Source organism: Vipera ursinii (assembly GCF_947247035.1).
Source record: "Vipera ursinii genome assembly, chromosome: 5".
Classification (NCBI taxonomy): Eukaryota; Metazoa; Chordata; class Lepidosauria; order Squamata; family Viperidae; genus Vipera; species Vipera ursinii.
This window is the reverse complement of record NC_139518.1, coordinates 67641993-67714081: the sequence shown is the minus strand read 5'-3', so window position 1 is coordinate 67714081 and position 72089 is coordinate 67641993. Positions and strand designations below refer to the sequence as shown.

General features: G+C 38.5%; 1 protein-coding gene across 1 annotated transcript; it reads right to left on the bottom strand.

The window, feature by feature from the left end:
• Positions 1 to 35784: 35784 nt before the first annotated feature.
• On the bottom strand, positions 35785 to 71312 carry LRRC27 (leucine rich repeat containing 27; the record flags this gene model as incomplete). The annotated part of the gene is made up of 9 exons (XM_083363310.1): positions 35785 to 35906; positions 40685 to 40784; positions 41905 to 42036; positions 44426 to 44666; positions 51987 to 52109; positions 55781 to 55933; positions 67780 to 67838; positions 70675 to 70805; positions 71103 to 71312. The coding sequence occupies 9 exons, from the start codon at positions 71310 to 71312 to the stop codon at positions 35895 to 35897; spliced, it is 1161 nt and encodes a 386-aa protein (XP_083219436.1). The 3' UTR covers positions 35785 to 35894.
• Between the last annotated feature and the right edge of the window lie 777 nt (positions 71313 to 72089).

The window sequence follows — 72089 nt, the reverse complement described above, 5'->3', positions numbered from 1 at the left end:
GGGGAGTATGAAAACAGGTGACAGGTCGCGCCCATGAGGCAGGAACCGCCCTAAGGGCATACAAGTCCGCTTCGGAATAACGATGGATCATATAGCACTCAATTAGTCTCTTGGGGCCGATGTTGAAAATATAGCCAAAGGATTGTTCATTGATGGTACGAAGATGGAAAAAGAACAGGTCCAGTGGGCATATCTCTCAATCTGCAAAGCCATCTCAGCTCTCACCCGAGATGGAGTTCCAAGGGACAACCTCAGCCGTCCTCTCACTCCGGCTGAGGAGTCTAACTGGAACAGAGAGAGAAAAGGGGAGTCCTAAGCCAGGCCCACCCCAACTGGTCTCCCACACCAGTGAGGTGGTCGCTGACCAGTCCAGAACCGTCCTCCCACCACGGTTCGGTCCCGTCCACACTGGATTATCCATAGGGGGATCTTAGTTCCCATCAGGTATGGAGCTAGCCGTAATGCCTGCCTGTCAACAAAAGAAGTAAGGAACAGGCAGGCCAGGCCTCTGTCAATCCTCACAACGCCAGCCCGCACCGCCAGTCTGGGGGGGGGGGAGAACAAAACATTCTCTCCCCAATGTCCATCCACCAGTCCAAGCCATCCTTCAACGGCGGAAAGAAGTGATCCCAGCAGTCATGTTGGGTCCTGGAATTCACTAACATGTCCGCTGGGGCCGATGACCAGGCCCACAATCTGCAACCACCATCCGGGAGAAGAAGGAGGCTCCTCGCCACCAAAGAACGGTGTCGGTCAGCAGATGGTAGTAAAAAGGATCTCCATCCGGTGGGGTCGTCGCCGCTGCCCCTCCGACAAGCAGAGGGTATCCACGGCGAACAGGCAGAGGAAAGAAGGCAGGTGAGGTGTCCCGGGCTGCACGGCGCTGTAGAGGTGATTGACGCCATAACAGAGCTCAACAGGTCCGCAGAGATTGTCAGCGCTGCTCATTCAGATTAACAGGCCGCTAGCTCGGGGGGGGGGAGGCTCAGCGTCATGAAAAGTAGCGTCCAGGAGCCGTTTCAAAGATCCCCCAATCCCTAAAGTCGCCTCAATCCGCAAGCAGATAAAAAACAGGCAGACGTCCCGAGTTTCACAGCGAAGCAGCGCTCAGTGCCATAATAGAGCTCAGCAGTTCGGCAGGCAGTTCTCAGTTCTCAGCGCCGCTTGATTGAATCAACAAGCCGCTATTCCGGAGGGGGGGGCTCAGCACTACGAAAAGCAGCGCCCAGCAGCTGTTTTGAAAAACCCCCAATCCCAAAGTCGCCTCGGCCAGCAACAGCATGAAATCAGCTCAGCCAGCAGCAGATGAAAAGAAGCAAGGCAGACATCCAGGATTCACAGTATAGCTGCGCTCGGCGCCATCGTGAGGCCGGCAGATCGGCAGACGGCAGATGTTAAAACGCCGCTAATTCAAAGGGGGGGCTCAGTGCCACCGAAGACAGCACGTAGCAGCTATTTTTAGCTCCCCCACCCCCAGAATCGCCTCAACATACCTAGGGCTTCCCGGAGCAAATTCCTTTGGGGCCCTCGAAGAGCGCCCGAAGCTTAAGTTGCGGCCGTCGCCATCTTGGGCAAAAAAAAAAAAAAAATTCCTGGCTGGCTCAGGAATTCTGGGAGTTGAAGTCCACGAGTCATAAAAGAGCCAGGCTTGCCTACCCCTGAGCTAGAATATAAGTGGAGATAAGCAGGATATGCCAAGAGAAGATATACAACTTTGCTTCAAATCCCCAGGTAGATATACCGTACCATTCCTTAGCTTCACTTCTCCTGTTTTTTCTGCTTCTACCTCTGATATTTCCTTTTTTTTTTCAACTCCTCCCCCCGCCTCCCCCTTATCTAAATCCTCCTTTCAATAACTAGGAAGGGAAGTGCATCGCCTTAATTTCAGTTAGGCTTCTCTTTTATAGGAAACATCTCACAGGCATCCTGGATTGGCAGGGAAATATAAACATTATTGTGTCAGTCTGATTGGGACCGGGCTTCGTTCAGGTAGAGCTAGACTTAGCAATCAGATAGTATTTTAAAAGGGCTTTACCTTTCCAGAAATCAATAGTTCTGATTGGCTTTCCTGGGATACATATCAGCCATATTATTTTGTACGTACTGTATTTCTTATGTCAAAAAGAAAAAAAAAGGGAAGCACTGCTATAGTTTAGATGGCTCCCTCTCAATCAAGACTACATTTCTAGGTATTCCACCTGTCCCCATCTTCCTTTCCTTCCCAGTTCCCTCCTCCTGTTCTCCCTTTTCTTTCTTTCTTTCTTTCTTTCTTTCTTTCTTTCTTTCTTTCTTTCTTTCTTTCTTTCTTTCTTTCTTTCTTTCTTCCTTCCTTCCTTCCTTCCTTCCTTCCTTCCTTCCTTCTTTCTTTCTTTCTTTCTTTCTTTCTTTCTTCCTTCCTCCTTCCTTCCTTCCTTCCTTCCTTCCTTCCTTCCTTCCTTCCCTCCCTCCCTCCCTCCCTCCCTCCCTCCCTCCCTCCCTCCCTCCCTCCTTTCTTTCTTTCTTTCTTTCTTTCTTTCTTTCTTTCTTTCTTTCTTTCTTCTCTTTCTTTCTTTCTTTCTTTCTTACATTGCCCACCTAACCAAGCTATTCCAACCAGCATGGATTAAAATATGCATCTTCCCAGCCACTGGGAGTTGGGGACCCCTGTTCTAGGTGACAGCCAGCACCTTGAACTGGGCCTGGAAGCTTTTGCAGCATAGATCTTACCCGATGCTTTGCAACATAGATGTTACCCGACTGGCTAATGCTGGTCAGTAGGTGAGCAGCTACATTCTGTGCCAATTGCAACTTATGAGCCGCCCCCAAGGATAACCTCACACAGAGCTAACTGCCATCCTGGTGAGAAAGATGGCAAAAGACAGGAGGCATCTACTGTTATTTTGTTTTTAATTTGCCAGCCTTTTTAAACCGGGCAATAGCAACTTTTTATTTCTGTCCATTGTAATGGAGCAATAAAATGGTCATACTAATAGGGCTTCTTAGAAAAGCCAAATACTGTAGTTTGAATGTCAGGTCCCTGGTGGGGGGGGGCTTTGGGCCTGGATATACTGATACAGTCTTAGCATCACCACGGGTTACAAAATGTAATTTACCAGAGGCTAAATGATAGATTAAAGAAGTGTTTCTCAATCTAGACATCTGGACTTCCAGAATTTCCTAGGCAGCATGGGGAATTAAAATACTGCCACCTAGCTTGGCTGGCTAGGGAATTCTGGGAGTTGAAATCCAGATGTTTTAAAAGTTGCCAAGATTAGGAAACACTGGATCAAAGTGAGATCCCATTCTGCTTTATTGCCTTCTCCACCTTCTCAGCAAATATGGCCGATCTGCATCTACAGAGCCATGCCCATTCATAACTGCTGCCTTAATGGGGAAGTAGTTTGGGTAATGAAATGTCTGCAAGAAATCAACCAAGCTTAGAGAGCCCAAAACATCCCTTAGAAAACAGACCCAAACACCTCCCCATCAGCAATCAACACCCAGAAAAGCAGAGCTTAATGCAGTGTATGCCTCCCAGCATACACAAAGGACAGCACAGCAGGAGGCTGATGGTGCAGATCAGCAGAGGGGTTGGACAGCTCCGGGCGATAACTGCTCACTCAGGATAAGCCTAATGACTTAAGCTGTTGACAGCCCCAGGCATGGTCAGCCTGGTGGGAAGCCAGGATCTACACCCATTGTCACCTGCACTGGCAGGAAGCCCAGGTTTGAACTGATTGGATGCCATCCACCTGGGCAGGTACAAATAGACGCCAGGCTCCCCTGTTTCCCCAGTTCGTTCTGTTCAGAATAAACTCATCTTTACCCCAGCTCTGTGTCCGTCTCTATGTGAAGCACGCAACTTTACACTTAACACCTAGATTAATACTAGACCAACAATCAAGAAGTAAACAATACCCCAAATTAAGGAACTACCAACTCAGACAAACAAGCCAACAGTAAACAACAGTTTAAACAAGGAACCACCAAGAACACTTGCACCAACACTTGACAGGACAGGCCACGTATATGAAAAAAGGGCAAACTCCACTCCCTCCTAGCACTGATGATGTTACCTAGTTTGGTAATGAAACAGCTGCAAGAAAACAACCAAGCTCAGAGAACACCAAAGACCCATATGTCGGAATGTTTGAAGAGGATGGAATGCCAAAATAAGGAGCCTAAATTGAGTTATTTATTTTTATTATGAAAATTTACCGCCCATCTCATGTCCAACGACTCTGGGCAGCTTACAACATAAATTGATAATGTGACTGGATTGGAAGTCAGTGGAAGAGACTGCATCTGAAGGGAACTTTGGGGAAAACAGAAGTTTCAAACAAGCTTTATAATATTGTTTTGGATTTGAATGAGAAACTATTGAGGAAGCCAAGAGAACAAACTACAGCTAAAATTATTCAGCTGTAAAATAATCAGGTCATGAATTACTTGGCTTTCTACTTCAGAACTGGCCAAACTGCATGGAAATTGCAATACCCCCACCATGCAATGAATGGATTCATAGTGAGTTTTATCTTCCACCCAAGCCCTACGGTAACCACTTAAGATATAAACAGCTGATAGCCTTGGGAATAAAAAGGAGAAATAGCCAATGAAGAGACAGGAGAAGCCGGATGAAAAAGAAAAATTTCTGCTTGGTCCATGTGGAACTTTAGTTGGTGTGATTATACTGAAATTGAGATCCCTGCAAGACAATCTGACAAAGAGCTGTAGACAAAGTATGTACCATGGTGTTGTTGGCATAAATTTGACACTGAAATGGAATGAATGGAATGAAATTCAAGAACCAAGGAGGTCGGTATAAAAAGTGAAAGGGTGAAGGAAATTCCAAAGAGCATCAACAGGTAACAAAGAAGGAATAGAAATTCCAATCAGCAAAAAAATAGACCAAAAGATAAGACTGAAATCAGGAAAGTGCTGTGGCACTAGCACTAGCATGAATTATTTTGTAGCTATTTTTATCCCTGGGCTGGTTAACTTTTTTGTCATGAACTGGTCAGAATTGGGTGGAGTTGGGTAACATCCAAACTGAATAAATGGCATTTACCACTTAGACTTATATCCCATTTCATAGTACTTTACAGCTCTCTGTAAGCAATTTACAGAATCAGCATATTGCCCCCAACTATCTGGGTCCTCATTTTACTGACCTTGAAAGGATGGAAGGCTGAGTCAACCATGAGCCAACCGGTCAGGAACAAACTGCTGGCAGTTGGCAGAGTTAGTCTGCAATACTGCTTTCTATCTACTGTGCCACCATGGTTCTTCTAAATAAATGTGAGACCTCAAAATTTGGAAGTCCCATGTGTGAAAAGATCTAAAACAGCAAGAAAGGTGACAAATAATTGACCTAGGCTACAAAAAGATCATTTAAAACAAATTATTACAGATTCAGTTGAATGGGCCATATGAAAATGTTGCCACGGGAGCAGAGTTACAATGGAAGGAAAAAAAATGTTGCAAAGGGACCTCTATTGAAATGTAGCAATTGTAAGTCTTTCAGATATCTTGGACTGCCACTCACCTCAAATCTAAACCTCATGGTCAAGAATTTTGTGACTTCTACTGTGATGCAGTGTATCTGAAAAGTACCATATTGACATTCCCTAAAGAACTTTTGTTCATTTTGGAACAATTCCTATGGCCCAGCTAATTATTTGGGAGTCACTAATCAACATGCTCTATGGTTCTATTGAAGGATCTGATACTTCACCTTCTGATGAGATGTGGAGATGGGATGATCAACTTGGGTTCCCAGACCACATGGTGGTATCACATCCATTTATGGTAGTAGCCTCCTCATCCTGTAATCATGACTGCCAAAATTAACGGTTGCATTTTTAAAGCAAGGAAGAAAGGTTTTCCTAAAATCTAGACAACCCCCCCCCCCAAAAAATCAACCCAATTCACAGAAATGACACAGGAATCTTGCTTACCATTATCACCCCTTCTACTGCGGCCCTTCCTCCTTACACTTTAAATGCCCTAGGAAATGTTTTATAATCAGTTGAGTAATTAATTTTACATGGTGGGTAACAGTTTTATGACACATATCCTGTATCAGTTATACTGATTATTCCAAATTGAGGCAGGCCAGCCCTGCTGCATTTTGGAAGTGCATTTTGAACAGAAGAGTCATTCTACAAAATTTCTGCTGCGGTCGTACCCTGATAACAACGACAACACTGCTCACATAGGAGAAAAGAATGAAACAGCAGATGATGGATGAAATGAGTAACGTCCCGTGTGTATGTGCTGAGATATGAGATGTGTTGTAGGAAACAGCACCATTTAAGTACAAACACTCACATACTGAGTAAGGAACAAGGACAGTCCAGGAAGGCTTTGCAATAAGCCAGTGAAACTGACCAAGCCATTTTGAAGATGGCTAGTCAGTGTTAATCAGACATTTTTTTGTGGAGTTATGAATAAAGAGTAATTCCTGTTCCTGCAGCCTCCAGCTGTAGTAAACATTAAAAAAAAGTTGTTTCCCACTGGAAGTTCAGCGTTATCTCTCCCTTTCATTATGTGGATAGAATACAACTACAGATGGCTAGTATTAGTACCACCATAATGCAAGCCTGCTAGAAAGTGTACTTCATCTGAAAATGTTATTTTGCCCCAAGGCAAGCACTAATCAGAGACAGGACTCGGAAACAGAGAGGAAACATCAGCTGTTTATTATATCAAGAGAAATACAGCTGGTACAGCCACATCCGGTCTTTAACAAATTGTTTAAATCTAAGAAGGTTGAGTTACTGTATATGATGAGTGGGCGGTTACATAAATCAGTTAAAGAAATACATAAAGATCCGGCTAGTCTCTTGACTCTTGACCACTTTGCTACTGACTTCTTAATATTTAAGTAAAATAACTGCATTTCTTAAATGATTCCAAACATCACATAAGGAGATACTGGAAGTGTTCTCTGCTAAAGTTATTTGCTTAATCTTAATATGATAAAATGCATTTGATGAATAATTGCTTCAGGGAGATTTGTTTTTATAGTTCAGTGTGTAGCTTTCTATCAGCCTTGACATTACCATAATAACAAAATCCTTGAGCATCCAAGTTCAGAGACAAGTTTTATCACTTTTGAGGGCACAAAAATAAAATTTGATATATGGTTAGAAACTTTGAAGCCAAATATCTTCTTAACATGGAAAACAGGCCTCTCAGCTAAGGCACATAGATGCTAATGAGCTAAATATCACTCTAAACCCTTTCAGGTTTTTTTGGTGGGGGGGGGGGTCCATTAGTTTAGGAGTGATGAAAGGCCAAGCTGATCACCTCCCATTCTCAAAAATCTTTATCAAGAAAGGCTGTTATTTGGTTCCTGCGGCTACTATACCAGAATTAGCACAATATATAATTACATTAAAAAAAAACCTTTTCTACTTCTGCTAAGACTCATTAATACAGATTAAATTATGAAACATACCTTCACAAAAGGTGTGTGACAGAATTCTGAGAAGATAAAAAAAACAAAATGCAACCATACTTATCCTTAAACCCACACTACAACTATAAGGTATTCCAAAGCCTTAGGCTGTATATTAAATTTAACCTTATGAAATAAAAACAATAAAGAGGCAACACGTAGTTTTTAAAAGTCTTTAAATACAGACCCCCCTGAAAAACAACCAGTGAGAGGCTGCTGCATGAGAAACAGTCTTTCATCCACTTAAAATGTCATTTTAGAAAATATATTTTTGGGTAGGAGATTATCTGCTGTAGGAAGCAGCTCGCCTGTAAACGCGGTGAAACGATACTCCTTGTGAAGGTCCTTCTTCAGGTCAGCAAGCTCCTCCTCAAAATGCTCAACCTGTGGTGGCAAAGATTCAGATATGAATAAACAACCTGCACACAGAACCACGTAAAGGTAAAGGTTCCCCCGCACATGCGTGCTAGTCGTTTCCGACTCTAGGGGCCAATGCTCATCTCCGTTTCAAAGCCGAAGAGCCAGCGTTTGTCCGAGGACGTCTCCATGGTCATGTGGCCGTCATGACTAGACACCAAAGGCGCACGGAATGCTGTTACCTTCCCACTGGAGTGGTCCCTATTTTTCTACTTGCATTTTTACGTGCTTTCGAACTGCTAGGCTGGCAGAAGCTGGGACGAGTAACAGGTGCTCACTCTGGTATGCGGCACTCGGGATTCGAACCGCCAAACTGCCGACCTTTCTGATCGACAAGCTCAGCGTCCTAACCCACTGAGCCACCGCATCCCTATACAGTACCACATACAATGATCCAATTAACATAACGTGAGCTGAAGAAGTTTCTTGGATGAGAAAGAAGCTTCAAAGAACAACAAGAAAACCCATTTGCCTCGTGGGGAAAAGCATCTTTGGGAGAACTATGACCTGGATGACTTGAGAATCTCCACAGACTTATTTATTGTGGCTAATATCTATTCTACTGTATATCTAGATCTCATGGAGTGGAAGCAGTGTATCTCTAGGGTGAAGAAATAATAAAATGCAAGAATGAAGAGCTGCCCTGCACTTCCTGCTTGCCCCAACATGAAGATAACCACTAACTGTTGAGAACATGAATACACAACGATGTGCCCAACCCATCTTGACCCACCGCAAAGGCAGCCTCCACCTATTATTTTTTTTCCTTCAACTTTAATTATAATGTATTTCTACTCCTCTGTTAGCACAAGCATGCCGAGTCAGATGTTCTTGCATCCTCTGGGTCTCTAGCCACTGATTTCCTTTTCAGTTGGATGGAAAAATGGGCACCGGCATACCTCTGGACATGACTTTGGATCTGCAGCCCTAAGACTTTGGGGTGCCATATTGTGTGAGCTTTCCTGCAGGACGGGCATGCGCCTCCCAGCTGTCTTCAACGCTGCAGTGCCAAATCTGCAGTGGAGGTGGATTTTAAACATATCTGCGATGCTGGAATTATCTTTAGACACTGTCTCCACCTCCCTGCCCCCATGCCAGATTTCAAGAGTACCTTTTTTAAAAAAAAAAAACAACAACACAAAACTACAATATATTTTAAGCTGCCAGGAGAGACTCTGCTCTCCGAATTCCTCCAAGTGTGTGCATAAGGACAGGGACGCTTCCTCTGGCTTCACAAGGCAGCCAGGAGGGATGGCTGTGAAGCCTGCAGTCCTGCAGCCGAGAGTGAGAACGCCTATTTCACTTGCTGTTTTTCTTCCCGTTTCAGAGCCATCAACGTCAGGCAGAGGGGGAAGAAGGGGGTGACAAGATCTCTTCTCCCCTGTTTCTGCTCTTGTGAGTTGCAGGGGAAGCAGGAGAGAGATAATGGGGGAAAGGAAGCAATGAAGACTGGCCCCTTTGTTCTTGATTCACTGGTCTTTACTTGTAGGGTTGAAGAAGACCATTTAATTTTCACCTGGCTGTGACGAACTAAAGGAGACATTCACAGCCCACCTCTTCTCTCCTCTGAACTCTCAGTGTGGCCAAAAGCCCCGTTCTGTTTCATTGCCAAGGCAGAACAGAGGCCCAAAGTACCGATGTGGCTGGGTACTTTTGTGCAGGAACAGCCTTTTGTGTCATAATGGCCATTATTGCTTTGATGTACGGGACAGCCTTCCGTGTAATAATGGCCATTATTGCTTTGATGGGCAGGACAGCCTTCCGTGTAATAATGGCTGTTATTGCTTTGATTGTACCACCATGGCTTCCCAAATTCCACGGCAAGTAAAATTAATCGTATGCTTAAACTGCCGCAAAGATAGGATATTTATGTTTATCGGGGCAAATTCCAGAATACGGGTACCATAGCCAAATATGGGAAAGTTACTTTATTAATATACTTTCCTAGGATTAAATGCCATTGAACTTTTTAATATCTTGGATTGTGCACTTAGTTTCTTGCGGCAAGAACAGCTTGGATTCCAGTAATATTTCAAAGATAATTAGATTTATTGGACCATGAACTTCCTTGGTTCCTAGTACAGAAATGTTCAACTCAGTTGTTGTCAAATGTGACTTAATCTAACAGCTCTTGCAGCAACAGCGACAATTCCCATGCTTCTATTTTAGTTCTACTCTGTTCATTTTACCTGAATGTAACTCTTACTGGGTTCAACAGGATATATTTCCATATTAAAGTGCACATGATCAAAATGTTAGTTTAGCATAATTTTAGGATTTGCAAGGCCATAATTCAGTGACAAAACTGGTTTTACCTCTGGCGTTTCTTGACAGGGCTTAAAAAAATCTAGCCTACTGTTAATACTTGATAATACTAGGCTTAGTTGACCAATGATCTAAATCAGTGACAATCATTCTGTTATAAAATGGAATTATATTTATATAAAATTGTAATTCTTAACCACCTACGGGTAATCCTTGCTTAATGACTGGTAACTTAGACAGATCACCCCAGAGCTACTTTCAAAGTTACAACGGCTGCAACATCCTACAGTCACACCATGCGTTTTGGTTGCTTAGCAACTGGATCAGGTTTATGGCTGATTGCAGCCCCCTGCACCCATGTGACCATCATTTTAATTGTTTTTGCATTTACTTCCACTTTTTGCCAAAAATTCCCATTTGGGAAAACAGGTTCGCTTAGAGACTATGGCGTTCATTTAGCAGTTGCCTCAAAAAAAGGACATAAAACCAGGCACAGTCATGTGGTGACCCATTTAACCACCAACATGAATTATGACCATAATTCAATTGCAGTCATAAGTTGAGGGCTACCTATACCATATCATTTTTTAATACTGAAGAACATTTTTAAATCAACCAGTTAAGCAATGAGAAGAAACTTATTTCTCTTTTTCCACACGTCATTAGCAAATCACAAGACTATTTCCCAAGTCTTGGATTTAAAAAAAAGCCTTAAAGTCCTTTTTTAATGAATTTTTTGTTCAGTTATATATAGAACAATCTGAATACTTTGAACCATATGGAGTTTCACAAAGTACAGGTAATCCTTGAATTACGACCACAATCAGACCAGAATTTCTGTTGCTAAGCAAGATACGTGTTAAATGAGTTGTGCCTGATTTTACGACCTTTATTGCCACAAATGTTCAGTGAAACATGGTTGTTAAGCAAATCCAGTTCCCCCAATGCACTCTGCTTGTTGAAAGCCAGCTGGGAAAGCTACCAATAGACCTGGGACCACTGCAACTCTTATATACGTATTTCAATTGAGAAGTACCCCAATTTTGATCACATGACTGTGGAGATGATGGAAAGGTCATAAGTGTGAGGACAGGTCATCACTTTTTTTTGTGCTTTTATAACAGTTCATTGGTCAATAAACATAAATGATTGTAAATACCTGTATTTGTAACCATGTTAGAATAGTATCTTGCCCTAGCTTTAGTCCTGTTTCTCCATATTTCCGGTTCTAGTATACTGTCAGTTCTAAAAATGATTTTTCTTTAGAAGGGTAAACATAATGCAGGTAGTCGGCGTCTTAGAACCATTCATTCAGTGACCATTTAAAGTCACAACGGCACTGAAAAAAGTGATTTATGACCATTTTTCACACTAATGACCATGGCAGCATCCCTGTGGTCGCATGATCAAAATTCACATAAATACAACTGGCATGTATTTATTAACGGTTGCAGTGTCCCTGGGTCATGAGATCCCGTTTTGTGACCTCCTGACAAGCGAAGTCAAAGGGGAAACCAGATTCACTTAACAACCATGTTGCTAACTTAACAACTGCAAAAAACTGTGGCAAAAAGTTATAAAATGGGGCATAATTCTCTTAACAACTGTCTTACTTGGCAAAGGAAATTCTGGGCTCAATTGTGCTTATAAGTCGAGGATTACTTGCATGCATAGATTTCATGATATATATTATTAAGGGACGCGGTGGCTCAGTTGGTTAGGACGCTAAGCTTGTCGATCAGGTGGTCGGCAGTTCGGCGGGTCGAATCCCGAGTGCCGTGTAGCAGAGTGAGCGCCTGTTACTCGTCCCAGCTTCTGCCAACCTAGCAGTTCGAAAGCACGTAAAAATGCAAGTAGAAAAATAGGGACCACTGCGGTGGGAAGGTAACAGCGTTCCGTGCACCTTTGGCGTCTAGTCATGCCGGCCACATGACCACAGAGACGTCCTCGGACAAGCGCTGGCTCTTTGGCTTTGAAATGGAGATGAGCACCGGCCCCTAGAGTCGGAAACAACTAGCATGCACATGCGGAGGAACCTTTACCTTTACCTTTAATATATAATACATATATATAATTTCTATTGATATTTTTTTTAAAAAAAATCCTGCTTGAAATGTTTATTTCATTCATTCATTCATTCACAAAGCACCATAATCAAAATTCTTTATCCCATTTCAACTAGTTCTCCTAAAGTGATGCTTCTTCATTTATTTTTCATTCATGTTGCTTTATCTGCCCATCCTACAAACCAATTGCATTTATTTGAATTAGTTAAGGACTGCTTTAGAATCTTGATTTATATGCAAACCAAAGTTCTGTCAAAACAGTTTATGACACAGTTTGCAATCTAGATGAGAAGGGGTTGGAAAACACCAAGGGGAAGAAGGTGAGTGAGCACAAATCACATTCAATCCCAGCAACTAGAAATGGTATATATCGTGGGTGTCAAACTTGATCGCGTCATGTGACATAACCTGACGTATCGCAAGGTTTTTTTGCCTTTGCCGAGCCAGGGTGGGCATGGCCTGCATGTGATGCATCCAGCCCTTGAGCCGCCAGTTTGACACCCCTTGTTTATATGAACTAATCCCAATTTCAAAGGGAACAAATGCAACCTACAATTTCAAAGCCATTCATCTGTTTTCTAAATGCAAACCTACAGTTTCAAGGTCTCGATTTGCTTTTTCCATATCTTCTTTGGGTAGTCCTCTTAAGTTTTTTCTTCTTTCTTTCATCAATTGTGTGTGTTGTTTAATGCGATTTTCTACTTCTTTGTATTTTGCAGTTCTGAAAGAAGCAGAATCAACCTTTTTTTTTCCAATTTGTCTCCTTTTCATGGATGGATCTACTTAGGAATTACATATCTAATAAATACTATTACAGCGATTAAAAAGCCAATGTGACAATGTAGAAAGAGTAACATTTTAAGACTTGAAGCTTCTGAGCGTGTGCATATAATAATAATAATAATAATAATAATTTTATTTGTATACCGCCCTTCTCCCAAAGGACTCAGGGCGGTGAACAGGGCAATAAATAGTAAAATACAGAAATACAAAAATTAAGAATGGATTAAACAAAGAGCCCAGTATTTCAGAACAATAAGTTAAAATACATTTAAAACATTGAAACAATAATAAAACCCAAACCCATCAGGCCAGGCCGGCTTGTTCAAACAAGTAAGTCTTTAGATCCCGTCGGAAGGAGTGAAGGTCGGGCGCTGTATGTATGTGGGATATACATTTAGGCGTCTAAAGCTACAGGATTAAATAAAACTGTGGAATTTTTAATCTGCTTCTCCTAGTATACAAAAAGTTAGGATGCCATCTTGCTTAGAAATAACCTTTTAATAAACTCAGTTAGAATTTAGTAAACATGGAATTGTATCCTTTTCTTCTCCTTTCCCCCTCCCTATCTCCCTCCCTGCCCCATCCTGGTATCCTTTCCCATAACCCATCAGGGAAAGATGTAAATAAAAATGGATCTTGATTGTTAAGTAATCTTTGAAAAAAGTACACAACAGAGTAGAAACCAGCCTACTAACATGGACAATAAACACTGTAAAACACTATGCATTTATATAGATGTATTCAGGTTTGGTCCTAAACGTTTAACAAATAGCATGTTATGCTCCTCGCCTTGAGGAATTACACAAATACCTACAGCTGATCAAATTTCTTAGCACTAGAAGCAGAAGATCTGCTGAACATCTCGGCCCCATCCTGGCAGTAAAAGTACTATTACAATATCATTAAATAATGTTCAATTTGGAGTCTTTTCTTAACAGCCTCATTCAGCTTAATGACAGGGCTGGCTTTGAGAGCAGTTTTCAGAGCAGAATATGATAGAATAAATATCTTTGGGTGTATGCAGTCGGATAGAAGAATGTCCTAATTTAACAGCGATGGCATCATTTTGACCATTACCTTGGCTCTGATTATCCACTCTGTGCATCTTTTTTATTAGAAGGGCAAGGAACTTCTAATATTAGAATATTAATTCATATTTTAGATACATATCCAGAAAAACAGACACCAGCAGCAGTGGTTTTCTCAATATGGAACAAAAATAGATCCAATTTTTCCAGCAACTTTTGGCTAATATGAATTTCTTTGGTTTTTTTTTTAATCATGTTGCGGTGTGGTTTTGAACTGATGATAGTTGTTTGTTCTGCTTAGTGCCTGGTTTTCCATCAAAATAATAGAAATCCTGACCAATATTATTCCACAAGGTTATGGTTTAATTTTACATTTAATACTGTACTTAGAAAACAGATCTTCCCTTCCCTTCATTTTTTTTTGCTATGTTTATCTGCTCTCTTAACCTTTTTCTACATTAAAGCAATTAAAAAGAAAATGATGTAGTTTGAAATGCTAATGTTTCCAAATGATGCACGTGTTCCACCAATGCCCTTTTCTGGCCAGGAGGATGACTTGGTTGGCTTTTCATGCATCCAGAGTTCTTGTGGCAATAATTCCTTTTAATGTAATCTCTAGAGCAGCGTTTTCCAACCTTAGGAACTTGAAGATGCGTGGACTTCAACTCCCAGAATTCCCCAGCTGGCTGGGGAATTCTGGGAGTTGAAGTCCACGCATCTTCAAGTTCCTAAGGTTGGGAAACGCTGCTCTAGAGGACATACAGAGGTAATTAGGCAACAGGGCCATTGGTACCATCTGGGGCTCTCTTGTCCTTGGCAATCTGAAAGCCACCCTGCTCTTTCTGATTTTTCTGAGAAAAAAACAAATATCACTACACTTAGGCATAAAGCCATGATAGCTGTACATCCTTGTAGCTGTACATCCTTGTAGTGTCAGCCTGTGGTTTTGATTTTGACTTAAAAACTCATAATGATAATGAGGATAGGATGATCCACCAAGTACTATTATGTTTGCTATCCTAGATTGAAAGTAATTAGCTTCTAACATGGTTTCATTTTCATTTGAAGATTTTTGTTCGATATATAGCCTGGTGGTGTACATAAAATAAAATCCTCTTTACTTTTGCTCCACAATAACTTTGTGAAGTTGTTTTCCATTACTAGTCTAATATTTTAACCTCTCTGCATGACACATTTCACATGGGCTTTCTCTTTATGTTAACTTTTAAAAATTACATGATCACTTTTATTGCAGAATTCAAGACAGCACATCTTATTTGCCACTAGGTAGCATGTCTTGTTTCCATGCCTTTTTTCTTGCATGTATCTTCAAATGAAAAACAAACATATATTTGCATACAAAGATAATATCTGAAGACTTCTTCTGAAATCAGAATTTGGTTTATTATAGTAATGCTTCTTCGTTCAGACATGTTTATTGAAAAAAACAACGCAAAATATTTCAAACACTGAAACTTCTGGAAATGCAGAAGTAATATCTATTCTAACTGTATGTAAAAAAGGCATGTGCTATTACTTTAGAGAACAATAGAATACGGTATTAACACATCACTTGTTCTCTCTGATCACTGTGTTATCAACTGCTATCAGCTAAGAAAAAGATTCTTTAAGCTGATTAAGCACAAAGCATCTGTCTCCTGTCTTCAAGCTTTAAAGCAATTAAAAATGATTTTCCTCCGAAGTCCTTTGTTAGGAACATGAGGTTTCCACAAAACAACTTATAGAGCAAGAGCAAAATCCAGGAAGAAGAAAAGTTATATTATATTAGTGTGGCAAGATCATATTTAAACATTAAAACAATACTTTTATAGACTGTACAGACAAACAGGTATAAAAGAAAAGGAAAAGAAAAACAATAGTAACAAAAGATCATAATTTGCCAAAAGGTCAGCATAGCTTAACTATATGCAAGCTCAATGACCATACACAACATCAGGTACAGAGAGTCACCCTTTAATTTGTGCACATTAAGACTTTCACAAAATTGCCATAGAGAGCAGTGCTTCTCAGGTGTTTATCGCTGCATTTCACTTCAATACTTGGAGGACATGTGTATCATCTGCCTTCTCTCAAATGCATTGAAGATGTCACTGAAGGGACACACAAATGCATACACATTTCCATAAGGAGCTGGAGCTTCCATTATAAGATTATCATCTCGTGTGGAAGCAAGGGCATTAGAACTAGATTTCTCACTGCAGGCAATTGAGCTCTATGCAGGGAGACCATCTGTTCACATATGTCATCATCAGGACTAGGAGCAGGGAGAATATATTGCTCCTTAAATATTGAATTATATTTGTTGCACGTCTTGGACTGTGAACCCCACTGATTACATTTTCTTCTATGATAATGTCTGCGTGTTTGCAGGTATGTAGCACAATTTATCTGATAAAGTAATATGAAATAATGAAAACTTATTCCCGATAAAGATTAGTCCTTAGCAGGGATAGGAATCCATGGCCCTAAAGATGTTACTGAATTACAACCTCCTTTAACCTTCATTTTTGCTGACTGAAGCTGTAGGGAACTGTAGTTCAGCAGCATTTGAAAAATCATAGTTTCCCCATTCTTCCTCTAAGTCTAAGATATCACAGTTCTACTTACTGACACTATCTTTTTCTCTGCAAACTTCAAATGCTTTCTGAAGCTCTACTTCATAAATGGCCCAATGTAAACCAAGCTTTAGCATTAAAATAACGGTTCTTGGCTTGTGGGTTTTTCTTCCTATGAAACTTCATTGAATTGGGAAGCTTTTGTTTCCATTTTCACTTAACCACAGCCTTCTGCGTTTTCTTAATGAAATTATTAGTTTAAATTCTATCCCATCTTTCTACAGGTAGGAATTGGAAAAACTAAACTTTGAATTAAATGATGGACTGTGAACTACAGTATAAGACAGTGTTTCGTCAACCTTGGCAATTTTCAGATCTGTGGAATTCTGGTAGTTGAAGTCCACAGATCGGAACTTTGGCTAATCTGTGATTAATTCAAGAGGAAAAACAGCCTTCTGATTCTTCTGCAGCTGAGATGAAGGACAAAGTGTAACGGTGTGCAACCTATCCAGAGTATAGGAAATCATGAGTGGACATTCTGGGTGTAGAAGAATGAGTGCTATGTAATTTGGTCTGAGCTCTTAGGAGAAAGGTAGGATGCAAACGCACCATAAATACGAGAATACTAATTTGTTTCTAAGTAGAAACATGGAAGGTGGATGTTTGTGTTCATTCTCTTTCCCTTTCAAACTTTTAAACAGTGTTAGTCAACAGAAATGTGTTTATAGAACAGAGTCCTATCTTTTTTCTTTTTTTTTTCAGAACTGTCATGCTGCATAGTACTAATCAATGAGTACAAGAAACTAGTTTGACTTAAACTGGAGGAATCTTGGCTCAAATCTCTGGTCATTGGCAAACTTACCTGTGGGATAAATTGAAAGGTGAGAGGAAACAAATCACTATAATGTAATCATTATACAGTATATTTCTTGGAGGACAGATGGGACAGAATTGCAATAGTTTCTTCACCCAGAAGAAAGGTATTTCCTATTTATTTGGGTCCCCTCTCCACACAACTACTGAAAGATAGTGAACATCATCTTCTATGTTACGCTTAGCAGAAATGGAACTCAACTGAAACTTTTATTTCTAATTGGCAAGAAGAGAATTCTTACTATCTGTTTGCCTTGGATGCTTGAGTCATTATAGTGTTTGGATTCAGCTATGGCAGTGTTATCCATGTGGAATTTTGTCTCCTCCTCGAAATGCCTATACAGGGTCTCACTTCTGCAGTGAGTAGGTGCATCCAGGTTTTTAGCTCTTTGTTTTTAACTGCCAACCAGAAACTATTAAGTCCTCAGCTGAATCTATGGTTTATCTTTTGTTTAATAAAACTAGCAATCAGCTGCACTGCCCTTTATGGCAGTCGTTCATGATATAATATTGACAGCAACATATTGGTACAATAAAGATATTCAGGCTCAAAGTACTTTTTCTTTTAAAATGCTACTGGCATTTCTGCTGCTACAGAACAGATTGTAGGAGCTGATGCAACGCACATTATGAAATGAGAAGAGCAGGGAAGAGGAGGAGGAGGAGGAGGAAGAAGATGAAGAGGAGAAAGCAGCTGTACCTAGTGGTTAATACATTTTGCTAAATCTGAAAGAAGGAATGTTAGAAAACTGTAGTGCCAGTTTCCAAATGAGAAAGTATTTGCAGTGTGTCAATTACCATTTTATTGATACTAATATGTTGTGTGTATCTCCCCTAAATATTAAATAAATGCTTCCATTTCATAAAGCAGCTTGTATCTATAATAATAGGACAAGCAGATTTCAGGTAGTCCTCAACTTAAAACAGATTGTTTAATGACCGTTCGAAGTTACAATGGCACTGGAAAAAGTGATTTATGACCATTTTTCACACTTACGACCATTGTAGCGTCCCCATGGTCACATGATTTACATTTGGATGTTTGACAACTGACTCACATTTATGACAGTTGCAGTTTTCCCGGAATCACATGATCCCCTTTTGTGATCTTTTGAAAAGCAAAGGCAATGGGGAAACCTGATTCACTTAACAACCGTGTTACTAATTTAACAACTGCAGTGATTCACTTAACAACTGTGTCCAAAAAAAGTTGTAAAATGGGGCAAAACCCGCTTAACAAGTTTCTCACTTAACCACATGAATGTTGACCTCAATTGTGGTCATAAGTTGGCCTCAATTGTCGTAAGCTGAGGAGTACTTATACATAATTGGTCCTCGACTTACAACCATAGTTGGGACCAGAGGTTCTGTTACTAGGCGAGCAATTGCTAAATTTAATGTCTAATTTCATGACATTTTTGCCATGTTTGCTAAGCAAATCATTGCAGTTGCTAAGTAAATCATGTGGTCATTAAGCAAATCGGGCTTCCTCCATTGACCTTGCTGGTCAAAAGAAGGGCGGGAAGATTGCAAAATGGTGATCAGATGACCCTGGGGCACTGCAGCTGTCATAAATACATGCCGGTCGCCAAGGGTCTCGAATTTTGATCAAGTGGCTATGGGGATGCTGGGACAGTTGTTAAGTTGTAAATCACTTTTTTCAGTACTGTTCTGACTCTGCATGGGGATTAAATGGATGGTTGTAAGTCAAGGACCATCTGTAAGGGGCATGATAAGTATTTTTTCCCAGGAGGGTGTGAGTAGAAAGGAGGTCAATTAACATATTGCTCATCTGGAGTAGGGATATGGGAATTTTGGGCATTATACAGAAACAGAAAGAAAAGAAATACAAGGCCTTATTGTTGGAGTAACTCCAAACAGCCACATCTCTTTTAGTGCACTCCATAGCCACGTTTAAGTGCTCTCTTCCAATCAATGAGCCAACTGAAAAATATGCCTGCGTAAACTACCATTAGTTGAGCTCTGTTCTGCTTCAGTAAGCCTGATAAGTGGTGTTGTCTTTAACTATTTTAATACAAAAAAAGTGACTCTCGTTTCATTTTCACTCCCACAGGGTGCCCGCTTCTTCTGGCTGGAGAAAAAAGCCATCAGTTGCTCTCTTGAGATGAAGAAAGGACAGACAAGTTTAGCTGTATGACAGAACAGCTGATTTAACCACTTGTCAAATTGCCCGACTTACAAGTTGCAGGTGCAGAGCTGTTACTGTTGTTTTGAAATAGGGGTATTTCAAACATTTCATGTCCAGAAGGAGCCCACGCAGAACTTGACAAACAGTATGATAAGCTCAGGTTAGGCATTACACGGATACTGCAGTGGAATCCAGATTTCCTATCCTTCCTGAACCTCAACCAAAATGTCCATGAAGCGTGGTGCTTGCAACAGCCTAAAACTACAGTACATACAGGAGCTTGGTGGATGCCAACTCGATTACATCATCAAGGAAGTATATTAGATTGTGCTGATGGCAAAAATTGTATTGGGGTAAGAGGGAAAACAACACTTTAAAACTGCAACAGCCGAAAGCAACTTTAAACAGACTCAGTCTAGGTGAAGAACAAGATGAAGGCAAAGTCATGAAGACATGGCATAAAAGTTGATTACTTGGACGTGTTTTTGTTACAGTTTGGGAGGGGTACGTGAGGCTGACCCCTTTGTTCTTACCTGAAGGCATCAATGGCTTTCATTGAACTTATATTTTCTGCTGTTTCTATGTGCTTATCCAAGTCAGATGGTTCTTTCCACCCCTCTAGCTTATCACTGCTCTTAATATTATCTGTAGCATAAGGTGCATTTTGTGATACCTAAAAAAACAGTGACATATAATGGCATTAGAACAACAATTCATTGTGCTGGCTGGATTTAACGCAGGACAGCAATATGCCTGCAAGGAGTGGTTAAAGTGTTGGAGTGATGCCAAGAGTCAAGTCTAGCTACAGTCACAGGAGCTCCCTTTGTCTCAACTCAGGGATGGAAGAAGTACTAAACGTGTCACCTTGAGTTTATGGAGGACAGGTAGAATATAATCGGAAAAATGCTGAAGCTATAAAATTTGTTGTTTAAATTTTCCCACTATTAATCCCTTTTTTAAACCACACATTTAATCAAATGTAACCATTTCAAATATCACAGCAGTTATTTTCAAATCCCAGCTTGAGCAAGAAAGGTGAGTGCATTATATATGCAAAGACTTTTTCTCTTCATATAAAGGGAAGGCAAACTGCATTTTTAAGACATATAGAGGTTAAAGGCAACCAGCAGATCTCTAAAAAGATGTACAAATGCAGTAGGATTCCTTGAAGTAATTACCCAGTTCTGTTGTTTAGAACAGCGTTTTCCAACCTTAGGAACTTGAAGATGCGTGGACTTCAACTCCCAGAATTCCCCAGCCAGCATAGCTGGCTGGGGAATTCTGGGAGTTGAAGTCCACGCATCTTCAAGTTCCTAAGGTTGGGAAACGCTGGTTTAGAAAAGGTACCATTATGCACGTTGCCATTCCCTATTAGAAAGGCCAGTTATATTTGAAAGAGAAGAAAATAAACATAGTTAATGGGAACTTATTTGTTTTCCATCAACACGTTCTCAGTGAAAGCCTGGGGACTCAAACTGAGAAATGACTGGCCTGATTTCCATAGGATGCAGCATCACCCCTCTGATACCTAGAACCAGAACTGTTATCACAATTCAATCAAAACAGACATTTGTGATTTAAAAGACCACATCTATTTGTTTGAACAAAGCAGGTTTCAATATATGGGAGTTGAATCATGGCAACTTTTTCTCGTTAGTTTGAAACAAGAAGACTGAGAATCTTCACCTTTCAATATGTTTCCCAGCATAAGCCATTTTTTCCAAGAAGCACTTGTTGACAATGTTGTATTTCCTTTCTCTTTTTATACATTCATGTCTTGAGCCATTAGATTCTCATTTGATCAATCACTACTTGACCATTTGTTATTTACTGATTACATCCAGGTTTCTTATCCTTCTCCGTCTGTGACTATGTCTTCTACATGTGGTTTATTTAATACTCACATATCTTACCAAAAGCAAACCCTAATTTCAGCCTGTCACAAATGTAGGTCTGAAATCTAATAGCAGAAATTAGCATTGCCAGCAACTGTGGCACTGAGCAACTATTACCAGATGTCCTCAAAATCATATCAGAGACTGTTTTTCCCCCATTGAAAACTATTAGCCCAGTCAGAACTTCAGCTAAAGCAGGATCTATCATAGATAATAATTCTAACCCAGCCAAGGTCAGAAGTCAAGAGCATATTATGTTTAACAATAGAAAGGCAGGCTCAGAAATTCACTGGTTGGCTTTCAGATATTTTTTATGACAGTTAAATGCAAAGAAAAATGCTGAGATTCATTTAATCATGATGGGCTATAAAAGAGAGAGAGAGAGGTGAAGGACAGGCTCATCATTTTGAAAAGAGTATACGGTATTAATGGTGTTCAAAAATCATACTCTTCAGGGATATGCCAATCACTGCTTCATTTCTCACATAAATTAAAATCATGCAAGAATGGAAACAAGCTCCTTGGAGCACTGAATCAATGCAACTCATTGACCTTGAAATTTTACCGTAGAGCAAAACATTTCAAAAACAATCATTTGTTAAGAATGCCAATTAATAAAATCCGTTCTTCTATTAAAACCAGTCTTTATGATATGAACCCAAATTGTGTAAATTCAAGGTAATTGGATCTCTTGGATGGATCACTGATACGGGGAGTGCGTGGATTTCATGCTCCTGTCTTCTGAGTTCCTACTTAATTTAGAAGACAATTTCTGTAACTTCCTCAATAGATCCCATTTCAAGTTGTGTGAAAACTGTTCCAGATGAGTAGTCTATTCTGAATCCTCTTACAAAGAGTGTCAGTTTTAATGAAATGACATTTTTCAGTGCTCTCCTTTCTAAAACCTAAAGTTAATTATATCCAATTTCCAATGCAATTTTTCTGAATTGCATAGCATCTTTGACAGCTGCACGACATAAATAAGCATGCAGGGAGAGCAGTAGGATGGCTTGTCTGAGTGACATCCATGCATGCAGCTGTGAAAAGATGGCATGCTCCCCTGGAATTTGCCCTGAAAGCTGTTGCCTTGGGAAACAACTCATGGTCCACACTTTGGGGGCTGAATTACTAATAACATTCATGAATTATGAGATATCACAATGCAAAATCAGTTTGAAGCTTATAAAATGCTTATTGTATTTTATTTGTTTATTAAATCATACCTGCCACTATACATGGAATCTTGGCCATTAACCAGAGATGTATGGGAATCAACATATCAACAACCTAAGATATGCAGATGATACCGCTCTAATGGCAGAAAGTGAAGAGGAACTAAAAAGCCTCTTGTTGCCGGTGAAGAAGGAGACTGCAAAAGTTGGCTTGAAACTTAACATTAAGAAAACCAAGATCATGGCATCCGGCCCTCTCAATTCCTGGCAAATAGATGGGGAAGAAATGGAGGTAGTGACAGATTTTATTTGCCTGGGCTCCAAGATCACCACAGACGGGGACTGCAGCCAAGAAATTAAAAGACGCTTGCTCCTGGGGAGGAAAGCCATGGCAAATCTAGACAGCACACTAAAAAGCAAAGACATCACCCTGCCAACAAAAGTGCGTATAGTCAAGGCTATGGTCTTCCCAGTTGCAATGTATGGCTGTGGAAGTTGGACCATAAGAAAGGCTGAGCGCCAAAGAATTGAGGCCTTTGAACTATGGTGCTGGAGAAGACTCCTGTGAGTCCCTTGGACTGCAAGGTGTTCAAACCGGTCAGTCCTAGAGGAGATCAACCGTGACTGCTCTTTAGAAGGCCAGATCCTGAAGTTGAAACTCAATTTGGCCACCTAATGACAAAGAAGGACTCACTGGAGAAGAGCCTAACGCTGGGAAAGGCAATAGAAGAAGGGGACGACAGAGAATGAGGTGGCTGGATGGAGTCACTGAAGCAGTAGGCGTGAACTTAAATGGACTCCAGAAGATGATAGAGGATAGGAAGGCCTGGAGGAACGTTGTCCATGGGGTCGCTATGGGTTGGACACAACTTCGCAACTAACAACAACAACATGGGAATCAACAGTATTATAAGTGCTTGCTTCAGCAACACATAACCTAAAACTGGAATGATACAGAGATTAACGTCACCCTTCCACAAGAATGACATGCAAATTCATGCAGCATTTCATAATTTTTTTCCCAGGATACATAGGACAAATAGCCAGCCTGAATATTTGACTTGTTAGCTAAGAATGTTTTGTATTATGATACATTTAGTTAGCCATATATTAACTCGTTAGTTTATATTTACTTAATATTTTTATCCCATTTAGTAGGTTTTTAAGATTTTTGTTATATATATATATATATATATATATATATATATATATATATATATATATATATATATATATATATATATATATATATATATATTAGGGTTTTTTAAAAAAAAATTATCTTTGTATATTTTACATTTTTTAGTTTTTAAAATTGTTTGAACTCTACCCTTCTTATATTGGTCTATGATCATAATAAAGATTTCAGGGATTGATAGTACAATATATATATATATATATATATATTAGGGTTTTTTTAAAAAAAATTATCTTTGTATATTTTACATTTTTTAGTTTTTAAAATTGTTTGAACTCTACCCTTCTTATATTGGTCTATGATCATAATAAAGATTTCAGGGATTGATAGTACAATAAAAAACTACAGGAAAAATACGAGAAAACACTCAAAATATAAAATTAAAAAATTGCAAAATGAAATAAAAGGTCAATAATAGTAATGAAAAAATAGCATTTTTTTAAAAAAAACCTTTTCAGGCCCTCTGAAACAATTCAAATGTAAAATCTTATAGAAAGCCCATAAGATAATAGGTATTATTAGCAATATGAGGAACTATAGGTAGCTGCCTGGCTTTCCTTTTACCCAGTAGATTGCTCAGCCTTAAAATAAGTAATTAAACTTAAAAAAAAACTATCTAGAAGCCATGACTGGCAAAAAATAAGAAATTCTATAAACTGCAATTATAAACACAAACAGCAAACAAACAAAACCCCTCATTTCCAGAATTTCCTTTTATTCTAATGACTCTATTCTTATGAAAATGTATCAATAGGAAGTCTAATCATTTCTACAAGAAGAAAAACTAATGGTAATTCTTGGTACTAGAAGGAAAAGGATTATCGAAACTGGAAGGCTAATGATGCCAAAGGACACAAGGAATCCAGGCTCCTAGAACCTAATCTTTATCTCATTGTCTATCTGCTGAGCCCTGTTGTTGCTTTTTAAAATCAGACAATAGCCCACCTAGTGTGGTCATCTTTACAGAGAAGAGATCTACACTTCAAAGCACTCTCTGTCTGAAGAACGTGTCAATTCACTGGATATATATATATATATATTTTAAAAATCCTTTTTAAAGTTGATACAAAGCAAGGGGGTTTAGAAAACCAGGCCTATTTTATTGCTAAGGGACCATTCAAACTAAGCAGTTATATATTTCATCTGTTAACATACTTCTCCTTATTGCAAAATTTATTACGTACCTATTCATTCATTTTGTTCTAAATTCACATGGGTGTATACAAATTGGCCCACATACATTTTCTATAATTTATTGTCCTTTTTAATTGTGGGGAGAGGAATGACCCCGTGCGGAGGAGGCAGCCTGCTTCTACCCTGTACTTGACTTTCTAATAGCAGACATCCAAGAAGCAGATTTCCCTTTATTTGGGTGAGCCGTTTTGTTGTGCCTTGTGGTAAAGATACTACTTTCACATTACATCTTACCCTTTGTAATACAACATTTAGAACATGAGCTGGGGGTAAGAGATAACCACAAGGCACATAGCTAACCAATTTATTTGTTTATATAATGTCACAATAATGAAGTAGAAAATTCAGATAGGACATTGACCTCTGAATAATTTCTAAAGTCCTTGCTCTTCCTAATTTGCTGTAAGATAAATCAGTTCACTGTTTCCAAAACAGCCTTAAAGATAATGTCAATGACATTCCATTTAAATCCAGCCTTTATCAGTTCTTATCAGATCATGACTCTTCAAAATATTCATGTTTATTTTTAGAGATAGGTAGCATAGGATAAAAATGATATGACAACATTTCAGCAAGAAAATCCTCTCATGTAAATAAGTAAATAAATTTGAATTTTGCTTACAGCTTTGTATATGCTTTCAGTCCTAGCATGCTGGCAAGGTCTACCTGTTTTAATAAAATGGCAAGCGTTAAACATTCCTTTTATAGCTGTTAGAAAACATTCGAAATGAACAGTATAAACACATCTGCTTTTGTGTTTCCACTGTCTTAAATGAGACTGGAAAATGAAGGTCTTTTTCATGCTAACTAAAATAAGGCGAAACCTGCCTGCATGATAACTATGGTCTGATACTTTTCCATGTACCAATAGAGGAGTACAACTGGAGTTCAGGGATGAATTGTTGCACTCTTGGTGCTCAATGAACTTGGTTGCTTTCTTGCAAATGTTTCCTCACCAGACCCTGGCAAAAAAACCAACCTTAGAAAGCACCAAGGTCTTCAAACTTTTCATGTCTTCCCAGTAATAGTTACACAATAAGTAACCCATACAAAAAGGCATTACTTGGATAAACTTCCCAAATATATGAGTGTGAGGTATTGGAAGGGGTTTTATAATAATAATAATAATAATAATAATAATAATAATAATAATAATAATAATAATAATAATAATAATAATAAGAAGAAGAAGAAGAAGAAGAAGAAGAAGAAGAAGAAGAAGAAGAAGAAGAAGAAGAAGAAGAAGAAGAAGAAGAAGAAGAAGTAGTAGTTGGAAGGGACCTTGTAGGTCTTCTAGTCCAACCCCCTGCTAAGGCAGGAAACCCTATACCATTTCAGACAAATGGCTGTCCAATCTCTTCTTAAAAACTTCCAGTGTTGGAGCATTCACAGCTTCTGGAGGCAGGTTGTTCCACTGGTTAATTGTTCTAACTGTCAGGAAATTTCTCCTTAGTTCTAGGTTGCTTCTCTCCTTGATTAGTTTCCATCCGTTGCTTCTTGTCCTGCTCTCAGGTGCTCTGGAGAACAGCCTGGCTCCCTCTTCTTTGTGGCAGCCCCTGAGATATTGGAACACTGCTATCATGTCACCCCTCACCCTTCTCTTCATTAAAGGGTATACAACACAAACAAAACTATATGCACTTTTGCAAAAGAAACAGCAGGAGTATCCCAAAGAGTTTATTACAGATTTCACACCTTGGACAGTTTCAGGCATATTCAATATGAGTTACATAAATAAACATGAAGATATAAAAGTAACTTTTGTTGATCCAATATTTTGGATCACAACTCCCAGAATTTGCAGCCCAAGATAGCTGGAAGGCACTAGGTTGGAGACAATTGACAAAAAAAGTCAATCTTGGTTTCTTCTTTCCAAAGCAATGGAATGTTGGAAAGAAACTATGTGAGGGGGCTCAGAGGTGTGAAAACAGGATAGGTCTCCTGGAACAGGAATAAATTTGCTATGATGGTAGAAACAAACACAAGAAAATGGTTGTTCAAATATGATCTGGGTTATACTGAGGGCTTCAGCATTCAGGGGGGAAAAATTCCCCAGTACATTCCATAAGAATGTTTCTTATGGAAACATTCTTATGTTCAGAATGCTGTTGATTGTGCCATTCTAAGCTGTCTTCCTTCTTTTTCCTGGTTATGTGACCTAAGGTAGCATGGATATAATTCCCCCTATCCATGTTGATTTTAGGGTGTTTAACTGGATTAAACTTCAAAAAGTAAACCAGTTGTGCAGGGATGGTGGGGTGTGTATAGAAGGTCTGAGGCAGAGTTTCAGAAATATCTACCGCTCCATTCCTCTTATCTCCTTTCCAAATAAACATTTCAAAGTTGTTCTCTTATCTCAGATGCTGATCGTATTCTCCACAGAGAATACTAGATTGCTCAACAAATATTAGATTCCCTGAATTTACTCATTAAACTTGAAATAATTAGAAACTCAAGCGTAGCCCAGAAATTTTCATAGTCCATCAAGACCAATGGTCAATCTGGGAGGCATCTACTGTCTAAGGAAGCTACCAATTTGCAACTCTGCAGGGTTTCTGCAACAAGTTGTGGGGTTTTTGAATTCCAATGGATAAGTGCTGACATCCTTAAGGCAGATATGCTTTCTACATCCTCACAATCAAAGAGCTACAATTGTTAGGGCTGTGTGGTTGATTGGGAGGCAAAAAGATGCCATGGTCTGGTTGGGGATATCAGTGCAATCTATCTGCAACTTCGTAAACAAACGAAATACCTTTTTGCGAAAGAAATAGGGAAGGTAACCAACTGGAGGCATTATGTTTTTCAGTTAGTTTGTAGCTTTCCTTCAAGTGAGTCTCTGTTCTGACCCTGCACGAATCTTAAATGAGTCAGTTGAACCTTGAGGCTTAACAGCTGTATTGATGCAAGATATTAAGCTTGGCTAGTTTAACATTAGCCGGCTTTTAATTTTTCAGGTAGTGTGTTTAACTGGTTTATGATGCAATATTTTGAGCAACCCCAGAAGATGGATTACTTCAGTATCCAAGCTAGATGTTGTAAATACCACTAATGAATGACTATTTATAAATAGATTCTAATTCTGGATTTTGCAAGGAAATGTCATACGTCTTAGAGAATAAGTTGTTCATCAACATTTCCCTCCCATTAGTTGTTGTAATGAAAGTTTTTAACAGTAAAAACAATGGAACTTGGCTAGAAGAGAGTGGCATCTTTTCTGGAAACAAATCTAAAACTTTTTAGGCCCTTCCCTCTCCTCCCTGTGAACTAAACAGTAACATTTTTGTTTAGGAAAGCTCCTTCCACACAAGGCTTTTATTGTGCAATTGCCCTGCTACATGCAAGGAATTTAACCAGTGCAAGATGGGGTCCAGATGTTACCCTCTTCCATTTGTAACTCCAAAGTTTCTTCTGTAACGTTGCTTATAGAAAATAATTCAGTTGCAATAAAAAGGCAGGCTGATTCCACAATGTCTTATGATTGGTAGCATTGTTTGGAAGCATTTTTACAACAGCTTAAGTCATGATTTCATGCATTAACAGAGGGATAGAATCAAGATCACGTGAAGTATTAATACCACTTTACAATGCCTTGGTAAGGCCACACTTGGAATCCTGCATCCAGTTTTGGTCACCACGATGTAAAAAAGATGTTGAGACTCTAGAAAGAGTACAGAGAAGAGCAACCAAGATGATTAGGGGACTGGAGGCTAAAACATAGAAGGAAAGGTTGCTGGAATTGGGTATGTCTAGTTTAATGAAGAGAAGGGTGAGGGGTGACATGATAGCATTGTTCCAATATCTCAGGGGCTGCCACAAAGGAGAGGGAGTCAAGCGATTCTCCAAAGTTCCTGAAAGCAGGACAAGAAACAACGAACGGAAACTAACCAAAGAGAGAAGCAACCTAGAACTAAGGAGAAATTTCCTGACAGAACAATTAATCAGAGGAACAACCTGCCTCTAGAAGCTGTGAATGCTCCAATGCTGGAAGTTTTTAAGGAGAGACTGGACAGCCATTTGTCTGAAATGGTATAGGCAGTGCTTTTTTTGTAAAAGAAAAAGGTGCCGGAACTCACACATGTCATACAACCCGGCTTGCCTACCCTACAAGGTTTCATCCAAAAAAGGTGCCGGAACTCTATGTCAGCGTTCTATGACAAAAAAAGCCCTCGGTATAGGGTTTCCTGAGCAGGGGGTTGGACTAGATGACTACAAGGTCCCTTCCAACTTCTTCTTCTTCTTCTTCTTCTTCTTCTTCTTCTTCTTCTTCTTCTTCTTCTTCTTCTTCTTCTTCTTCTTCTTATTATTATTATTATTATTATTATTATTATTATTATTATTATTATTATTATTATTATTATTATTCAGAGAAGGGCGGGATATAAATGGAATTAAAATAAAATAAAAATAAATAAATCATCATCATCATCATCATCGACAATAGACAAGCACAGGTAACAATTGCACTGTAATTCCAGAAAGTATGATATCAATTCGGCTCACAGCAGTTCAGCTAGAGGTGTCCCATTCTTATTACTGGCAACAAGAAACTGGTTAATTTGGCTATGTCATTGTTCCAGGTGTTAAGAACCATTCCTTATCACGATATAACCTTTTCCTTTGATACATTTATTGCCAACATGCATGTCTTTTTTAGATGAATCTCAAGATAAACTGAAGCAATTTGGAGAGGCACCTGCTATTTGTAAAATTACACTTTGTTCCAGTTTTTTTTTATTTTGGTTCCAGCATTTGGTGAGTTGAACTTTGCCACATTTAGAGACTAAATACATAATATTATCAGTTTTTCATTAAGGTATGGCAAGATGAAGCTACAGCAAAGAGAGGATTTGGGGGCTGAACCAATGATGAGCTACTTCACAATACATAAAGAGGATTACTATTAGTTGACTGTCTAACCCACAGGAATAATGTGAGGCAATTGCCTGGTTCAGGAATTTAGATTTGGAATGCCCAGGGTGTAAGCCCTTCAGACAGTGAATCCCTCTTTTCTCAAACCCTGTCAACTTAATAGCATTTCTTGGGGAGGAATTTTTGCACAGAGTACAAACACCTACAGCAGAAAAAACTTTGCATGCATAAACCAGAAATCATTTCAGTAAAGCCGGTGGGTGGGGGTGGGAAGGGATCATTTGTTTGTCTGTTGAACAGTGTAGATACTGGAAGCCTAAAATGGTGCTAAGGCGGGACAACATTCAGGTTTGTATCATCTACTTGGTTTCTAAACTCCGAGATCCAGCAGTCAGTTGCGAAAGAGAATCACAGGCAAACAACTACAGCTCCCCCTTCAAAGGTGGAGGAATTTGGATATTTTCTAGTTGCGTTCCAAAATGGATGCCATGGGAGGCCTGATAAGTCACAGGCCTTGGGGTTGTTCTCTCTACTCTACTAGAACCCTCTCTATCATTTATTTTATTTATTTATTTATTTAAATTTATATACCGCCCTTTCCCGAAGGACTCAGGGCGGTTTACAGGGCATTTTAGAGAGTCAATACAAACGTTAAAACAAATTAAAAAAGATTAAATAAAACCCTGAGAACAGTAAAAAAACCCAATTAAAATTAAAATTAAAAAAATTCTCAGCCTGGGCCAGAGAGCTCGAAGAGCCAGGTCTTCAGGTCCCGGCGGAATGAACGGAGGTTGGGGGCAGTCCTAAGCTCTGCAGGCAGCTGGTTCCACAGGGCAGGCGCACCCACTGAGAAAGCCCTCCCCCTGGGTGTTACCCGCCGGCAATCTTTAACCGGCGGCACCCTGAGAAGACCCTCCCTGTGGGAGCGCACTGGACGAAGGGAGCTTGATGCTGGCAGCAGGTGTTCCCTCAAATATCCCGGACCCAAGCCATTTAGGGCTTTATAGGTCATCACCAGCACCTTGAATTTCACCCGAAGGGCAACCGGAAGCCAGTGCAGCTCACGGAGTAGAGGTGTTACATGGGAGTATCGGGAGACCCCCATCACGACTCGCGCGGCTGCATCATCTTATTTTACTTTTGTTTTTGTTTTTTCCAGGGTTTTTCTACTTGCAAACCCTTCTTCTCAGAAGAGGCGGAGTCATGATCTTATTAGGGTGGACCAAACTGTGTAATGGAAATTGTGGATGGATCCAGGAGGCCTCATTAATCAGAAACCAAAGTCAGGAAAATAGACTATGTATCTTATGCAATCAGAACTGAGGAAGGCAGACCCAGCCAGAGTCCTGGAAGGATATAAAAGGTCCACCTGAGGGAAACTTGGGTTTTCAGAGGGATCATCACTAAAGATCCATTGAATCTGGATTCCTTCCCCCTCATTACTTTATTTGTTTCTGTAACCTTCAATTTTTTTGGTTAGATTAGTCAAATAACTAATGATTGCACTAAGTGAGTAAAGATGTTTGCACTTAAAGATACAAAAACAATCACTATGAAAAGAAAATCACTTGAGAGTGTGGTGGCACATCAGCTTCCTCTGTTCCTGGAGGAAGCGGATTATCTGGACCCCTACCAATCGGGCTTTAGGCCCAGGTACAGCACGGAGACGGCATTGGTCGCACTGGTGAATGATCTCTGGTGGGCTCGGGACAGGGGTTGCTCCTCTGTCCTAGTCCTATTAGACCTCTCAGTGGCTTTTGATACCATCGACCATGGTATCCTACTGCGGCGCCTCAGGGGGTTGGGAGTGGGTGGCACTGTTTTACAGTGGTTCTCCTCCTACCTCCTGGGTCGTTTGCAGTCGGTGTTGGCAGGGGGGCAGAGGTTGGCCTCGAGGCTTCTCGTTTGTGGAATCTCTCAGTGGTCGGTCCTCTCGCCCCTTCTGTTCAACATCTATATGAGGCCGCTGGGTGAGATCATTCGTGGTTTTGGGGTAGGGTATCATCAATGTACTGATGATACCCAGCTTTTTATTTCCACCCCAGATCAACCCGGTGATGGCCTCGCCGTGATGTCCCGTTGCCTGGAGGCGGTGAGGGTCTGGATGGGGAGGAACAAGCTTCATCTAAATCCCGACAAGACCGAGTGGCTGTGCATACCGGCATCTCGGGTTGTCCATACTCTATTCCATCTTTATCTATAGGGGGTGAGGTGTTACACCCCCCCCGTAGATAGGGCTCACAACTTGGGTGTCCTCCTTGACTCACAGCTCAGTTTAGAAGATCATATAGGAGCTGTGACCAGGGGGGCTTTTGCCCAGGTTTGCCTGGTGTGCCAGTTGCGGCCCTATTTGGACTGAGATGCCCTACGCACAGTCACTCATGCGCTCGTGACCTCTTGGATAGACTACTGCAACGCTCTCTATATGGGGCTGCCCTTGAATACCACTCGGAGGCTCCAGCTGGTGCAGAACGCGGCCGCGCGAGTTGTGATGGGGATCTCCCGATATTCCCATGTAACACCTCTGCTCCGCGAGCTGCATTGGCTTCCAGTTGTCTTCCGGGTGAGATTCAAGGTGCTGGTGATCACCTATAAAGCCCTAAATGGCATGGGCCCGGATTATTTACAGGAGTACATTTTGCCGGCATTAACATCCCATCGTCCAGTGCGCTCCCACAGAGAGGGCCTCCTCAGGGTGCCGTCAGTCAGGGAATGTCGACTGGCGGCCCCCAGGGTGAGAGCATTCTCTGTGGGCGCACCTGCCCTCTGGAACCAGCTTCCTGTTGAGCTCCAGATGGCTCCCGACCTTCGCTCTTTTCGCCGCGACCTAAAGACTTGGCTATTTGAACTTGCTGGCCTGGACTGAGGGACTGGGGTTTTAGATTTTAAATTTTAAATTTTAGAACATGTTTTATTGTTTAGGGCTACTTGGTTTAATTTATTTTAATTTTTGTATATTATGTGTTGTATATAGTGTTTTAATTGCCCTGTACACCGCCCCGAGTCCTTTGGGAGGGGGGTGGTATATAAATCCAAATAATAAATAAATAAATAAATAAATAAATAAATAAATAAATAAAATATTTTTGTCTAGCTCCCTATGATTTTTTCTTACTACAAGTAAAAACATGAATTTATTTTTGATTTTATGTTTTTTCCCATTCTGCAAATCTTTACAGTTGCACAGAATAGGTTGTAAAAGTCTCTGAAAAAAATGCAAATTAAGATAATGAGAGTTTCTTCACAGTTATTAAGACTATCCTTATTCTATAGTTTGGTAAAAGCCAAGAGATGTGAAAATCCCAGCTCTTACATACTTTGAATAAGATTCATTTCTGCCCACAAATGGTCATGATTTGGCATGCTTGACCTAGAATTCATGAAAACTATTTTAAAAATCAAGCAGCTGATGAGTTACCAAATCGTAAAAAAATCACATTTTTTCCAGTTCGTTAATCTTCCATTTTAAAGACCATAGTACTGTGCAGAAAATTGGGTTAAGAAAATTTCCCTTCAAAGCACAACTCCTCCATTTTTTACTTTTTAAGAAAGAATGGGACACTTATTTGGAGCCCAAATAAATTTTTGGAAATAAAAATAAGGTTGATATTTGGAGATTTGGTTTACTTCTCTTTAACTAAAAAAAATTAAAACACTCAATTGGGGTAAGGAATGTAGTGAGCTTCAACAGGGTTATCCTTACATACCACAGTAATTGTCCATACTGTAGTCATAAGGGTTAGCATTTAATAGCAAAAGTGAGTTTCCAAATCCCAAATTTCACCCGTGTTCTACCTCTGCTCTCGATTTCTTTCTAAGTTGCCAAATTAGGGAGGAAAGGTTTTTAGTATTATACCTTTATTGAGCTTTTTAAAGAAAAACATGAAGGCCCACAAAAAGAGGGAGAAAAGGGGGGAGGGAGAGGCAAAAAGATAAAGCACAAAGCAAATAAGCAGGGAATTTACATGCATTTAATTGGATTAATTAAAATTTCCAGTATTTCACTGATTCATTTTAAGTAACTGAATATACTACACTATTTTAAAAGATACAAATCATTATTAAAATCAATGTAATATGTAAATAACAACAGCAGTATTTAGCAAAGTAGAAATCATAAAATGAGACTTAAGAATTTTAGTAATTTCCAAACAGGTAAAAGTTTATGTTGAAAAAGCCTCACAATTGTTCAGTGTGGTACAAGTCAGCATTTTGAATTACAATCAAAAAATGATTTCCAAACTAAGATTAAATTATGTGCCAGATTTACTTTTAAAATACATCATTATTCTGGATATCAAAACATACTTCCAGAGCTTTTGCAGATACAATTTTGCATTCTTTCCAATAGAATGCATAGAGTATTATTGCAGCAGTTATCATATATACAGCTAATTTAGTGTACTTTGTAGGAATGTAAAGTTTACTAATGTTTTATATAAAAATTAACAGATTGGAAAGGAAATTTGAGAGTTTAAAATTAGTGTCATTCTATTATAAATCATTTTGTAATTGAATTATATCCATGTGGCTCCCACTTTGATGGCCTTTCAAAAAGCCTTAAAGACTTTGATGTTTTTTCTCTTAATCCTTGGGTGAAGGTGGTTGGGACCTAGTTAGATTTCTTTAAAGGCTGAGGTATTGATAGCCAAACTCACCATTGGTTCTTAATCTTTTTTACTTTAAAAAATATATTGTATTATATTTTCTATTTTGCTTGGTTTTAATGTACATCACCAGAGTCTGTTTGGAGTTGGTGCCTAAACTAAATGCATGAAATTCATTTTCCAAAATAGTTGAGCTTCACATTGTCATTAAATATAAAAAAGTGATTACATTTCTAGCAATATTTAGACAATAATCTATCAATTTAGGACACTGAGCTTGTCGATCAGATGGTCAGCAGTTTGGCGGGTCAAATCCCGAATGCCACGTAACAGAATGAGCGCCTGTTACTCGTCCCAGCTTCTGCCAACCTAGCAGTTCGAAAGCATGTAAAAATGCAAGTAGAAAAATAGGGACCACTACGGTTCCGTGCGCCTTTGGCGTCTAGTCATGCCAGCCACATGACCACAGAGACGTCCTCGGACAAGCGCTGGCTCTTTGGCTTTGAAACGGAAATGAGCACTGGCCCCTAGAGTTGGAAACGACTAGCAAGCATCTGCGGGGGAACCTTTACCTTTACCTTACTAGAAAAATATACCAGTGGTAAAACATACCAGTTTTCTCTAACGCTACTATTTGGTGTGAACTGAATGCTTTTCTTGCATTAAAATTCCCATTATTGCACATCAATTGAATTTAAATTCTCTATCTTAATCATACAATCTTTAACATGTTCAGTTTCTGAGTTACGTATTTATCAGCAATTTATAAGCAAGACCTGGCAAATGCTGAAAAAAAAATATAAGGTTTTCAGATTCAGTCAGGTCTCTAATTGTTCCCTCTCCGTTTTGCAGTTCTTTTAAAGCTATTAGTGTTGTTTGAAGATATTGAAACTGGTCAGGCGGTTTTGTATATTTGCCTTATTATTAATGACATTTTGATTTATATATGACTTGTCTTTCTACTGAACAAAATTCTTCATACTTTTATCTTCATGAAAAAACAACAACAGCGCAAGAGTTTGGAAAGCTTCTTATATTTATTCCCAACTTTAATACATTGCTTATTACTGTACATAATACAAATAATCTTATAACTGTTCATTCCTGTTTGTATCAATCTAAAGATAGTTTGTCCATCTGGGAGTCTGGTTCCCTCAAATACAACCACAGAGTGATAATATTCAATATGTAATCCAAATTAAACAGCTATCCTGATAATAGAGTTTGAAGTTCAGGCCGGCCAGACTGTCCTGGTCTTCCAAGATTTGCAGTTTCTTACATTTAATCCTCAATCTTTTATTAGGCCATGTACAATTGGTTACTTGTCTCTGCCAGTCATTCAATAGTTTGTTTTCAAATTTCTATGTTTTTCTCTGAGGAAAAAGATTTTTGAGTTGTCACTGTTAAGGGCATTGAGAGTCGGAAAGAATAGCTAATTTATTGCAAACGATACAGAGACCTACCAATAAATAATAGCTTCTTCTCATAAACTGTGAGGATTACTAAGATATGGTGTGCTTTGCAGTGACAAAAAGCATGAAACGCTCACTGTGCCTATGCATGCCTCTACGTGTATATATTTGAATCTTCCCACCAAGCCTTTCAGATAAATGAATTCAGTGGTTTGACACAGCAATCAATCAAGGGTTAAGTCTCCTTCAGAAGTTTGATTCCTTATGTTGTCATGAACAAGCTCGTGTTGTTTTCTTAATGCAGAACTGGTTTGCTATTGTTTCTTCTCAGGTTTTTTCAATTTACCAAACTACGGCCTAGGAATCCTTACTGATCTCTCATCCTTAAGATTAGCTAGGATGTAGCCCTGCTTTTTTTTTTAATCAGACAAAGTCAGCCAGCTACTATACAACCAAGACAATCATTCTATATGGTTTGCTATTGTTTCTTCTCAGGTTTTTTCAATTTACCAAACTACGGCCTAGGAATCCTTACTAATCTCTCATCCTTAAGATTAGCTAGGATGTAGCCCTGCTTTTTTTTTTAATCAGACAAAGTCAGCCAACTACTATACAACCAAGACAATCATTTTATAACTTATCCAACAAGATTTAGCAATGCTACACCAAGCAGCACTTTATTCTGCCCTACCTGTAACATGAACTTGCCACACTTTACCTACAAATCATGTTTAGAACTACCTTCTAATTAACTGACAGAACAGAAATAGAGGAAACACCATCATATTTTTTTCCTTTCTGCTTTGCATTCTAATCAACTTGATGTTTAAGCCTGTAGCCTCACTGCAACTGAATACTATAGGGTTGTAGTGCCCTCTTGTGTTTCCTACATATTTCATTCAGGGAGAGACTAGGAAATAATTTCCAAATATCCTAAAGAACATGCAAAATATTCAAACTCCTGTCATTATAAAAAAACTAAATTTGGTGTAAATATTAACAATTTTTAATCCTTCCCTGCCTTGCTTTATTGGGCAGTCCTCTTATTTTTAAAAGTAAAATGTGAAGATCGAAGACATAAGGCTTTAGTATCTCAACCAATTCTTTCATTGAGCTCTAGAATCTTCAGAGCTCAACACTCTAGAGATCAGTGAAAGAATGGTCTATTATCAGCCATATTGTGCCATTCTTCTTCCTATGGTCTCTATCGGGAGAATTTGAAAATTGGACTTTCATTGAACTGGGAAGCAGAAGAAACTCTTTCCTCCACATCAACATCCTTAATTAGAGTGGGTTTCTACATTGTGTTAAACCATAACACAAGTTATTAGGTTTTGACTTAGCAAGTTGGATGACTTCAACACAATTGTTTACTGTAAGACTTATGGCATTATGTCTATCTAAGTGCAGCTTAGTTGATAAGTTATGGATAAGCAAGTCATAGTTGAGCATGAAGTCTAAACCAAGTTCTGATGCATGGCTAAGAAAGGGATGTCAAATTACCTGTCTAAAAGCACTAACACAAACAAATAATTGTGATTAATAGCCCCTTTTTTTAAGAAAAGTCTAGGCTTGCATAGTTTTTCATTTTAACTTCACTTAAATAGTTTCATTTAAATAATGAATGCTCAATTACCGGTACTTGGGAGAAAAATACTGGACTGCAAAAAAAATAATAATAATAAAATAAAATAAAATCAATGAAAACATACCAGTTTTCTCTAACTCTACTATATGGTGTGAACTGAATGCTTTTCTTGCATTAAAATTCCCATTATTGCACATCAATTGAATTTAAATTCTCTATCTTAATCATACAATCTTTAACATGTACAGTTTCTGAGTTACATATTTATCAGCAATTTATAAGCAAGACCTGGCAAATGCTGAAAAAAATAGAAGGTTTTCAGATTCAGTCAGGTCTCTAATTGTTCCCTCTCCGTTTTGCAGTTCTTTTAAAGCTATAGTGTTGTTTGAAGATATTGAAACTGGGCAGGTGATAAGCAAGTCATAGTTGAGCATGAAGTCTAAACCAAGTTCTGATGGATGGCTAAGAAAGGGATGTCAAAATACCTGTCTAAAAGCACTATCACGAACAAACAATTGTGATTAATAGCCCCCCCTTTTTTTTTAGAAAAGTCTACGCTTGCATAGTTTTTCATTTTAACTTCACTTAAATAGCTTCATTTAAATAATGAATGCTCAATTACCGGTACTTGGGGGAAAAATACTGTACTGCAAAAAAAAATCAATGAAATGATCATCTAACGGCCCAGTCCCATGCCTTAAAATATAAAAAAAAATAAAAATGAAAGACAGATACATGCCATTCTTTTAAATCTAGAAGCATAACTCAGATGTCCAGCTCTACCTGTCCCAATGACCGCTCACTGGTTGTTTTGTTAAATTATAATAGATAGTGTTGCAGCAAGTGGCATCACCTAATTACATTGGTAAAGCTAAACAGAGTTGGACCATATTGTTATTTGTGAAGTCCTAGGTGATCTCTGAGCTTGGTTGTTTGCTTGCAGACATTACCTAACTAGGTAACATCATCAGTGTTAATGTTCCACGGGGAGCAAACCTAACAGGCACTAACACTGATGATATTACCTACTTGGGTAATAAAACATCTGCAAGCAAGCAATTAAGCTCAGAGACATCAAGGATTCCACAGTTCATCCCTGAGCTACATATATTCTCTTCTACTAAAACTTTGCTCAGTGATTTTTCAGGTGGTTATCTATCCAAGTAACAAAGTTCTAGTAGAAGAGAATATATGTAGCTCAGGACTGAACTGTGGAATCCTTGATGTCTCTGAGCTTAATTGCTTGCTTGCAGATTTTTTTTATTACCCAACTAGGTAACATCATCAATGTTAATGACTGTTAGTCATTCAATGTCAATACTGTTGTTGTCAAAGACAACTTCATGGTCCATCCACATGATCACCCAGGAGTAGAAGACTTTACTTCTTTAAATGAGGGATTTGCTCTATTTACAGGGTTACAAAACCAAGAGTTTCTCTCTTGGCACCATGATGACAGATTTTTCTCTCTGGATTAACTATTAACATCCAGCCTACATTTACTTCAGTTTGGCAGAAGCAAAATCTCAGGAGACATCCATCAACAATCCTATTTTAAATTAAAGCCCTTCTGTTTCAACGCCTCCAAACAGCTTGGGCAGCCACAGCTTTTGAATAGCTATGTGCAGGATGTTTTGACACCTACAGCACACATGGGTTCTTGTTGCACAGTGAAGAGCTGATGTAAGTATTTACTTACATTTGCACATGCTTCTTCCAAAGTTCTGGGGTTGTATAGTAATAATTTAAAATAAAGTTGAAGAAAATGTTTGCTATGTAGGTTATTTTACCGGGGACTGATCTACCTAGGACACCTTGGTGGAGAGGGCTAAGCAAGATAAACAAGTAGTTAAGTCCTAGATCTAGGATGCTATGATCCTCAAGTAAATCTGTTAAGTATCTTAATTGGCAAAGTAGTAGGCTGCCCTGAGTCACATTTTGTGCGTTAGGCATTCATATAAATATTTATTTTTATTTTATTTTATTTTATTAGATTTATATACCGCCCTTTCCCGAAGGACTCAGGGCAGTTTACAGGGCATTTTAAAATCATACCAATACAAAATATAAAAGTTAAAAGACAATTAAATATGATAGACAGACAGACAGAGAGACAGACATGATTAACCCAGATAGGAAAAAAAGAGGCAGCAGGATCTGAAAATGTACTTTGTGCTGCTATAAGTGCGTTAGCTCCCGTAGGCAATTCCATATCTGTTCTACTGTTCCATTTTTTTATTATTAAACTAATATGTTAGAAACAGAAAACCAAGACTATTTTTTTCAGCTTTGATTTTAAACATGTGTATGCTGAACATGTGCACGTTCACATTTTAACATATGTAAACACATTTAAAATTCTATTTTTCTGAGAAAAAGTCACTAACTTTTCAAATACAAATAACATAATACCTATAAGTATATATTGGGTTAACATATTGCCCTTATCAGAGGCTGATGTTTACCACTGCCTCCGTCACCTGCCGTTCTCCGAGTGTGTGTGTCCTTGGTGGAAACTCTTGTTATGGATCTCAAGATCTAACCCAACTGATCTTTTCACACCAGTCTGCCCAAGAGGCTCTAAAACAAGATCTATCAAATTAAATTGATCCATATATTTTCACAGAAATAAAAATTATTCATTCTGGAGGCAATGACTCAATAGATTAAGAACAGAAAGATAGCTAGGACCTTGAAGAGATTATTAGGGTATCTGAGATGCCTTAATCCCTGAGAACTTTGCCAAAATCCTACTTTTTATCCTTTCAGCTTTTATATATTCTCAAGATATTCTCCATATCTAACCATCAAAATCAAGAATGCATCTTTTCCATTTTCTACATGAAGACCAAATCAGATGACCAGCTATCCTACAACCGACAATTGTTTACATAATTAAGGAAGTATAATTTAAACAAGGGGCTATAGTTGGTCTAGAATGGTCTGGCACATTTCATAGGATTAATGAATGTCCTTCTAATTTGGGTCACCAAAAGTCTTCTCCTAGATATGTAATTCAGTTATGGGGAAATAACTGCAATGAAATACAGTACAAAGCATTTAGCTCAATGGTACAGAGAACCTCAATATCAGTATTTCATTATAAGAAACAACATGTTTTTGCACAACAAAATCATATGCTGATACATACCATTGTATTTCCTTTTTGGGGTGAATATGCGTACAAGATTCCTTTCTTTTCTCTTATCTTCCTGGCCTGTTTTCTCCATTTCTGAAGAACTTCTTTATCTCTTCAAAAAGATTTTAAAAGTATTTAACATTTCACTAGTAAGCCACGTAGTCAAATATTGGAACTAACTTTCCAAAAAAACACCAAACTTTAAAAATCACACTGGATTTTTATTCTTGTGCAAGCAAAGTGTGCATGATATTTTTGTAGATGAACAATCATAATAAAAAACTCCAATGATTCTATTTCTAGATACTAAATATAACCCATAATACAGGCAGTGTATATACATGGATATTTGTATACATATGGATTTAAGAGCAGCTTGAGGTTATTCACACAACCAAAATGGTTAAATCTCTCTTATTCAAGCTTCAGTGGTATTTGAAGAAGCCAGATGCTTCCTGGCAATCACAAAAACAGTGAGATTAAGTACATATCTGGTTTAAACTCTCAAAACTGAATATGAAACATGAAAGCAAAAATGTCAGTCTATGTAAGTCTAATATTTTCTTGTGCATTCAAAGTCAAGATGAATTTAGTTAAAATTCTTCAACTGTGGGAAAGATGCTGGACTAAGATTATAGGAATATTGCTCAGAGACTATGGTGAGAAAGAATAGATATAGAAGTATTACTGTCTACACTTCAGCTATCCTATTTTAAATGAGTATGATCTTAACCTGGAAATTTGGTTCAAAAGTTTGTTTAACACGCTAGTTTTTCACTGACCCCATTATGCACACTGTAAAAATGCAGGCTTGGAGTAATAGGGGAAAAAGTAACAGTTATGAAGGAACTGATTGAATATGGCAGTGAAAAATAGGTGCATAACAATCTCTCTTCTGTTTACTGCTTTCTTCCACTAAAAATAATCCTCTTCTTTACTTATTCAAAATCATGAATCTAACCCTGTTATCTGTGCCATAAATCTTGCAACAAAAAGCAAATCAAAGCTGGATGGATAAAATAGTAATATATTCATTTTAAAATGAAAAAAACAAAGTAGTAACATCTTCTATATTAGGGCTTTCATATCTAGGCTGTAAAAATTCTGATGATTGTCAGAATATAGAAAAAAACCTCTGCCACCATCTAGTGGTCTTCTAGATTTCTAAAACCCATATTTAGTAGACTTATTTAGACTAATAATATATTGTTGAAAATAATTATAACACTTACTTTCTCCGCTGTTCAATTAAAGCTTGTTTTTCCTTCATTTCTTTTAATGCTGCCAATCTGCACTCCTCTGCCATCTTACTCTGGATTATGAAATCGTATGATGAAGCAGCAGGAAACAGATTCTTTTTATCCCTTTGAAACAGACTTGTTAAATTCAGTCAATTATATTTGTCATCAAAATCTATGCAGAACATTACAGTAGTTGAACAAAAAAAAATCTCTATAATCATTTCTACTATCTTCAGGCTTTTTTAAAAAAAAGTCTACTTCAAAATTCCTACTGCTCCAGATAGACATCAGTTTCACAAAACAGTGACTTGAGAGATATATCACTCCCATAATCCTTTTTCTGTTTGGTTTTGATTTAATTCACATTTGTTTTTGCATTCCCCCCCCCCCGAAATTTAAGGTTATAAATAGTTTCTTAGCATGGTTGTGTTAAATTGAAATAAACTGTATATGTAATATAAATATTAAAACAATAAAATTGGTTTGAGCATAATTTGGGGGTTTATTTGTTTTTGGGGTAATTTACTCTTAAACATTTGTTTTTTGCCTAGATTTTTTATAAACTGTGGGGGAATTCTTCATTGGCTTCAGAGGGACTGAATCATGACTAACTTTGGGCCCAAGTCATCTTTCGTGGAACATTTAGAACCGAACTGTTGTGTTTTTATTGGAATTAAGAATTAGATTTTTATGAAAATGGTAGAAAATACAGAAAGATATTAGGAAGTGGTATTGGTGAGTTCTTCAATGTCTTCAAACTTAACATGGAAATTCTTTAATTCATATTAGATCTTAGGTATTGTACATGCTCATTTATTCAAAAATATGTATTCATTACTTAATATACTGATCCTGTAACACAAAACATTACATCATATCTCCCACCTCCTTCTTTGAAGAAAAATCAGTTCCTATGTTCTATCTGCCTCTAGGCCATCAAATTCAGTGATGTCCAAACCACAATTTTAGGTTAGCTCTGTTGCATTTTTTTTAAACAGAAGATTGCATGCTTCAACCAAGGGGATGTCATTTCCCATTTGCTTGGAGAACAGAGTGACGTAATTGAAATCATAAGATCTCATAACATTTATAATGTTGCTTTTGGATTTGTTTAGATTTAAATGCCAAAGCAAGGACTTAGAAAATTACTCTATTTTCAGCATTTTCAAAAATACTTTATATATGAGATATGAGCTTCTATTGAAAAATCAGTTGCAAACTTCTATCCTCATTAGAGTCATGTTTCAAAACCAGCATTAGGAGCTGGTAGCTATCTAAATGAAAGACTTTATAATGGGAATCACTTTGAGCGAATTAATTGTCTAAGTACATCTTAAGGGCTTCATTTGTTCCTGGCTTTAGATTCCAATTCACATGTTCTATGTCACTTTAAAAACTGTATGATTTATTATCATGAACATTTTTATAGTTCATGGTCCACTAAAGCTTATTATGAGAAAATATATTTGTGAGTCCTTAAGAAGCAACGCTCCACTTATTTCATTAGCTTTGCTGCAAAACACTGATAGGGAAACTAATCTGGAACCATCTGTTATTATAAATTCTAGATAACTTACCATGTCTTTAATCTTATTTGGATTTTAACTCTACCTTTAAAATATACTCCTGATTGGTTATATTTGTTGTGGAAAAGTATTGCTTCTGAAAAGGATTGTTAACTATTTTGGAGTTAAATAAATGTACAGAAGTATAGTACACGTGAAATTGTACAGGCAATGTTAATTGGCCCTTTGCTTCACCTAAATGCAGGTAGTCCTTGACTTACCATTATGAATGGAGTCTGGAATTGCAGTCATAATCAGGGTGTTTGTAAGTCAAGGAAGCACATGGCCAGACTCAATTTGACAGCTGTTCTTATGCTGGTCATAAAATGAGTCATCATGGTTGAAGAAATCATGGGGTTGTTAAATGAATCCATTTTCCTGGATATACATTTTTCCCCCAGAAACTTGCAAGAAAAATTTGCAAATTGTGGTCACGTGTCCACAGAACATTGTAACTGGTCCTGTTTCTGCTCAGAATTTCCCACCAATTCCTATTACTCATATAGTTATTTATATAGATGCACGGCCATCTATTTTTTTTAGCCATTTATAAGGATTATCACTAGAAGCACTGGGAGAAGCATTGCATCAAGATATTAAAAATCTCTGAAAAAGCAGCAAGAACTCACCTGCAAGTAATTTTAATGGTTGATTCAGAGTAGGAATGTTGATACCTGGAAGACTGTTACCCTTTTTAAATTATTTTTTTTTGTTACAGTGATTACAGTAATATATAATGGTTATGGAAATTTTAAAATTCTTTTATGGCTATTGTGGCTTTAAAAAGAAAAGCTTCTAAATTCCCCTTGAGTTTTCTAGATGCCTACTATTTATCATGCATTTTTGGAACTTAACATAGTGCAGTAACATATAATTTACACTAGAATGCAAACTGTGAGTTACCATAAAGAATATAAAAACATAAGCTGGCTCATATGTTTTATTACCTTGATGAAAGTATCGATGATTTACGAGAGATGCTTTCCTTTGTCCTGGTTCTCCTTAATGTAGGCATGGATTCATTGGTTACTATTTGGTCTTCAGGATACTCTTGTCTTTCATCTTGGATAAGTTCATCCCTTAGCTTCTTAAATCGTATCATTTCCTCCTCGTTAGGCCATCCGTCTGACAAATCCAAACTGGATTTCATGAGGTCTGCCAAATTTAATTTTTCAACAGGAGGCATTTCTATTAAAATAAAAGAAGGTTGTTTTACACACATCTATGGAATCAATTGTGAACGCAAAATAGCAAGACAGTTTTTTTTTGTTCCTTTTGATTTAGAAATACTCGTTTACAATCTCTCCCTTCTTTATTCTAATGCAATAATCATCCAAAAAAAAAGGAAAAAAGGAAACAGAAACGTCACTAAACCCTCAGTTCAGTAGTGCAGAGAATGAAAATAAAATAAAATACTCAATCATTTTGATTTACACATCAGCAAGGTTATGATACAAATGTGCTCAGAATCCCTATATTACCCCAGTGAAAAAAAACCTGAATTGTCAGATTTTGATGTTTTTTCCTTCACTTTTCATAGGAAAAAATATTTAAGCATTTTTAAACAAATCGAAACTAAACTAAAAGAAGCCAAACCTCAAAGCCATTATTTCTGACCACTTCTTTTATGTCACTGCATAACATCATATCTTTGACTGTTCCCCCAAAATATGAATATTAAAAAATTAACCTCCAAATACTGACAGTTTGTTTACCCCCACTTTAAAATCTAGTGGTCCGATTTGTCCTTTTATGCTTCTAGTAATTATATTAATGAAACAATGGAATTCTCAAAAAAACTCATTCTACTTCTTAAAATTAGGACTGCTCTATCGCTCTGCATCCTATAAGTCTGGATTACAACTAATAAGGTAGATATGATTTCTAATGTTCTTCTCTCCTTAGATTTCAGAATCTGTTGGGAATCCAGGAGAAGGCCCTAGATATCTACAGCAGGGCTTTTCAACCAGTGGTACAGGTACCACCTGTGGTGCATTGGCACCTGGCAGGTGGTACGCGACCATTCTAGAAAAGTGGTAGCGGGGGAGGGGAATGAGCTGAACCGGTGGCAGCACTGCACAAGCCTGAGCGAGAGATGGCTGGAGCTGCAGGCCTGTCAGGGCTCAGCGAAAGCGCCAGGATCAGCGCTTCTTCGGTGTTGTCAGGGCTCAGTGGAAGTGCCAGGATCAGCGCCAGGCTCCAGCTGGAGCTCGGTGCTGATCCTGGCACTTCTGAGCCCAGAAGAAGTGCCAATCAGCTGGAATGTTGCAGCATCTCCAGGGTCTTGTGAATTACATTCAGATGCTTGGCAACTGATTCATGTTTATGATGGTCACAGCGTCCCAGGGTGATGTGAAGTGACCAAAACCTGCTGCAACCACCCAGCAGACGGAGGGGGGGAATAAAAACCAAACACCCACCCACCCCTGCTGCCAATCCTCAACAGAAATGCTCACAACAATGAAAAACTCGGACAGGAGGAAGAGCACCGCCGGGCAGGCAGGCAGGTGTCTTGCTCGGCTGTGGCTTGGGGGGCACTTTTTTCAGTGCCACTGTAACTTCGAACAGTCACTAAGCGAACTGTTGTAAGTCAAGGACTACCTGTACTTCCATCACATTTTTCCTTTTTTTGGGGGGGGTCATCAAGGTTTTGACACCTTGCTAGGCAACGTGGTACTCGGATGTTGCCATATCCTAAAAGTGGTACAGTGGGTGAAAAGGTTAAAAAGCCCTGATCTACAGTATGTTATCTAATCTTAAGATCGATTTCAAATACTATTGTATTATTAGCAAGTATGACATCTTTTGCTATAGTTGGAATAAGGATGATACATCTAAAGAATTTTAAATTCTGTTGAAACATTCTTCTTAGGCAGGTAGTTCTGAACTTACGACCACAATTCAGCCCAAAATTTCTGTTGCTAAGCAAGACGGTCGTTAAGCGAGTGTTGCCCTTTACAACCTTTCTTGCCACAGTTGTTAAGTGAATCACTGCAGATGTCAAATTAGTAACACGGTAGTTAAGTGAATCTGGCTTCCCCATTGACTGTACTTGCCAATAGGTCGCAAAAGGGGGGGGGTCACATGAACCCAGGACTCTGTGACTGTCATAAATATGAATCAGTTGCCAAGAATCTGAATTTTTATCACTTGACCATGGGAGATGCTGCAACCATCCTAAGTGTGAAAAACGGTCGTAAGTCACCTTTTCCAGGGCTGTTGTAACTTTGAATAGTCACTAAATGAACTGTTGTTGAGGACTACCTATATGTTACACAGCTAATTTGATTTGATACAAAAGACAATCCCTATTACACTTTTTTGAAGTGTCCATAAAAATGCTAGAGTGGGGAATCTTTTCTATCAGTCGCATAATTTTGTGTAATATAAGGGCCCTGGCAAGAAATCCTGTCGAGTAGATGTGAATCCTGATGTGTGTTTTTTTGAGGATTTTCTTGAGGATTAATGCCTGGGTAACTAACTGAAGCTAGAAAACTGATGCAGGGTGCCATTCTATGCCCCAGTGTACTTTATTGGCTAACTGACCAAATGTGCTTTACTCTCCTATGTCCTTGGATGATTTTGGGTTTACAGATACAAAAACCAAGTTGATACACTATTTTTGTCCTATGTAACTTGTTGCACAGCAAGTCAATGTAGCCAAGGCAACCTCAGCTCTACTGAATCTCTGTTCTGAGTGGCATTTAATATCTTAGTTTTGGTCTATGTTATAAAGTACTTCTAAATTGAAGCCATACACCCAGCAAATACTGAATTGCATGCAATGTGCTTGCTATAAGTTGTTTGTGGGGTCTAGTTATGGCATTACAGCTAATCCTCGACTTACAACCATTCAGGTAGCAAACGTTTGAAGTTACAACAGCATTGAGAAAAGGGACTTAAAACCGGTACTTGCACTGAGGACTGTCACATCACCACAATCACATGATCCAAATTCAGGTGGCTTGAGTGTCCGGGGGTTATGTGGTTGTCATTTGCTAGCTTCCCAGCTGGCCTCTTCCAATATACATAGAATGAAGGCTACTGCTAAGCTTGTAAGCCGCCCTGAGTCTTCGGAGAAGGGCGGGATATAAATGGAATTTAAAAAAAAATAGGCAAAATCAACGGGGGAAGCTGGGTTGGCTTAACAACCACATGATTCACTTAACAAGTACAGTGATTTGCTTAACAACCTTGGCCAAAAAAAGGGTAATAAAATTGGGCGTGGCTCACTTAACTATCTTGCTTAGCAAAGGAAGTTCTTGTCCCACTTGTGGTCAGAAACTGAGGCCTATCGATAGTGTTCTTTTACAGATAGACTCAACAAAATACTTTATGTGGGAAATAAAAACTAGGCAGAGCTGGCAATCGGGAAATAGCTTCATCTTTTCAGGGATGCCTAGCTTCTTCCAAATCTTTAGTCCCTTGACTCTCAGATAATTAGCCTGGAGCTTTTTTTATAAAATAATGTCTATTTAATTTCACAAACTTGGGATCTCCCTGACTCGGAGAAACCATATATTTTCCTTAACTGCTGTACTAATAAATCATATAACCCATATGAAGAAACACTGGACTACAATTTGGATTCTACAAAATGCACGTAAGGCACGCAGCAAATTCCCCACGTAACTTGGGAATAGACTGAAGCACATATGTTTCTGCTATAGTAGCCTTTAAATAAATAAACTTTATATACATAAACATGCATTCACCCCAAAACAGGAATCTGAAACTGGGCTCAAAAGCCATCTGGACTATGAACAAAGCCTGTTAGGAGATATCTATAGGATATATAATAAGAAATTATAGCCCTATAGCTCTGATTGGCAATTTTTGGCATTAGGGTATTAGAAAAGGTTTAGAAAGGAAAGAGGCAGTCGTACAGTAGATCGTAAAGGCTATGCTAACTGCGCTGTTCTGTGCCTTTCTAGAAGGCAGTGATTAAAGATAAGATTTGCTATAGTTTGCACTTTCTGGTACAAAGATCTGCAGACGGATCTGTTAGAAGACTGGAGCAATAAGCTTATTATTTTACTTACCCTTAAAATGCAAATGCTATACTGTGTGCATGAGTGTGCACACATTTGTGCCTTCAAGTCACTTTTTGACTCCTGGCAACGGCCTGGATAAGTCACTGCAGGTTTTTTTGGCAAGGTTTTTTGGATATGTTTCTTTTTCTTTTTTATATGGTTTGCCGTTGCTTTCTTCCTAGGCCTTAAGAGACTCACTGGCCCAAAATCACCCAGCTGACTTTGTGCCTAAGATGGAACTAGACCTCACAGACTCCCGGTTTCTAGCCTAACACCATATCCTTAATTTTACACGCATGATTATACCCTGTTATGTCCAATGGAAATTTCTGGAGCGGCACGTATAAACATAAGAAACTGCTGTGAACAATTAACAAAATGAAGAACAAAAGCCTGAGAAAATATGCATGAAATAAAAGGTCAACATACTCAGCAGAACTAGTGAATATCACCTAAAACATTTGGCCTGAAATTGAATTTTTCCTGCTTACAGTATAAAATGTCCTTAATGCTGGAAGTACTCATGCATTGGTTTCACTCTAATTAGCCTCTAATCAATCTGCTGGGTAATTTTTATTCATTTATGAGTATCTGTTCATATACAAGGTAAAACAAGAATTTGACCTTACATAGCCCCTATTCTTCATAACGTTTGTGACTTTGGTCTTTAATAGCCTTGTTTATTAAATTAGCTATTCCCAGCATATTTCCAAATTTTCTTTCAGGGTAAAATTTCATTACATTTAGGAAATATTATAATGTTTTTTCCCCCTAGCAATCCTCCCATATTTTCCCACTATTACTGCAGGTGTTTTTTTCTTCATACAAAAAAAAAATAAGAAGGAAAAGATGAGAAAACTTTGAGTCGTAGTATCGGAAACGTTGCTTCTGAAATAGTCCAGGTAATTTATAGAAAAGGTTGGCAATCAGCATTTCCCATTTTCTCAGGTGCTTTGAAGTTAGGAAAAGTAATGCTGGAAGAGACGTCCAGTATCTGGCGCCATTTTCCTGATCTAAATTCCAAGCTAAATAAAATATCACACCAAAAAAATCATGTATATCAAATAAAACAATGTCAAAGAATTCTACTGAGAATTTTAAGGTACAATTTATTTTTATACAAATAGCTGTCCTTATGTTTTATGAACATGTAGCCATCAAATACAAGATTTTCAGAAATACAACAGTTTTGAAAACAAATGTTACAAAAGATTACTATTACAGCACGTTAATAATGCCTAACTATTTCTTTACTTTCTGATATTTGACAAAGTGTTAAGATAGTAATAAATATTATAAACCTCTATAATATACATTAGGCAAAAAAAGCTGAAAATTATACATTTTTAAAACTAGTGAATAACTTTTCCTTATTTTCACAGCATTTTCAAAGCTCCAGTTTCCAAAAATGATATTTTGGTGGCAAAAGCATATATAATAGTATATTACTATTTTTGCTCTACAGTTCTAGAGTCATGGCATAAATCTTTAGTATTATGTGTTTTAAATTTAAAAAAACAAATCCAACAGCAATGAAAAAGAATTCAACAAAGAATATTCAGAACACTAGTTTGAGCATTCATTTCAATCTGTTCTGTTTCCTATGTCAAACACTTTTGTTTAAGTGCTGTAAGTTTAAGAGGCAATACTATATAGTTAGATTGGCAAATAGATTAGTCAGAGTTATTAGCATTACATTGCTATATTACAACTGCTAAACCATATCTGATATTGCAATCTGGTATAAACTGTTTTAAAAGTGTGCTATATGAAGCACAACAGGAAGTATTAAATCAAGCCAAAATGGTTGTTATGCTTTCTGCTAATCTTTTTGTTGGTGTTATTCTATAATAGACAACATGACACACAAAATACGGCATATTTCACATTGAATTTTTTTTTAAAGAAATTATCTTTAAACAAGGATTTCTTATGTGCTTCTGACTTGGAAAAAGAATCACATATATCAGTTATATACATTTTAATTAGCTGAACATAATTTTAAACTTAATTAAAAATAAGATATTTTCTTAAGTGCTACCTTTACTGGGCACACTACTGATTCTTCGAGCGCTTCTGGGTTTAAACCGAATTAAATCTATAAATCACAAAATTAAAAAATAATTATGTCATTTGTGAAAAATGAATTGTCCGGGATCTAAAGATATTTGAAACCACAGGGGTTAAATTATTACTAATTCTGATCCAGTAACAAAGATTCAGTACTGTTTTTACCTCTTGGGAAGGAACGTCAGTTTTTTAACTCCAGGGATTTTAGTTCTTTTTACTATGATAGAGGAAGATTGTTATTCCAACAAAATAAACAGCATCCAGAGTTGTAGGGGGAAAAAATATAAAAGAAGGAATTAAAGACTGTTTGAAATAAACTAGTTAAAAGCAGAGAATTCCATCAAACTAGAAATACTACAATATACAAAATATTTTTGTACTACACATACTATTTCTGTAGGAATTTAATATTATAATTTGATTACTGATTTCTCCAAGAAATTGTTTGGTTGGGATAAAGGAAGACATTTGGGGATAATATCCAGCAAATGGCTTTTTAACTGCACAAAATGAATCTGAATAGTCTTCAAGGGCTAATCTGTAATGTTATTATTGGATCTGCTATATATTTATATATATGTGATGGACAATATTTTCCCACACTGAACTGATTTAGGCATTATACTCTAGCCAGGTTATTTATTTTTATCCCATCTTTATTAGTTTTATAAATATCTCAAGGCGGTGAACATACTACTAATACTCCCTCTTCCTCCAATTTTCCTGACAACAATCCTGTGATGTAAGTTGGGCTGAGAGAGTGTGATTGGCCCAAAGTCACCCAGCCAACTTTCATGCCTAAAGCAGAACTAGAATTCACAAGTTTGCTGATTTCTAGCCTGATGCCTTAACCTCTAGACCAGGGGTGTCAAACTGCTGGCCCGCAGGACGGATGCGTCATGGCGAAATCGCGCCCACCCCATTGCCAGCAATGGGGAAAAAGTCGCAATACGTCGCAACCCACCACGTGACGTTGCAAGTTTGACACCCCTGCTTAGACCAAACTGGCACGTTGCTATTATGATTGGTAGATATCAAGGCTGTCAACTGATAGCCCCTTTAGCCTTCTTCATATTCCAATTTCATTACTCATTTTCTAGTCCCAAATGGGCAAAACTTTCATTAACCACTTCATTAGCTTAATTTTAAATTCTGGTTTTTCAGGTAACGGTTTACTGTAACTTTCTTTACTTAGATGCAATGGCAAATTTTATTGTTTCAAGTTTAGGAGGGAATTGGAGCTTGAAAAAATGAGCTTGTGATACAGCCATGTAGTCTAAATCATAGTTTTCAGGAGAATATTTGAACTCAACCCCTATATGATCTAGATTAAGAAATACAGTATATTCAAAAGAGTAGTATCAAAATATGTTGCCTTCCAATTCGAGTGCTCCACTAAACTCACTAAAGAGGCTCATCTGTTTCCACAAAGCGTTGAAAGCTTTCCTACGGTCAGGCGGTCTGTCACATTTTTTCTTGTATTCTCTAACAATGGCCTTTGCTTCTTGTTCTAGCGGAGAAGGCAAGTCTGTGAAATACAGAATGTCAAGGTACATGCGCTTGTTACAACTAAGCTGACATGGGATGATCTGGTACAAACTTTTTAAAAACATCCTCCTTTGAAGATCAATAAAATAACAATGAGGCACATGGAAAGTTGTGTAAAGCACATGCTTTTTTTTTAAAAGGACAGTATGTTTATTATGCAGTTGTTTGTTTAGAACACATCTATATTTTTTAAAGAATAGAATTACTGATGCTGTAAAGCAAGTTCGCTATAACATAAAGACCAGTTTATTTCTTTTCGAAAAGATACAGAAATATTACGTTATTTGTAAAAATCTGTACGAGTTTCATGAATAGCAGAATATATTCTCTCTATCCCAAATGTAAATACCACACAGAAGCATGGGGTGAATATAGAAAATAATCAATTGTCATGGTGTGTGTGTGTGTATATATATCAGAGTATAATTGTCCATATTAAAAATGGTGGATATGGCATAGTATTACACAATACATATTTTTGTGTCCTTTATGGTTGTGCTGGAATAAGTCCTTTGTATACTATTGTCTGTGATTAAGCTATGCATGGAAAGGATAACGGAATGTGCTTGCTAAATTCATTCCATGACATTCTTGCTGTCTTATACATGTAGAGGGCAACTGTGTACAGATAAAAAGTTAATTTGTTTATAAAGACTTACCCTAAAATTACAAAGCCTTGGATAAGTAGAGTTTTAGAATTTTGGGGATAGTCAGCAAGCAGCATAGAACAGAGGTCCCCAACCTTTTGAGCACCAGGGACCAGTTCTGTGGAAAGAGGTTTATCTGCAGACCAGAGGGGGCATGGTTTCATGTACTGTCTGCATCCCGCAGATGGGGCTTTGCTTGTTTGCACGGCCTGGTTTCTGGCATGCCACGGCCCGGTGCCAGTCCATGGACCAGAGATTGGGGACCCTTGGCACAGAAGCTGTAGTATGTACAGTATTCTTCAAATACTGTATAGAGGAATACTATCAGAGAGAAAATGTTTGCTACCCCTACTTAACTGGCAGTTCCAACCAATTCCCCCAATTCTTCTTAACATCTAGATGCAAATTTCGTACACAATGCCCTACAAATGTTACATTCAAAAGGATTTACTATACCTATTTATCCAAATACATGTAAGTACAGATCTTTAAAGATCTCATAATAGATTACATTATTCTTCTTATTTACTGTTGCTTCAGAAAGTTATGGATTAGAGGGGTTAAACACTATTTTTCTCTCCGGATGCATCTACTGTTTTACTTTTACCTACTTCCAAAAAACAAATTATTACACTGTTTTCATGATAGAATCACCTGATTTTTTTTTCTTGTGTAATAAAAATAGAACCCTTTAGTCATTTATTGAGAGTTTAAGCAAGAATTCAGGTTGTGTGAAACCTAAACCTGAACCATGAACCAATAAAATAAATTACCGGTAAGCCTAAATATTAGGCAGGCTATTGCAATATTGTCTTGATTACTTTATAGACAACACTCTGAATATTTGACCCTGAATTAACTTTTTTTTTTAAAAAATCCTTACTTTGTACTGAAGACTGCATAATTCTATTTCCTTGATGTGAAAATACAATGCTTTCTTTCAGATGATCAACTACAGTCGAATTAATAAGACAATTATAATAAATAAATGTAAGTTAAGGGCATAAAGTTATTGCTAGTGGATGCTGAATAGTTGAGAAAGCCAAAGAATCACAAAAACAAGTGAATATATGTTTTGTTGATTACAGAAAGGTCTTTGATTGTTTCAGTCATGTAACAGTCATGTGGAACGTGGTTGGAAAAATAGGAATCAGACATTTCACTCTCCTCACACAAAATTGATGCACACGTCTGGAGAGCACAATATGGTAAAAGACCGGCTCCAGGTTGGCAAAGAGATGAGAAAAGGTTATATACCCAACCTTTATAAGGAATAAATATTGAGCAATATTGGAAGAAGGTAAATGTTATTTTAAAACTGGAAGAACAAATATGAGTAACCTGAGCTATGTTGAAGACATTATTCTGATATCTGAAAATGCAAATGATCTGCAAAATGTAGTAGTAAAATCAAGAAACCCCCCAAAATGAAATTATTACATATTTAAAAAGACCAAAATAAAAACAACAGGTTCAGCAATCAGGCTTAGAATTAAAGTTGCAACATTAAAGACATTGAAGTGATAGACACCATCTGCCTTTAGGATCAACTAGTAACAAGGAAGCAGCAATCAAGAAATACATAGCAGACCAGCAGTTGGTAAAACAGCAAAAAAGATCTTGGAAAAGATATTCAGATTCTGGGCTGTGCCTATACCTACAAAGATCAGAATTGTTCAGGCAACAGTTTTCGCTGAAACATGCTATGACAGTGTTGAACTTTGAAGAAGCATGGTACAAACACTAATGAAGCTTTTGAACTATGGTGTTGCAGAAGACTCTTGAGAATAAATACCAGATAGCCATGAAAAAAATGAATCATCAAATAAATCCACCCAAAGTATAACAAGAGAATTATATTTGCACGATTCTGTTATTGTAGCTTTACAGTAAAGCAGAATTAACTTTACTGTATTTTTCCTGTCTGAGCTTACCTGGTAAGGATGACATTTAGAGTTGATACTGACTTGATGACAATTAGCCAATTAATCATTCAATCAATCAATCATGAACAATAGTTTCAGTCAATAAGGACTTAAATGGCTGTGTTTAATCATATAATCCATTAACACTCCAAGAGCAGTTGCCAAAACTACCACAGAGTCTTAGTAGCTAAATAACTGTATGCCATATGCATGGAGCCTTTATTAGGAGCTTAAGCACAATAGGTAATTTATGAACCGCAACGCAGAATATGTTAGATATATTATTTGGGATCAGCTGTACCTATATACCACAAAAAGCCTTATATACTGTGTAATTAGTTTAGTAGTTCTCAAAGACAACTGAAAAGTTCTACACTTTCCAGAAGTGGGGCACATGGTTCTTAGAACATACATCTCAATCAACTACAATGAAAAAACAGAAATAACCAAACAGAAAGCGAACAAAACCAATATAATCAGACCTATCTCCTCTCCCCATCAAATGTATTATTAAACTGACTCCTGTTTAGCTTCTTCAATAAAAATAGGTATATTAACATTTTGTGCCTTAAATAGAAATAATATTCAATTATGTATTTAAATTATTTATATGGCCATCCATTTCATAACAGAGAGACTGGACAGTGGATTAAAGCAATAAATATAGCATATAACTCGTGATACCCAAAGTTAAAGCATTAAATCCTAAATCACAAAACCCAATTCAACATCAAATCTCAGCTAATTTCCTGGCCCAAATATCTAGAAACGCAGGCACATCTTTAAAGCCTTACACAAGGTTGCCCAGGTTGGTTACCCTCTGGATCTCCAGAGGGACGCAGAGCAAGCGGACCCACAGAGAAAGCACAACTTCTAGGTCCAAAGAGATCCCACGGTTTGAGGGGAACTGGAACAGGCCTTTACTGCAAGATTTGATGGGCTCAGCAAAAACAATGGGAGAGACAGTCCATAAATATTTTCAGGTCACTTGATCCCTTAACTGTATAAAACTCAAATCCATTTTAGTTAATTAGGTTAATACAGTTATTTCAAGAAGATGTATTAAAATATTACTATACCTGGAGAAATAGACTCTGCATACTCAATATTTTCATTATAGTTCTTTCGGAGGAAGCATAAAATGAATGCCAGACCCTTCTGTACCACTTCGAGAGGGGGAAATTCCAGAGGACAATGCCTGAGATTTAAGGCTGTAAGTGAAACTACCTTACCTGCCAAAAGAAGAAAACCAAAGATGCAATGTTAAAATGTTTCAGAAAAGAAAGCTCTCCCTATTACTACTTAAGTAAGTATTACTTAGAAACAATAAGACTTGTTTGTGGAAGTGTATGAAGGAAGGCCTCCCACTTGCCTCAAGGGGCAGGCTGCTGTGTAACAGCCAAAGCTTCAGAGGAAATGGCAGTAGATGAGGACCTCAGCAAAAATTCTCTATTTATTTCATTTGTTTACCATTTGTTTTGCATACCGTGCACACAGATTTTACCTGGAATAGGCAGTCTTGAAGAAACCCAGATCCCAAGCCGTATATGGCAACTAATGTAGCTCATAGAGCAGAGATGTAATATATGCCATTCTAAGGGCGCCCATCACTGTCCACGCTGCTGCATTTTGTATCAGCTAAAGCTTCCAGATACTTTTCAAGGGAAGTTTCATGTAGACCATGCTACTACAATCCACCTGGAGATTGGCCAGGGAATGAATGACTATCAGGAGAGCCTTCCAACTCAGGAAAAGGCAGAACTGGTATATAGTATGAAGTTCTGCAAAAGGCCTGGATAGGGAAAAACCAACTCCAACTGAATCCTACTAAGATCGAGTAGTTGTTGATATTCAAATATTCTGGATCTGATTAATTTCCATTCAAATACCAGGATGGGGTGTGTAATCTGGGAGTCCTCTTGAATTCGTAACTCCTGTTCAAAGAGCAGATGGCAGCTGTGGCTAAGTGAACCTTTGTTCACCTACCTCAGGTGCATCAATTGTGCCCTTTCCTAGATGGGGAGGAGTGGCTTTCAGATGGCCATTCATGCCCTAGCCTAGATCCCTCGAGGCTTGACTACTGCAATATGCTCTATATGAGGCGGCCCTTGAAGACCATTCAGAAGCTTCAGCTGGCCAGAATGCAGTCATGAGCTTGCCTTAGTATGCTCTTGTGATAGCCACTGCTCTCTGAACTGTACTGGTTGCCAATCTGCTTCCAGGTATGACTCATGGTGCTAGTTATTACCTGTGCATCTAACTTGCCCAGGATCAAGACTCATAACTGAGTATCATCAGCAACTAATAATACCTGACTTCAACTAATAGATGACTTTAAGCATCAGAATCATTTAGATATTAAACAGGAAGGGCAAGAGCATGAAACCCAGTGACGCATGAAACCCAGTGACGCATGGCAAGAGCCTTGGTGGAGCAGTGGGCTAATGCCTCCTTAAGTAACACCAGCTGCCTGCAATTAGTGCAGGTTCGAGTCCCACCAGGCTCAAGGTTGACTCAGCCTTCCATCCTTCCGAGGTAGGTAAAATGAGGACCCAGATTGTTGGGGGCAATAAGCTGACTTTGTAAAAATGCCGCTGGGGGGGGGGGCTGAAAGCCCTAATAAGCAGGCATATACATAGAATCCCCTTCATGGATTACTGCCTTGTCGTGGCGAAGGGGCTTGCGTAATTCAATGAAGCTATGAGCTATGCCGTGCAGGGCCACCCAAGACGGACAGGTCATAGCAGAGAGTTCTGACAAAATGTGATCCACTGGAGAAGGAAATGGCAACCCACTCCAGTATCTTTGCCATGAAAACCCTATGGACAGTACCAAAAGGCAAAATGATATGACGCTGGAAGATGAGCCCCTCAGGTCGGAAGGCGTCCAATATGCTACTGGGGAAGAGCAGAGGGCTAGTACTAGTAGCACCAGAAAGAATGAAGCGACTGGGCCAAAGCCGAAAGGACGCTCAGCTGTGGATATGTCTGGTGGTGAAAGGAAAGTCCGATGCTGTAAAGATTTTTTCTCCATAGGAACCTGGAATGTAAGATCCATGAATCAAGGCAAGCTGGACGTGGTCAAACAAGAGATGACAAGACTGAACATCGACATCTTAGGTATCAGCGAACTAAAATGGACAGGAATGGGTGAATTTAATTCAGATGACCATCAGGTATACTACTGCGGGCAAGAATCCCTCAGAAGAAATGGAGTAGCCTTCATAGTCAATAAAAGAGTAGGAAAAGCAATACTGGGATACAATCCTCAAAATGACAGAATGATCTCAGTTCGAATCCAAGGCAAACCATTCAATATCACAGTAGTCCAAGTCTATGCCCCAACCACCGGTGCTGAAGAGGATGAAATTGACCGGTTCTATGAAGCCCTACAGCACCTTATAGAACTAACACCAAAAAATGATGTCCTTATCATCATGGGGGATTGGAATGCTAAAGTAGGAAGCCAAAAGATAACCGGAATAACAGGCAAGTTTGGCCTTGGAGTACAAAATGAAGCAGGGCACAGGCTGATAGAATTTTGTCAAGAGAATACGATGGTCATAGCAAACACTCTTTTCCAACAACCCAAGAGACGGCTCTACACATGGACATCACCAGACGGTCAACACAGAAATCAGATTGACTATATGCTCTGCAGCCAAAGATGGAGAAGCTCTATACAGTCAGTAAAAACAAGACCAGGAGCTGACTGTGGCTCAGACCATGAGCTTCTTGTTGCAAAGTTTAGGCTTAAACTGAAGAAAGTAAGGAAAAGCACCAGGCCAGTCAGGTATGAATTAAATCATATCCCCGTTGAATATACAGTAGAGGTGACAAATAGATTTAAGGAATTAGATCTGATAGACAGGGTGCCTGAAGAACTATGGACAGAGGTTCGCAACATTGTACAAGAGGTAGCAACCAAAACCATCCCAAAGAAAAAGAAATGCAAGAAAGCAAAATGGCTGTCTGAGGAAGCTTTGCAAATAGCTGAGGAAAGGAGGGAAGCAAAAGGCAAGGGAGAAAAAGAAAGATACGCCCAATTGAATGCAGAATTCCAGAGAATAGCTAGAAGAGATAAGAATGCCTTCTTAAATGAACAGTGCAAAGAAATAGAAGAAAACAATAGAATAGGGAGGACCAGAGATCTTTTCAAGAAAATTGGAGAGATGAAGGGAACGTTCAATGCAAAAATGGGCATGATAAAGGACCAAAATGGCAGGGACCTAACAGAGGCAGAAGAGATTAAGAAGAGATGGCAAAATTACACAGAAGAACTATACAAGAATGAGCTTAACGTCCCTGATAATCACAATGAGGTGGTCACTGACCTTGAGCCAGACATCCTAGAATGTGAAGTGAAGTGGGCCTTAGAAAAGCTGAGCAACAACAAAGCTAGTGGAGGTGACAGTATTCCAGCTGAGCTATTCAAAATCTTAAAAGACGATGCAGTAAAAGTGCTACACTCAATTTGCCAGCAAATTTGGAAAACTCAACAGTGGCCACAGGATTGGAAAAGATCAGTTTACATTCCAATTCCAAAGAAAGGCAGTGCCAAAGAATGTTCCAACTATCGCACCATTGCACTCATTTCTCATGCTAGTAAAGTTATGCTTAAAATCCTACAAGCTAGACTCCAGCAGTATGTGGATCGAGAACTACCAGAAGTACAGGCAGGATTTCGAAGAGGCAGAGGAAAGAGAGATCAAATAGCCAACATACGCTGGATCATGGAGAAAGCTAGAGAGTTCCAGAAAAACATCTACTTCTGCTTCATTGACTATGCTAAAGCCTTTGATTGTGTGGATCATAACAAACTGTGGCAAGTTCTTAAAGAGATGGGAGTACCGGAACATCTTATTTGTCTCTTGAGAAACCTATATGCGGGCCAAGAAGCAACAGTGAGAACTGGACACGGAACCACTGATTGGTTCCAAATTGGGAAAGGTGTCCGGCAAGGCTGTATACTGTCGCCTTGCCTATTTAACTTATATGCAGAGCACATCATGAGAAAGGCAGGGCTAGAGGAGTCAAAAGTTGGAATTAAGATTGCTGGAAGAAATATCAACAACCTAAGATATGCAGATGATACCACTCTAATGGCAGAAAGTGAAGAGGAACTGAAGAGTCTCTTGTTGCGAGTGAAGAAGGAGAGTGCAAAAGTTGGGTTGAAACTAAACATTAAGAAAACCAAGATCATGGCATCCGGCCCTCTCAATTCCTGGCAAATAGATGGGGAAGAAATGGAGGTAGTGACAGATTTTATTTTCCTGGGCTCCAAAATCACTGCAGATGGGGACTGTAGTCAAGAAATTAAAAGACGCTTGCTCCTCGGGAGGAAAGCCATGGCAAATCTAGACAGCACACTAAAAAGCAGAGACATCACCCTGTCAACAAAAGTGCGTATAGTCAAGGCTATGGTTTTCCCAGTTGCAATGTATGGCAGTGAAAGTTGGACCATAAGAAAGGCTGAGCGCCAAAGAATTGAGGCCTTTGAACTCTGGTGCTGGAGAAGACTCCTGCGAGTCCCTTGGACTGCAAGGCGATCAAACCGGTCAGTCCTAGAGGAGATCAACCCTGACTGCTCTTTAGAAGGCCAGATCCTGAAGCTAAAACTCAAATACTTTGGCCACCTAATGAGAAGGAAGGACTCACTGGAGAAGAGCCTAATGCTGGGAAAGATTGAGGGCAATAGAAGAAGGGGATGACAGAGAATGAGGTGGCTGGATGGAGTCACTGAAGCAGTAGGCGTGAGCCTAAATGGACTCCAGAAGATGGTAGAGGACAGGAAAGCCTGGAGGAACATTGTCCATAGGGTCGCGATGGGTCGGACACGACTTCGCAACTAACAACAACAACAACATACATAGAATGAAGGCTATTGCTAAGCACATTGATTTGTGCTTCTTAGATTGTAAGCCGCCCTGAGTCTTCGGAGAAGGGCGGGATATAAATGGGATTAAAAAAAAAGATGTGTCTGGGTCAAATTCTCCCAACCACTATAAACACTGAATACAGTAAACCCGGCAATGCAACATTGGACTCTCATTGCTAATTCCCATAGGCAGCCGAGGATAGCATGATATTGGAATCTGCTGAGAGATTAAGAAGAACTAGGAAAGATGCAGAAACAGCAGAAAGAGAAGCTTTTATCACCACAATAAGATGCCTAATATGGGCTCTCATTTACACTTGGGTGGATTTACTTTTGATTTTTGACGAACAACTTGCTCAGAAAACCGAGGAGCACCTTAGGTTTGATGCATAATGAGAGAATACTTGGAAAAATCCAATACAGGGTCCTCATCCTATGCTCACTCCAGACGGCCATCAAATTCTTGGGAAGCAATCTAAAGTCCCTCTGGAATCTTGCAGGGTCCACTAATTGCCTGGAGTGGGTTGATTAAACAGATCCCGCCTTCTTACACTGACAAACCCAAAGGTGACCAGAAAATGATCTGACATGGCAAAGGAGTGATTACAGGTATCCTCAACTTACAATAGTTCATTTAGTGACCATTCAAAGTTACAATGACACTGAAAAAAGTGACTTATGACCATTTTTCACACTTAACGACTGTTGAAGCATCTCCATAGTCATGTGATCAAAATTCAGATGCTTGGCAACTGCTTCATATTTACGACGGCTGCAGTGGCACGGGGTCATATGATCACCTTTTGCGACCGTCTGACAAGCCATGTTAATGGGGAAGATAGATTCACTTAACAACCACATTACTAACTTGTAACAACTTCAGTGATTCACTTAACAACTGTGGCAAAAAAGGTTGTTAAATGGGGCAAAGCTCACTTAACAAATCTCTCACTTGGCAACATAAATTTAGGGCTCACTTGTGGTTGTAAGTTGAGGACTACCTGTATATTATCTTCCACTTTCAGATCAGATTGTAACTAATCTATGGCCAAAAAGAAATAATGTGTGAACCCGGTATGCGTCAGGCTCCCAGTGACTCCACTGCCAATCCTGCAACAGAAACTAGGAGCTCAAGGAGGGATGTTCTTGTGCAGCAGGAAGGCTAGTAGAACAGTAGCTACTCCCTACAGCTCCACTTAACAGAACAGAAAAAGAGAACAGAGTTGGAAGGGATAATGGGGGTCTTCTAGTCCAACCCCCTGCTCAAGCAGAAAACCCTGTACCATTTCAAGCAAATGGTTGTCCAACCTCTTCTTAAAATCCTCCAGTGATGGAGCACCCACAACTCTGGAGACAGGAGGGCCCTTTAACCAGAAGGTCTCCTACTTGTTTACCTGGAGAGCAAAAAGGCTGAAAATGTCATCGCCTCAGACCCATGTTCTAAAATGCAAACAGATCAGGTCCCAGTGGGTGTTGAGCCTAATGATTCAATAGCCCAGGGGTCTTCAAACTCGGCCCTTTTATGACTCATGGACTGGCTGAGGAATTCTGGGAGTTGAAGTCCATGAGTCATAAAAGGGCCGAGTTTGAAGACAACCGCAATAGCCCCTGGATCCAATACTGATATCCTCTGCTCAGCCAGCTAACACGGGTGCCAAGGAGCTTCACGGGCCTGAGAATCCTGCACTTTGGCAAAGCAAGCACCTTGCAAGCAAGCAGAAAAATGCTGACTCTGCAAGCAAGCCCCATGCCTCATTATTGGCAACCGCTGAGCAGGAAATGTTTTGGCTGTGTACGCCGATTTAATCTATGCAGGGACTCCTTCTGTTACTGGAAGCAACTTTGGCATCTTTGTGAATTCCTGTACTTGATTTCTGCTTGTTTTGACCTTGGTGTTCCTGGCCAAGCTTCTGACTCATCCCTTGATACTTTACAAGCTGTTGTGTAGTAATGGATTACAAACTATCTATTCAGATTATGCCTTTTCCTTAGCCCCAAGTAATTTATCATGCAATTTATCATGCACATATTCTTTCCCGTTTCCCCAACTCTTTTTCTGTTGTCTGCTGCCATCTCTCCAGATAAAACCTCCTAACACTTTTATTAGTCCTTGTTTACCATCTTATTCTATTAGATACCTGATAGAATCTACCCTACATATAAACAGGCCCTGAAAAATATATTTCTATCCCTACTGCTGGGGTATGTAACTCCAGAAACTGTTTTTCACAGATGTCACCACTAGAGGGCAGAACATTCCCTTATTACTAATAGAAAAATGGATTATTTTAGCTTCATTTAATGTTTATGCTATTTCTTATAAATTTCCATGAAATCTAAAATGTTTTAATCAACAGCATGCACTGTGAAAGGAAGGTGCTCTCAGACAGCACCCTATTGCTTTGAATCCAAAGATACTGTGCAGCTATTCCTTTTTCTAGGCATGGGAAAACATAAGAATGTTCTGGACAGAAAATAATATTACCTGGATACCTTGAAAAAAATTCTGAATATGTTGTTATATGTGTAATAAATGTCCTGTATGCAGTACGAGTCGTTCTCAACGTACGACCACAACTGAGCCCAAAATTTCTGTTGCCAAGTGAGACATTTTGTTAAGTGAGTTTTGCCCCATTTTATGACCTTTCTTGCCACAGTTGTTAAGCGATCACTGCAGTTGTTAAGTTAGTAACATGGTTGTTAGGTGAAACTGGCTTCACCACTGAATTAACCTGGTTGTTATTATTAGTTGCCCCACACTTCACTAGTGATACTGGTAACATATGGCCTCTCTCAGATGAGAAGTCAGCCTAAAGGGCAACAATTTATCACACATATTTCCATATTTTGTCAAAGCAATGGAGAAGAAACTTCGGAGCTTTTTAATTTCATCTTTTATAAAGGTGTGTGTGTGTGTGTAGCATTTCCTAATGTCAGCCAGGCTATTCTAAGGACACAGAATCGCTGAAGGGTATAGTTATAATCAGTACTTTTTTTGTAAAAGAAAAAGGTGCCGGAACTCACACACGTCATACAACCCGCCTTGCCTACCCTACAAGGTTTCATCCAAAAAAGGTGCCGGAACTCCGTTCTGAGTGTTCAATGAGAAAAAAAGCCCTGGTTATAATGGTGCTTCCCAACCTGGGCAACTTTACAATGTGTGGATTTGAATTGCCAGAATTCTCCAGCCATCATGGCCATTGTAAAGAATTCTAAAAAAATGAAGTCCATACACTGCAAAAGTATTTCCAATGCGGATAGTTCTTGACTTACAACCACAATTGAGCCCAACATTTCTGTTGCTAAGTGAGACATTTGTTAAGTGAATTTTGCCCCATTTTATGACTACCTCGCCACAGTTGTTAAGTGAATCACTGCAGCTGTTAGTAACATTTTGTCAAATGAATCTGGCTTCCCCATTGACTTTGCTTGTCAGAAGGTTGCAAAAGGGGATCACGCGACCCTGGGACGCTGCAACTGTCACAAACATGAGTCAGTTGCCAGGCTTCCAAATTTTGTTCATGTGACCTTGGGGATTCCGCAATAGTCCTAAGTGTGAAAAACAGTCATAAGTCACTTTTTTCTGTGCCACTGTAACTTTGAACAGTCACTGAATGAACTGTTGTAAGTTGAGGACTACTTACAAGGAAATGAGAGTGGGATAAAAATTGATTAGAATTATTGTTAGGACCAAAATCTACAGTTATCCACAGTTCTTAATTCTCCACTGTACTTATCACACTTTGATAAAATTGAAAAACGTCTGAATTATATTATACCAAAATTTAAAATATGCTTAAGCTATTTTTCTCTTTACGGAAGCCTGTTTAATTTCATTATGAAAAATGTCACAGTACAAATACATTTGAGTAATATAAAGTAAACAGAACCCATTTATAACTGGGAAAAACAATATGAAAACTGCCAAGATCATAACGCAGGTAATAACACATTTTTCACACTGCCTTCAAAATGGTGTTTTAAAATGTCCACTCACAGCTTGAGTAATTACTATTTCCGCTGTTTTTGCTCTTAGTTTTTGAAGCTGTAGTACTTAGTATTCTGTATTAGACTATATTTTATTCATGATTACATGTATGTTTGCACATAAATTATTTCTGTAAAAGCAGTGGAAGACAAATACCTTTCTACAACAGGTTTCCCTTATTCTAAATTGCTGTCAATTAAATCCTATTATTAACGTTGTAAAACATTTTCTTTTCTTTTCAAGAATATTCCTCAGCAGTAATAAAAACAGTAGTCATGCTATTCCCAGTTTCAAATCTTCTGTGCCTCTTTTCTCCCCCTTCTTCTACACTATTCTTATTTATTCTTATGGGTATGTCAACTTCTGATGTAATGCAAAAATATCTGCACACAGACCTTGTTGCTCTTACATAAAGAAATACTTTCTTAGGAAAATACAAGGCTTCCAAAGCACTTATAGAAGTATAAGAAAATGAAATACTAATAAACAGGCTTGACTCAAGGTCATCAACACTTCTATATTTATTTATTTATTTATTTGATTTGTATACCGCCCTTCTCCCTAAGGACTCAGGGCGGTGAACAGTGATATAAATGTCAAAATGTACAAATACAGAAAATTGAAAATAAATTAAGCCCTACTGCCCAAATGAAGATAAGTTAAAACCACAATTAAAATTAAACCCGTCAGACCAGACCGGATTGCTTAAATAGATATGTTTTTAGATCGCGTCGGAAGGAGCGAAGGTCGGGAGCCATCCGGAGCTCAACCGGTAAATGGTTCCATAGGTCAGGCGCGCCTACAGAGAACGCTCTCCCCCTGGGAGCCACCAAGCGGCATTCGCTTCACCTGTGTGAGTACTTTCTAGAATCTAGACAAACTATTTATGTAAGATTTGAACCTTTTATTTACTAAATGTAAAAAAATAGACAAACGAGGGTTGGGTAAATCCTGATAGAAGGAAGTGCAGAGTATAAGGATTTTGTGATGAATAAATACTTGTCAAAAGAAGCAAAACAGCTATATATAAGAACACTTTTCGGTATATGAAAGTCAGAGATCAGAACAAAGTCAGGAGAAAACATGAAAGTGGGTTAAGTGCAGTGAGAAAAGGTCACTTAAGAAGATGAAACAAAGAAATTAATCACTTGCGGGAAGAATCTGGCTGTCAGATTCAGTGAAATTTAGTTTCCATTTGAAGGTAACAATCAATCAATCAATAAAAACAACTACAGGTAGTCCTCAACTTACAACAATTTGTTTAATGACTGTTCAAAGTTACAACGGAACTAAAAAAATGACTTATGGCCAGTCTTCACACTTATGACCACTTATGACCACTGCAGCAGCCCCAGTCATGTGATCAACCTTTCAATGTTTGGCAACCAGCATGTATTTACTTAGAATGATTACAGCATCCCAGGGTCCTGAGATTGTTATTTGCAACCTTGTTGGGAGCTTCAGACAAGTAAAATCAATGGGGGAAGCCAGATTTGCTTAACAAACGCAACATTCACTCACAACATTCACTTAACAACCATGGCAAAAAAGTCATAACGGGGGGCATGAATCACTTAACAACCATCTTGCCTAGGAACAGAAATTTTGTGCTCAATGTTGGACATAAGTCATGGAATACCCGTATGCTATATTATGGCAAGAAATCAAGCAAGATTTCAAAATAGGGAGAAACGTGAAGCCTTTCTGGTAAGGATCAATTGCAATTTATTAAAAAGAATGTATTATCCAAGATAAATTAGTTGTTTCCAATGGGGCTAATCTCAACCTCAGAGAAAATCTTATCAGAATGGCAAAAAAAATTGTCAGTATAGGTCAAGCCATGGCCATTCAGTCAGGGACCATTCCAAGCTAAGATGGCTGATGAATGAATGGGGTTTATAACTGGTCTTCAGAGTTCTGGCCATCCCAGCATCCCTGCAATCATGATCTGCATATTGGGTAATCTGTCTGCACTTACAACCAGTTGCAAAATGCCCTGCAATCATGTAGCCACCATTTGCAACCTTCCTTGCTGGCTCCCTCAGAAATTCAATGGGGAACTCAGCATAGATGGGCCAAGTCACTGGAATAGGTCTCTCCCACCTCTAACTTGCCACCAGCCCCTCTGCGCTTTGATGACATACAACATTGCCATAAAGGATTTTATGGCATAATACAAAATGTTATAAAACATTTTCTGTGGTCAGTTGCTGGTTGACTGCACTATGGAGTTCAACGTGGGCTACTTTCAAGACAGATACATCTCTGAATATCACCTTAAAATTTTAAGAACTTTTCCAGTACATTAGGAGCTCTGCCTTTGTTGAAGATATTGAGGAATCTGGCAAGGAAATATCTCTGAAACGAGAACCCAGTGGGTCCTATGTTGTCTAGTTAAGTCTAAAGACTATTTTTTCCTTTAAAAAGACTTTTTTTCTTTTTATAAAATAACACAGTGCATTTTAAAACTGTTTATCAATATCACTGTACAATTTAAGCAACCTTATTATTACCATTTAGAAAATATTTAACATTGAGACCACCTTTTTTTCTTCAGGTTTAAACATTTAATTTATTTAAATCATCACAGTGGTAACTATTTTTAATTTCATTTGAATAAACAAAATGTTATCTGTATTCTATAATATATTATTCACATTTTATAATACAATAAAACAATTAACTTGGGGGAAACATTTGTTACAAAAAAAAGAACGAAATAAGAAGGGATAGGAACAAAAATGAACTGATTATGTAAACTGAATATTAAAATGGGTGATCAATATAAAGTAGGCACCCTGAGACAGTTTGAACACATATGAATGAGGATAAAAGTGCAAAACAAATATTTAAAAGAATACTTAAGAAGAAAGAAAGGCCAAGAAATCTGTGACTGGATGGAACTGATGAGATGCTCAGAAAGAAAAATCTAAGAAGTCTGAAAAAGAAAAAAGTGATATATGAAGTAGTATAAGAATGTGATAAAAACAAGAATGATTTGCAAGGACAGAAAGATATAGTGTGTTTGTAAACTAGATCAAGCTATTATTTCTGTTCCTTTTCTTTCCTTTCCTCTTAACTCATGTCATTCATGCCATTTGTTCTAACTATTTTTTCCTGACCTCTCATGCTGCTTAACTGAGAGGAGTATCTTGAGAGGAATATATGTATGGTAAGTTCAGTTAGATAGTACTGAGGGGACAGAATACTTACCAAGCTCCACTGGTAGCCTTTTAATAGGATTTTTCTCTAACAGGAGAGTTTTCAGCTGCCTTTTTAATAAATAAGAAAATAATATTTAAATATATAATGACAAATATGACTAGTCAAGAAACTAAGAGATAATTAATGTATATATTCTTATACTATTTTAATGAAAAAGTAGATTCCTGAAAGAATCTAAATGGCCTAATGAATTATGATGCATTATATGTACTTGTACAAGAATACTGTTTATCAATTTCTACCCCACATCAGGGCCCAATAGGATGGAGATGCTTTCTGTAAGAAAAATTCTATATTTCTTCATATATATACGCTGAGTTTGAAAACATACGTAGTCACATCAGTGATAGACTGATTTTTCAAAAAGGCTATTTTTTTACATTTAGTGCATTAAAATACATCACCATCGTCAAACTCTGCTGTACATATTGGGAGAGCATACCTTGAAATTAGATTCTCTCTATCATTAAGAGCTATTTCAGACATATATTCCTTTGCCAATTGATAATAAATGCAAAAAAGACACCACAAATAGATTCACACTGTTTTCTTCACATATTGTATTAATATTAATATTACACCCCTCCTGCGTGAGCTGTATTGGCTACCGGTTGCCCTCTGGGTGAGATTTAAGGTGCTGGTTCTTACCTTTAAAGCCCTACATGGCTTAGGCCCGGGATACTTGCAGGACCATCTGCTACCGGGAACGAATTCCCATCTCCCAGTACGCTCACACAGAGAAGGCCTCCTCAGGGTACCGTCGGCTAGACAATGTCGGCTTGCGACCCCCAGGGGGAGAGCCTTCTCTGTGGGAGTGCCAGCCCTGTGGAACCAGCTCCCCCCTGAGCTTCGGATGGCCCAAGATCTCCAGTCCTTTCGCCGCGGCCTCAAAACACTCCCTTTTCCACCTGGCTGACCTAGACTGACAGGGATTTTAATTATATTTACAATTCTAACTCTATTCTTTAATTTATTTTAATTTATTTCAAATTTTTATTTTTAATTTACTGTACAGAGACCTTCAAGTTTTGCTGTTGTTAGCTGCCCTGAGTCCCTTGGGAGATAGGGCGGGATATAAATCAAATAAATAAATAAATAAATAAATAAATAAATAAATAAATAAATAAGTAAGTAAGTAAGTAAGTAAGTAAGTAAGTAAGTCAACTGGGAAAGAACAGAAACAATGTAAGTGAAGAAAGCTCACTGTAGACCAGGGCTTTCTGCAGCCTATTATCACAGCCAAAAACAAATATGAAGCGTTTGTAGGGAAGCGTCATGACCTATTAGAATTCACTTCAATTGCCCACAAACGTCTTTCTGAAGATGAGGGACTTAATGTGCCAAGGGATTGCTCTTAGCACAACTGGGAAATCTGGTGATTTTGTTTCCCAAGATAAAAGTCAACATTACTTTAAAAGTAGCAGTGGCACTGTTTGGGTGAAAACTCAGATTTGCAGTGCCGGAATAGTAACCAGAAGCAGCTTCCTAAATACTGAGTTATTTCAGAAGAAACCAGAAAGCCCAACACATGCTTCAGATACTGAGCAATTTCATAAAGAAATGAGCCATCGGCCTTCACAAAAATATCCACTATGACTCTTTAAGGTTGTTCAAGATGGTTCATTGTGGGATATCTCTGCCTGGCTGAATATGGAAAGAAGATGTGCCAAGATTTTAGAAAAGAGTTAGTTTTCTTCCCCTTATCCATTTCTTTTGATATAAAATAAGATCTCACTTTCTTTCTAGAAGTTGGCATTCACTTGAATAACAAAAAAATATCTGTTCCCATCCTTAAATTTATTTAAAACTATATATTATTGTATATATATTATTCTGAAAAGCCTGCTTATATATTTATCATGAAACATATACCCATGTGGCACAATTTTTTTTAAAAAAAACAACTCAAATCAAGGCTCTATACCGATCTCCTATATAAGAATTAACCTGGTTGTTATTATTAGTTGCCCCACACTTCACTAGTGATACTGGTAACATATGGCCTCTCTCAGATGAGAAGTCAGCCTAAAGGGCAACAATTTATCGCACATATTTCCATATTTTGTCAAAGCAATGGAGAAGAAACTTCGGAGCTTTTTAATTTAATCTGTCTTTTATAAATGGGTGTGTGTGTGTGTGTGTGTGTAGCATTTCCTAATGTCAGCCAGGCTATTCTAAGGACAAAGAATCGCTGAAGGGTATAGTTATAATGGTGCTTCCCAACCTGGGCAACTTTACAATGTGTGGATTTGAATTGCCAGAATTGTCCAGCCATCATGGCCATTGTAAAGAATTCTAAAAAAAAATGAAGTCCATACATTGCAAAAGTATTTCCAATGCAGGTAGTTCTTGACTTACGACCACAACTGAGCCCAACATTTCTGTTGCTAAGCGAGACATTTGTTAAGTGAATTTTGTCCCATTTCATGACCTTTTCTCACCACAGTAATAAGTGAATCACTGCAGCTGTTTCGTTAGTAATATGTTTGTTAAATGAATTTGGCTTCCTCATTGACTTTGCTTGTCAGAAGGTTGCAAAAGGTGATCACCTTTTGACCCTGGGACACTGCAACTGTCATAAATAAGAACCAGTTGCCAAGCACCCGAATTTTGATCATGTGACCATGGAGATGCTACAACGGTTGTAAGTGTGAAAAACAGTCATCATTTTTGTCAGTGCTGTTGTAACTTTGAACCGTCACTAGATGAGCTATTGTAAGTCAAAGACTACCTTTATTTGTTCTTGTGATGATAATTAGTGTTAGTATTTAATCATACATGGTACTACTACTCAATTTGTTGAATAGTAGTTACATGATATCTACTACTGAACAAATTCTTTTTTTAAAAACAGTGGACATACTTATATAGCAAAAAACGTACTTGTGGCATCCAATCCCAGAAGGAAGCTCTTTCAATTTATTATAGCGCAGGTCTAGCCAAGTAAGATTTGACAGGCTCTGAAAAAAATCTTCAGGAATTACAGAAAGGGCATTTCCTTCCAGATATAAATACTAAAAGGGGAGAGAGGGAGAGGGAGGGGAAGAGGGGGAGAGGGGGAGGGAGGGAGGGACAGAGAGAGAGAGAAACAGATGAGTAGCCTACGAAATTGTATTGCTTAACATATAATTTGAAAGTAATAATTTGCCACAAAATGATAAAGTGCTAAAATTATTCAAGTAATTTTTAAAGGATTATCAAGGATACAGTTATCTTAAAATGCAATTTGTATATACTGCAACATCTCAAGTGGGAAAACAATATTTTTTCAGTTATCCTTTAATTAGGTATGTTAATAGTGAAAGACTTACTCTGAGATTAAATAATCTGTATACTTCTGAAGTAAGATGTTGTAGATCTTTTCGACTCAGATCCAGAGAGACTGCTGAATTAGATACAAGTTTTTCGAGAGCTCGGTGGATGCGCCTTGATGAACTAGAAACTGAATCGTTCCTCCTTTGAATATTTTGACAGTTATCTCCACTGCCATTGTTTTCTATATAATACCACTTTTCGTCCATTTGTTAATTAACGTTGATTAAGCCAGAAGTCTAGCAGCTCTGTAATTCAAAGATAATAAACTGAAAAATAACAAAATTATGTGTAAATCAGCAATATAAATATAGTTTCTAAATGGATTTAACATTAGTAGAATAACTTTTTCTTAAATAAATGGTTTTACTTCGCAATTGTGTTAGTTATAATGCTGCAATATTGGAGAACTGAATGCTAACAAGAATTGCTTTCCACAATTGCTAATATCACTAGCACTACACAACAAAACACAAAAAGCTCCTCTATAATCTCATTTGGATTATTTGTGGGGCTTACAAATTAGTTGCCAAAAAATTAAAGGGCAGCGCTGTCTTTTCCCCCTTTTTAAGTTTTAGGTTGTATGCAGTGGCGTAGCGTGGGGGGTGCAGGGGGGGCCGGCCGCACCGGGAGCAACATCTGGGGGGGCGCACTCGCAGCTCTCTGCCCCTGCCTGGCTCACTCACTCTCTCTCACTGCAGTGCTGGCTGTGCGAATCCAATCCGAGCCGCTGGGTCGCCGCCCACTGTGGAGGGGGGGTGGTGCCAGGTGTGCGGTTAGGGGGCGCAAATTACTTGCCTTGCCCCGGGTGCTGACAACCCACGCTACGCCACTGGTTGTATGCCTTATATAAATAGATAGCATTTGTTTCAGGCTTGATTACTGTAACTGGCAAAAGGCATAGGTACATGTTAAACCTGACCAAACTAACATTCTTGCAGTCGGATCCTCAGGCCCACTCTGGCTACTAGATCCTATTTGAAGGG